The 71,161-nt window shown below is 41.8% G+C and overlaps 6 protein-coding genes and 2 long non-coding RNA genes across 12 annotated transcripts in view; 5 read left to right on the forward strand and 3 right to left on the reverse strand.

Moving 5' to 3' along the window:
* The first annotated feature begins 8,829 nt into the window (after positions 1-8,829).
* LOC133735834 (uncharacterized) lies at positions 8,830-11,402 on the forward strand. The gene is made up of 3 exons (XR_009859279.1): positions 8,830-9,068; positions 10,925-11,014; positions 11,291-11,402. It is a non-coding gene; the product is annotated as an uncharacterized LOC133735834 (long non-coding RNA).
* A 2,342-nt stretch (positions 11,403-13,744) lies between these two features.
* LOC133741311 (uncharacterized) lies at positions 13,745-15,251 on the forward strand. Its single transcript, XM_062169249.1, has 3 exons — positions 13,745-13,871; positions 14,010-14,100; positions 14,350-15,251. The coding sequence occupies exons 1-3, from the start codon at positions 13,801-13,803 to the stop codon at positions 15,139-15,141; spliced, it is 954 nt and encodes a 317-aa protein (XP_062025233.1). The 5' UTR covers positions 13,745-13,800; the 3' UTR covers positions 15,142-15,251.
* A 1,320-nt stretch (positions 15,252-16,571) lies between these two features.
* Positions 16,572-17,916, forward strand: LOC133735728 (aquaporin TIP1-2-like). Its single transcript, XM_062163160.1, has 2 exons — positions 16,572-17,032; positions 17,196-17,916. Exons 1-2 carry the CDS (start codon positions 16,886-16,888, stop codon positions 17,901-17,903), a joined length of 855 nt encoding a protein of 284 aa, XP_062019144.1. The 5' UTR covers positions 16,572-16,885; the 3' UTR covers positions 17,904-17,916.
* A 14,124-nt stretch (positions 17,917-32,040) lies between these two features.
* LOC133738336 (uncharacterized) lies at positions 32,041-35,552 on the reverse strand. The gene is made up of 5 exons (XM_062165856.1): positions 35,055-35,552; positions 33,180-33,476; positions 32,770-32,988; positions 32,549-32,677; positions 32,041-32,438 (listed from the first exon to the last, which is right to left on the reverse strand). The coding sequence occupies exons 1-5, from the start codon at positions 35,301-35,303 to the stop codon at positions 32,226-32,228; spliced, it is 1,107 nt and encodes a 368-aa protein (XP_062021840.1). The 5' UTR covers positions 35,304-35,552; the 3' UTR covers positions 32,041-32,225.
* Positions 35,553-39,134: 3,582 nt separating this feature from the next.
* On the forward strand, positions 39,135-39,749 carry LOC133736120 (agamous-like MADS-box protein AGL62). The gene has a single exon (XM_062163561.1). It carries the CDS (start codon positions 39,135-39,137, stop codon positions 39,747-39,749), a length of 615 nt encoding a protein of 204 aa, XP_062019545.1.
* A 2,931-nt stretch (positions 39,750-42,680) lies between these two features.
* LOC133736121 (agamous-like MADS-box protein AGL62) lies at positions 42,681-43,376 on the forward strand. Its single transcript, XM_062163562.1, has one exon. The coding sequence runs from the start codon at positions 42,681-42,683 to the stop codon at positions 43,374-43,376; it is 696 nt and encodes a 231-aa protein (XP_062019546.1).
* Positions 43,377-48,393: 5,017 nt separating this feature from the next.
* LOC133736122 (uncharacterized) lies at positions 48,394-50,960 on the reverse strand. The gene has a single exon (XM_062163563.1). The coding sequence runs from the start codon at positions 50,915-50,917 to the stop codon at positions 48,440-48,442; it is 2,478 nt and encodes an 825-aa protein (XP_062019547.1). The 5' UTR covers positions 50,918-50,960; the 3' UTR covers positions 48,394-48,439.
* Positions 50,961-69,742: 18,782 nt separating this feature from the next.
* The window catches only part of LOC133735253 (uncharacterized), an 8,451-nt gene continuing 7,032 nt past the window's right edge, over positions 69,743-71,161 (reverse strand). For 2 of the 5 annotated variants that reach the window (XR_009858863.1, XR_009858861.1), the window contains 3 exons: positions 71,130-71,161; positions 70,804-70,896; positions 69,743-70,277 (listed from right to left, as the gene is read on the reverse strand). The exon at positions 71,130-71,161 is cut by the window's right edge. This is a non-coding gene — a long non-coding RNA (uncharacterized LOC133735253). The remainder of the gene's footprint in view (positions 70,278-70,803; positions 70,897-71,129) is intronic. The other 3 variants (XR_009858864.1, XR_009858865.1, XR_009858860.1) reach the window with 2 other exon arrangements.

Genomic DNA, 71,161 nt, shown 5'->3' on the forward strand with positions numbered 1-71,161 from the left:
GGTCTTGGATCTTCGGGACCAAACATAGATAAGTATGGTTGGAGTCCGGCCATATATCTCCAAGTTCAAGCAAATTTTTGACTGCCAAGCAAACATCTTCACACACTACAGTCCAATATTTTTGATAGAATAAAGGAGACATACCATCAGGTCCAGGGCTTTTGGATGGGTGCATTTGGAAAAGAGCCATCTTTATCTCTTCATTAGTATATGGAGAAAGTAGTGCGTCATTCATTTGCGGTGTTACACGGCAAGGGGTTGCAGCAGTGACAAATGCAATAGCCTCCTCATCCACTTGTTCAGCTGAGAAGATATTTTGGAAATATCGCAAAAGACTTGCTTGTATTTCTTGTGGTTCAGTTTGCCATATACCATGATCATCCATCAGTCCCTTAATAAGGTTTCGACTTCTTCTGTTACTTGCTTTTCGATGAAAGAAAGCCGTGTTTCTATCACCCTCCTTCAACCACAAGGCTCTAGATCTTTGCCTCCAATATGTTTCTTGCAATGATAATAATTGACTATAACGCACATGAAGCAATCTTTGCTCCTCATACAGTTGTACAGAATGCTGTTGCCTAATGAGGTCATTGAGTTTTTCCTGAATAATTCGCATCTCCGTTTGCTGCTGACTAAAATCCAGACGATGCCAAAGCCTTAATTTGTCTCCCACTGCCTTTGTTTTGTTTTCAATTTGTTGTAGTGCATTGCCAATAGTAGGCTTGGACCATTGTTGCTTAATTATATTTAAACACTCCTCTCTGCCATACCAACATTCCTCAAAGCGAAAAGGCTTGTTAATTCGCTTTCTCACTTGACGTTCACAAAAAGCTTCAATGAGAATAGGGCAATGATCGGATTCCGATGGATTGAGAGTAAGGACACGACTGAATGGGAACCTGCTACGCCATTGCACACATTGAAAACCTCTGTCCAACCTTTCCCTGGTGTGTTTACTTAGCCAAGTGAATCTACTGCCAACAAAACCCATATCACTGAGTCCACAAGAGGTCATAGTTCTTCTAAACTGTCATTGCTGCTAGGGCTCGTGGAGGGCCTCCAGATTTATCTCTTCTTGTCATAACTTCATTAAAATCTCCAGCCATCAACCATGGCAGGAGACATATTTGAGCATCTAGAGTTTTGATCAAATCCCAAGTATGGTCTCTCCCCCTCTAGCAGCAACTCCATATATTCCTGTAAATCTCCACAGGTCCGTACCCGGTTTCCCAATTGCGGCATCAATATGATTTGGAGAGTGACTTCATACATCAACATGAGTATCCTCCGTCCAGATGATGGCTAGGCCTTGGGAGTTCTGTTCATGTGGGACACAAAAATAGTCTTTGAATCTGTACATACCTCCAACAATATAGAGTATTTGCTATCTCACCAAGCATAATTAACACCCTCTTTGGGACACCCACAAGCCATGGTGAGGCCCAACCGCTACTTGCATCTTGTAGCCCTATGTTCAAGCTACGCTACGGTATCCGGAAGTCGCAAATCCGCCGCCGGGAAGCCACCTTTCCAGCCTTGCCAAGTTGCCTCCGCAACTAGGCATTTCTATACTAGAATAGTTGTTTGCTTGTCCCACATCGAAAACCATGTAAATGAGATAGCTTCCTTCACCTATAAAAGGAATGCCTCCTCCCACTTAAACACCAATTCATTCCATTACAACCAATCCCATTACATGCTTTGTAATCCCCCTTGGGCCGCAAGGCTCAACACACTAGTGTAACATTCAAGTGGACGTAGTTTCCCGCTAAGGCGGGAGACGAACCACTATACATCTCGTGTCACTCTCTCTCTCTCTCTCTAAAGCTAACTAGCGACCCCTCGGTCACTAACGTTAACATTGGCGCCGTCTGTGGGAACCCGACACACAAAGGCTTCGTCACCTACCACGAACTTCGACCTGAAAGTGACGAGTCAACGCTCATTCAACATCAAATTAGGGCTGGTCAACGCCCGGCGGGGTTGGTCAACGCCCAGCGGAGCCGGTCAACGCCCATCAAGGCTTGATCAACTTTTGGTCAACGCTGACCAGGGCTGGTCAACGCCCAACTCAAAAAAAGTCAACGCTGGCAAACAAAAAAAAAAAAAAAATTCTGCCAATTTGCTCTGGACACCCGGAGGCATATCAGTCATCATCAGCGCCCCCGCTGAACTGTGCACCGCTAGTCTGGGCATCAGCGGAGCTCCTCGACGCAACTCTCCTTGTCTGGATCTCGCCATCACAAGTCAGGCATCGCTAAACAAAGCCCAAAACGAAGCAGCAACAGTGCCAAGTTTCTATCAGCGGTAGAAGGCAGCGTTGAGCTCCCATCGACGGCAACGCAAGGCTCCGGTCAGCCTCAGGCCAAGCTTCAGTCCACTACCCATGGCAAGCGGGTCAAGCTTCGCGCAACTCCATCAATAGCGTCCGCACCATGTCCAATCTTTCTCCTCATTGCACATCGGCGCTATCCGCCGGTTCGCATCAGCGGCATGTTTTCTCTTCCTCGATCCGCAACCACAACAACCGCCGGCAATCATCCGCTAGCATCTTCCCGCCAAAAGGCTCCGCCAAGAACCATCTTCTCCAGCGGCGATGCTAGCCCAGCGGCCATCCCCCGCCAACGAGGCTAGCGGTTATCAACCCGGCTCCGCTGAGCAACTCCTCCGGCAAAGCTTCCGCTGAGCTCCGTGTTTCCGCTGAGCGTGTCTCTGCAGAGCTCCATGTTTCCGCTGAGCGTGTCTCCGCCCAACTTCCTCCGCTAAGCCACCGCTAGCAACAAATCTCATGCTCATCCGCTGGTCGTCATCTATGCCCGCTGCAAATAATAGAACCCAGCACACCTAGATTTGCTCTGGGCACCCATACCTATTTCTGATCAACATCGAGCAAATCTGATCAGCTCTAGGCACTGAAGTATTCTCAGCCAAGCACAGCTACGTTGACCGCTAGACTCATCTTCTGTTCTTTTCCGAGCATCCAATCTGAGTTTCTATGATGGCGGTCAGAGCCACCAACACAGCTAAGTACCTCTCCTTCGTACTCTATCTGCTTATTCAACGTTATAAGAAAACCACGTGCCTAGACCTCCATCTAGCATGAAACAATTTTTTATCAATAGTCTGGAATGCTTGACACTTGGCCCCCACTTGCCACAAATATTTATGTGCTGCACATCATGATCTGATATAATGAAAAGCATAATTGTCATGCAATCCCTACACCTGTCCATATGACATATATAATTATATATGCCTAGCATCTTTGTTCTAGGAATGATAAATGCCTATGTTGTTTGTTTGTCAAAAGCATGCGCAAACTTGGTCATATATAATTATATATGCAGCGGCACTGAACCTTGGTTTATATTTGACTAAGCACTAATGATAGCAATATACATTTGCATTTGCCAAAACAATCTGGGCCATACCATGGGCACCGACAATCTAGCTACTACGCTGCACATATATATTGCTCGCCCCCTGCAAAACTTCATGTACACATTAAATCGGTGCTTAGCTCATTTCCCTCCATCATTATCAAAGTTGCCATTTACTAGCATGCCTCAATTAGTCTGATGCACAAGCAACATGACTCCCTATTCATATTGTGGTCATAGGCATGTTCAGTATAGTCAGCCATTGTCTACATGACTCGTACAAAAAGTATATTAATTTACCATTTGTATATTGCATTGCACCCATTGAATGCACTACCATTGTTCTCCGACCAATGCACTTACCAAGCATTTAATAATGTTACAAATTTATATGCTAATCATCTATCTTATGTTAAGGAGGTATAATCACCGAACACCTTTCAAGATTAGCGAAATCATCATCCTTCTACTAAGGAACTTCGCCAGAGCAATGGAGCGTCATGCTTGGACAACTCCAACATGATTTGGGTATCTACACCAATTCCTCCTCCAACTCGCTCCAAATCGGCATAAGATAAGTCATTATATCTTATCTTTTACGCTCTCGCAATTAGAGCCGCTACCATGCTCTTACTACGTTTAAAAAGCATGCCTACAACATTGCTTACATGTGGCAACACTTTCTAGACCTCACATACTAGATATGCCATGCTTCACATACCCATCTCAAACGATCTCTAGGCATGTTTACAATAATGCAAAAATGATATTAGCATCCCCATTACAAGTACATGCTATACATATATGCCATGTTTCTATTTAATTGCAACCAAATTAAATAAACATGGGACGCTCATACAAAATATTATTACTTGCTCTATGTGTTCATCATTTTTCATTCAACCGCCAAGCGGTAAGGCAACGCCTCATAATGACAATGACCGCTACGCGGCATTGCAGTCAAGTTTCTCCTCCGAGAAATAGCAAAGGGACTAGTTAACACAGCCCACGGCAGCCATTGATCCGGCAGTTAACCCCGACGCTTGGGTACCAAAGATTGGGCTCGCTACCCAACACCATCTGCTCCGCGCAGCTCCCCTCATCAAACAATTTTCCGACCATCCGGAGGTCTATAGCCAGGAGTGGGGGACTCCTCGCAGGGCCTGGCAGGGGCCCACCCGAAAGGGCAAAAGCGTTCGCTCCAACCAATTCTAGATGGACGACGCACTCGCACTAATTATGCTTGATATACGGCACAAAGCTACGCTTTGGTATCAACCCGCAAGAACACCCTCCTTGACTGGGGACTTCGGGGACTTGTACATACAGCCCAGCATAATTAGCAACGGTCACGCTCATGCCTCAGGGCATCACCTCGAGCTACCCGTTAATGCGCCGCCGAGCTTTTCGCGCTCGTGCCTCAGCGGCACTGCCTCGCTTTCACGCTCTCGCCTCAGCGGCAACCGACGAGCTTTCGCACCGCCGAGCTTTCACGCTCGTTCCTCAGCGGCACCGCCGAACTTTTCGCGCTCGTTCCTCAGCGGCACCGCCTACTTTCGCCCTCGTGCATTCCCGGCACCGCCGAGCTTCTCGCTCATGCCTTCGCGGCACCCTTGAGCCTCCGCTCATGCCTCCCCGGCAAATCACGAGCTTACCACTCATGCCTTCGCGGCACCCCGAGCTCACCGCTCACGCCTTCCCGGCACCCACGAGCCTCCGCTCACGAGCTTACCGCTCATGCCTTCTCGGCACCCTTGAGCTTCCGCTCACGAGCTTACCGCTCATGCCTTCGTGGCACCCTTGAGCCTCCGCTCATGCCTCCCCGACAACTCACGAGCTTACCGCTCATGCCTTCGCGGCACCCCGAGCTCACTGCTCACGCCTTCCGGGCACTATGAGCTTCCGCTCACGAGCTTACCGCTCATGCCTTCGCGGCACCCTTGAGCTTCTGCTCACGAGCTCACCGCTCATGCCTTCCTGGCACCCCGAGCTTCCGCTCATGCCTTCCCGGCAACCCTTGAGCTTCCCGCTCATGCCTTCCCGGCAACCCACGAGCTCCCTGCTCATGCCTTCCCGGCACCCCGAGTTTCCGCTCATGCCTTCCCGGCAACCCTTGAGGTTCCCGCTCATGCCTTCCCGGCAACCCACGAGCTTCCCGCTCATACCTTCCCGGCAACCCTTGAGCTCCCCGCTCATGCCTTCCCGGCAACCCACGAGCTTCCCGCTCATGCCTTCCCGGCACCCCGAGCTTCCACTCATGCCTTCCCGGCAACCCTTGAGCTTCCGCTCATGCCTTCCCGGCAACCCTTGAGCTTCCCGCTCATGCCTTCCCGACAACCCACTAGCTTCCCGCTCATGCCTTCCCGGCACCCCGAGCTTCCGCTCATGCCTTCCCGGCAACCCTTGAGCTTCCCGCTCATGCCTTCCCGGCAACCCACGAGCTCCCCGCTCATGCCTTCCCGGCAACCCCGAGTTTCCCGCTCACGAGCTTTCCGCTCATGCCTTCCCGGCAATCCTCGAGCTTTACGCTCACATCTACTCGACACACCACACGTTAATAGAACATTGAATTTTTCTACCATTTGTCGTTTACCGACCGCGACAAATCAAATTCTTTTCGCGTTCCATTAATACGAGCGAAAACCAAACAGACATAACCGTACGCGCGGTCATCGTTCATGAGTCACAAGCGCTTACCTTCGCACCGCTCATGCAACTTACATTTATCATATGCAATCCATACGCTCACACGACCATACGCGTTCTCGAGTTTGTACGCCATAATCGATCGTACTCGGCACCATTCGCGTATATGCATCAACATGTATCACGCACCTCATACGTTTATATATGCCAACGCATATCCATACAACTCACATTTGTTGCCCAATGCAACGAGCATTCTACGTATGCCTGTTTTTTGTCTTTGTTGTGCAGGTTAACGAGTCCCTTCTTGCTTACGGAGTTCGGGGACTTGTAGGGGCTCCGTACCGCCCGGTTGCTTATGCTTGGTGACATCATGTGTATAACTCCCCAACCAAGAAGCTCCTCTTACTTGGGGACTTCGGGGACTCGTACATACCTCCAACAATATGGAGTATTTGCTATCTCACCAAGCATAATTAACACCCTCTTTGGGACACCCACAAGCCATGGTGAGGCCCAACCGCTACTTGCATCTTGTAGCCCTATGTTCAAGCTATGCTACGGTATCCGGAAGTAACAAATCCGCCGCCGGGAAGCCACCTTTCCAGCCTTGCCAAGTTGCCTCCGCAACTAGGCATTTCTATACTAGAATAGTTGTTTGCTTGTCCCACATCGAAAACCATGTAAAGGAGATGACTTCCTTCACCTATAAAAGGAATGCCTCCTCCCACTTAAACAGTAATTCATCCCATTACAACCAATCCCATTACATGCTTTGTAATCCCCCTTGGGCCGCAAGGCTCAACACACTAGTGTAACATTCAAGTGGACGTAGTTTCCCGCTAAGGCGGGAGACGAACCACTATACATCTCGTGTCACTCTCTCTCTCTCTCTCTCTAAAGCTAACTAGCGACCCCTCGGTCACTAACGTCAACATAATCCCAATTTACGAGTGAGCGACTCTATAGTACTCTTCTGTGCTAGGGTTTCAGAGAGGAAAATTAGGGTTGGTTTCTTCGCGAGCATGATATCCACCAAGGCTCGTTGTGTTTCATTGTTTACTATTCCCCTGCAGTTCCAAAGCAGGATATTGCCTTGGAGCATATTGCAGATTGATTGCTGACAGAGACGAACAGCAGTTTGATGGCAGCACACGAAGAAGGTTACGGCGGCGCCTTAGGGTATTTTTTTTTTTTTTTTTGCTAGCTTACTTTCTTTATATGCTTTTCAAATTTTAAAGACTAGTTGTAGTATTTGAGTTGTTTATTTGATAATATATATATATATATCAAATTTTCTTCTAAAAGTTTTAATATCTCTAATTCTAAGGGGAAGCAGATTGCAACTGCTTAATTTTTTGCAGGTTGGTTAGTCTGCACTGGCAATTGATGCTTTTATGACTCTTCTTAGAAGTGCTAGCCTGCTAGGTGTCCCATAATTGCGTGCTCAGTGTGGGTGATTAGTAGAATATATTTTTCTCTTTGAAGGCGCGCAAGGCACTTATGTTTTGTAATAGGCACTGGAGCGGTTAAATGTTCTAGAATAGTCATGTACCAGTATAGGCCTATTTTTATTTATTTTGATGTATGTTCTATGCAAACCTTAATTATTTGGTTCATTAGTATAATGAAACTTTCAACCGTAAAAAAAAATATCAAATTTATTTACTAAATAATATAGGTAATGTATTTTTTAGAGTGTTTTGATCCGAGCTACATAGAAGACTTCGATATATGTTATTTCGATTCCAACAATGTAGTACTCAATCGATATTTTCAGTCTATTATATCACGAGATTAGATTACTGAATTGTGTTTACTAGCTGATGTGTGTGTATCAAAATTATACAATATATGAAAGGTGAGTTCACTGTTACTACTGTTCATCAAGGGGTGGAGAAGACGTTTTTGTCTCTGCTTTTCTATTGTATTTCAGGATTCACTGCTATCTGAGATGATGTCATCTGGGCATATGGGTCTTTTTACAGGAATTGACGCTTTTGCCCTTGCTTTTGCTATTATAATTTCAGGTTTGTACTACTGGCTGACACTGTGCTGGTTGGGCATATGCGTCTTTAGGTGTGGGAAGACGCGTCTTTTTTTACAGCTCTGCCATCAACATGCATGCTTCTGGAGGTTTCTTCTTTCTTCTACAGCCAAAGAATTCCAATTCGCTCTTGCTCTCACTCGAATCAACAAATTTCTCTCGCTCTCCTCGCACAGAAATCCATAACCAAAGAGATAGAGATACGTTTCCTGCTCAAAATCTCAAACTTGCTACCGGTCAATTTATTGTTTTGAGGTATCGTTGGTTAGTCTGGATCTTTTTTTTTTTTGAAATAGATGTTGTGCTTGATTCAGTTGAGGTAAATCCCCATCTCCTTCTTTCCAATTCTTTTTGTCCTCGATCATATTGTCATTTTTTTTTGTTGCATCATGATTATATATGCTTGGTTTCTTCAAATTTGCAATATTGGACTCCTTCTTTCCAATCATTATGTTAATCTCATAACTCGGGCTCTGATTTGTCCAAATTTGCTTTACCAAGTTATAGTAATGAAAAACAAATTTTCTTTAGCGTTTTCCTTTAGAAAAGAGACAAATCGTTGGGGTTCTGCAGAGACCAACCAAATATTCTTTAGCGTTTTCCTTTTAGTCAATATTGGACATTTTCTGGCATGTAGGTTAGTTGGTTTACAATTTCCTGGAATGCTTCAGGTTAAAAAAGACCCGCTTCAGATTGTTATTTCTGGCACTTTCTTATCTAGGAGAAGACTTTTTTGTCTGTGTCTGTTATTTATTTATTTTTTTTTTCTGAATTTCTCAGACATTAAATAGTGGCTTGCTTGATTTCTTGAATTTAGTTTGTTATTTTTGATCAGATTGGTTGGTGTTGATTGTTAATGTATCTGATATGGTTTTGTTTTGTTTTGTAAGCTTTGTCGAGATTCTGAAGGAAAGATACAGTCAAAGTTCAGTTCATTGATTTTTCAGTGAAGAAGAAAGAGGTGTAGCTTTTGGACTCTTTGCTGGAGCCTGGAGGTAAATTTCATTTAATTTGGTTAGTTTTGTTTGGTGTTTTGATTATTTTAGTTTTGTACAGATTCAAGTTTGGGAGAAGATAATAAAGTGTGTTTAGTTTTGTTTATTTTTTGTTCAGTTTAAAAATAATAGAGTGGCTTTGGGTGTTAGTATATCCAAAAAAGAACTGAGGATTTTGAATATGTTCCCTCAGAGTTTGCAACTGAACCCTGTCTTCATTTTCAGTATTGATTATCGGTACCTATTTCATACATAATTAAATACTAGTTAGTACCCTGTGGTTTAGGTCCAAAATCAATTCAGTCCCTAGACTTCTAATTTCATCAAAAACACCCTTGCACTTTCAATTTTGATCTAATAGGTCCAATTCGTTAATATTCTTTCAAATAGTTGGATTATTTGTTGAAAAACTATTTATTTTTAATAGTAGGACTCACTCCTAAATTGACAATGCAGACCACCTTGACACCACATCATAAAACATAGGCCATATATGATCCACATTAACAAGTTAAATAACTCCATTGTCGGAAAACTAACAAATTGGACTTATTAGATCAAAATTGAAAGTGCAGGGGTGTTTTTGATGAAATTAGAAGTTCAGGGACTGAATTGATTTTGGACCTAAACCACAGGGTAGTAATTTGTATTTAGCCCTAATATAATTTACATCCTGACATTGCAAGATTATAACCCTAGAAACTTAACAAAGTAAACTATATCTGTTAAGTTCGATTTTTGATAAAATTTGCATCTTTTGTTTGAGGTGAAGGACAACTATATAGCTATTAGTTTGGTTCTCAGATTATAGGTTGTGAGGGACATGATTGCAGTTTTGTGATTGGCATTTACCCTTTTGTTCTTTCTTCTTTAATCTGCTACTTACCCATCTTTCTTGCTTTTGTTAACGTTCATAACAATCATAAAGAGGCTAGCTTTGTCATTTCTATGTGACTTTGATTGTTGTTTTGTTTGGCCATCTGAGTTATTTCAGAGAACACTTCTTATGGTTTGTTTTATATATGAAAATATGTACATATATACATATACACGTGATGGGTGAAATTTCACTGTCAGGTTTTACTTTTAAACTTCTCATACGACAGTTCCTCTTTGGCATATGAGTAATATCTTTACTATTAATTGTTGAAATGAGATTAATATGAAAAGTAAAAGAAAAGGCCAAACACTGATTCGTCATGTGTTTTCTATGAATTTGTTCTGTCGAACTAAGAATGTACTTTTATGAATTAGCAAATAGTCTTTTCTATACAGATGGCTGAATTTAAAGTGAGTATTTGAATGGTATGAATTTAGTATCATGTGATTCTAGAATAAGACTTTATTAACTAAAGATATGCATTGTTGTTTGAATAGCTTTATTCAGAATCTTAGATGGCAGAATCTGCTTTTTGTGAATTTTTATTTTTATTTATTTTTTTGGTTCTTCTTCTTCTTCTTCTCCTCTCATACCATAAGTAGTTGGATATTGCTGGGGTTTCTGTTTTTTCAATCCTGTTACTGAAGAAAAGTGAGGACAATGATAATGTAACTATAATAAGTATTTGGGATGTTCATGGATAGATTGTTCAGTATTTGGGATGGTCTCATTCAATCCTTTTTTGAATCAGAGTATATGTTGAGCATCTTGGTAATTTATATCTGATGGTAAAGATTAAGAAGCAGATTCTAATTGAAAGAGAAGCCATTTAAAATTTAGTTCTTTTTAGTTGCTATTTTCCTCAATGACGTGCCTTTCCCTTTCCCTTTCTATCTATTTAATTACCAGATCAAAAATAAATTTTATATATTTACTTCACACATTGTTGCCTTATAATTTGAGTTTTGTTTTCTAGATTCTATGCAAAAAGGTGTTCGTGTGGTTCTATCGCCGCTGTTCCTTTGCACATTGTTTGGTATTATTTCAACGTTGTATACTTCTTTAGGTATGTGATTTTTATTTTCTTTTGTTGATTAATATTTGCTATTAGCATTAATACAGATTTTCTGATGTTTTTGTCTTTATTTATTTATTTGTCTATATTTATTATTATAAGTATGGAAAACTGATATAGAGTTAACTATTGATGTATACAGGAAGATGCAAAATATTGAGTTTTTACCTTCTTTTTTTTATTTATTTTTTATTTTTTATTGTTGTTGGATTTATGGGTGTTTTGGTATGAAACATATTTTTTAAGTAGTTCTCTTTTATTGTGCAGCTCTTTGGGACAGCGTGCTATCAAGCCCTTTGGCTATTTCAAATTCAGGTATCAATTTTGAGATTATTGATTACTGAATTTTTTGTGCTAAAGTTTTTGTTTTCATTCTGTAGGTGGATTTGTACTAAGTCATAATTTTGTATTTTGTTTCTCATTTCTCTTTTTTGTGCTAAACCGTATTGAATCTCTGCTTTGCATACATTCGTTAACAAACAATTGGCACTCCAGTAAACACCGGTTTGAACATGGGGTTCTACTCTCGCAACAATCTTAATGTATCCCGTGCTCGATCTGCTGCGGGAATTATTGTAGGACAACGAAAGATAAATATTGCTGCAATTAATCATATAGTGACAACAGATTGTGAGTTACTTTTACATACTGCGAGCAAATTTCAGTGATTTAATGGTTTCTTCCGTGAGTTATTTTTATATACTGTAAGCAAATATCCAGTTTTTAGGTTATCCTTTGATCCACAGATAACAGACTTTCTGCAGATGCTTTACTTTTATATACTGTGGTTTGATCTACTTTTTTGTGTCATCATTTTACATATTGTGATTTGATCCTGGGAGAAAAGAGTTTCGATGGTATCATAATAGTTTGGAGTTCTTGGCTAACCAGTAGTTTTCAATGCAGTTATGGTGCCGAAAATTCTTCAATTAGAAGGACAGTCAAACAGCTGAAATTGAAGCCAGGAACAAAAAGAGATTTCCTTATAAAGGGGATATACAGAGATGTTCACAAGTTCACACCAACCCAACAACTTCCACGCGAAATCCTCTTAGATTTGGAAAGAAGAGGAAGGAATTGTTCAAAGCAAAACCAAGCAAGAACCCGAAAAGGCAAGTTTTAAAATCCTCACGTTAAATTTCCTTTCCACTTATTTTCTGCATTTTATATCTACTATGTCGATTCAATTTAAGCATCCCTTAATTAATGACCCAATCTTTTATATATAACCTTCATGTGCTCTGTATATTTTAGTGACAACTTTGAACCATCAGATCAGACCAGCACAAATACATTGGCTCTGACACCGAATACCTTACCTAACCACTTCTGCTTTGCAATGCAACTTTTTGTTTTGTGATAAGGACCAATATCTATGGGTTTTTGTAATGCTAACTGTCCTTGACAAACAATGTCATGCTATGTACATATAAGCACTGGTTGTCAGGACCATTCTCTTTGTTTTTTTGTAATGCTAATGGTCCCTGAGAAACAATCAACCAAGATAGCAAACATTTTGTACATTATTGATCAATGTACATAAAAGCTTTTTGCTATTCTTCTTTGTTTTGTCATTTTTTTTTTTTTGCTACAATATACCAATTATTATTGCAACTAAAAGACCCGCAGCATCGCGCGGGCCTTTTTACCTAGTTTACTTAGATATGAGTCCACCTAAAACTTCACACACTTCTAAGTTCTAACCCAAGATTTTTGTCTTTTTTTTTTTTTCTCTAAATTATTGTAAACCAGAAAAATCCGTGTGAACATTGTTATTGTTCACCTTGATATTAGAAAAGGGTGTCCATCACATAATGAATATAAGTAGGGCAGCCACGAGTTGAAAGCAATGGAATTGACTTGAATAGAATGAGAGCTTCTAACAGATATTATTGTCTGCTCGATCATTCCTTTCGTGCTCACTCTCATAGGCGTAGCTATACACGGGTTCCGCTGGGTTACAGCCCACCCCAAATTTTTCAAAAACATTAATTTATAGCTTAATTTTAGTTTAAAAAATTAAATATTAAAAAGTAGCCCACCTCAAATTTCTAAAGTCAGCCCATATGTTAATTTTTTGGGTCATATCTATGTTATTTCTTTGCTTGAAGTACTTGATTGTGTTTTATTTTCTATTATGCTTTAAGAGACATATTCGCATAAAAAGCTTGCTTTGCCTTTTTTAGGTAAATTAGGTCAGAATAAGAGTTGGCTAAGAATTATGATACAAATTCAATAATTAAAATTTTTTGGTTATATTCAAGAGCACAAGATAAAATTTGAGTAGATATGTTCTTTTGTCTTAAGGCTTTTGTTATCGAATTTCTATCAAATGTTATAATGTTGTTTTTTTTGGATCAGTTAGCTATTTGATTATTTAATATGTAATTAATATATGATGTGGTTTAATTTAAGGAAAGAATAAAACATGTTACTAGTAAAACTTAGGGAAAAAAAAAAATAAAACATTAGTAAACTTTTATTAAAAAAAATTTCTAGCCCACCCTATTTTAAAATCCTAGCTCCGCCATTGATCAGCTGAGCCATCATCACTATCATTCCCCACTATATGGTCTCTAATTATGCCACAATATTGATCGCGATGCGACTGCAAACACCCACCAGTATCTTGTGTGACCACTTCGACTGGTGCATTAAATTTTCTAGCCCGTCCTATTTTAAAATCCTAGCTCCGCCATTGCTCACTCTATATATATAGCTAGCTGTAATGCTCGTTTGAAAACTCAAGCTTAATCCACTAAACCACAGAAGAGAAAATGGCTCAAATCAACAGGCCAACGATGGAGGAAGATAAAGTTCATGCTTTCTCTTCCCCCATGCCATTAATGTAAGCACCATGCACATTCTCCCTCAGCTAGCTGCTATTTTGTATTCTCTAATTCTTTGGTTTTATATATAAACTTCAATTTGATTACTAAGTAATGTTGTACTCCTCTCATGTTTTCTTCTTGAAACGATTTTGCAGGTCAGAACATTGGAAGACTGAAGAAGGGAAGAAATCCAATCCCTCCACTTTGAGTGAGGTTTTGGGCTTGCGCGAGTTATTTTCTCCACAGGTTAGTGTTGAATCACGACCAAAATAAACAATTAATTAGCATTTAGTCTCGAATTCGAGGTCCCGAGTGTGTTATAATTTTCCAACAAATTAGGATCTTGCTACGTGCCCCGACTATGCTAGAAAAGGAATAGTGACTTCAAGGATTTTTTCTTAATAAAAAATAAACCTAGCTTCTTTATATTATCAACTTTGAAATTGCTTAATTAATTGTAAAGTTGTGACAAACGTTGTGTGATTACACCATCAGGTGTGGAGAGCATCTCTAGCTGAGCTGGTTGGCACGGCAGCGCTTGTTTTTGCTATAGACGCAATTGTGATCTCCTCCATTGAGACCAATATCTCAGCACCAAACCTTGTATTGTCAATCCTGGTAGCAATCATCGCGGCGATTCTCCAAATTGCTACCAACCCGATTTCCGGAGGCCACATCAACCCCATCATCACCTTTTCTGCAGCACTGGTCGGCATCATTTCCTTCTCACGAGCTGCCGTGTACATTTTCATGCAATGCGTCGGAGGAGTTCTAGGTGCCTTGGCACTCAAGGCTGTGGTTAACAGCAGCCTTGAAGAAACATTCTCACTTGGAGGTTGCACCCTAACCGTGGTTTCTCCGGGCCCACAAGGGCCCATCACGGTCGGGATCGAGACAGGCCAGGCCCTTTGGCTGGAGATAATATGCACATTTATTTTCCTCTTTGCTTCGATATGGATGGCGTTCGACCACCGCCAAGGCCACGCCATGGGTAAGGTTATGGTCCTCTCTATCATCGGAATAGTGGTGGGCATTCTTGTGTTTATCTCGACCTCTGTAACAACAGTGAAGGGCTACGCTGGGGTTGGAATGAACCCAGCTAGATGCCTCGGCCCAGCACTTGTTCGTGGGGGCCACCTCTGGACCGGCCACTGGGTATTTTGGGTCGGGCCTACTATTTCTTGCTTCGCTTTCTACTTGTACGTCAAGCTCATTCCCCGTCAACATTTCCACGTGGAGGGCTACAAGCACGATATCTTCAACTATGTGAAGACTCTTCCCAAGTAGAATGAATTGGATAGTCATTATGACAAAGAGACATTTTTTTAATTTGGCTTATCTTATTTCGTAAATGAATGTATTAATTTTAATTTAATTTGGTTGATCTTGTTTCTTAAATGAATGTATTTATTTGCATGATTCCTAAGAATTGGCAAATTTACAATTATTAATTGATGTTGATTGATGCATATGAGCTCTATCATGAGTCGGACTCTCATTCACTCCTCAAAATTATCCTATAACACATAAGAATACTACAGCCCAGTCAAGTTTCTCTCCTTATTCATGTTATTGACATTGCCGGAGACATCAAGCCTAAACTCTGTATAAAAGTATTACAATCATCAAATAAAACATTCTGATCTCAGAGCCTTATCTAACCACATATACTCCTCATTGCAACTAAGATGTTGTAAGAGAGGAAAAATCATATATAAGAAAAGTGACAAAAAATAATATAACTTAAAATCTTACATTTGAAAAGTGATAAAAGATAATATAACTTACAAGTATATGGCTTACACTCAATTACACCAAGGCCTTTTGTGTTAAAACCCAATTCATAATGGGTGGTAAGTTGGGATAATATCAGTACATTGGTTGGTCACGGACCACGCTTCTTGCTGTTTAACATGCAGTAACAAAATGAATCTAATCGATGTGCTACATAGTTTGCTTCACGAAACACATGATGAACATTGATTCCCTCAATATTTCTCACAAGAGTCTTAATATCATCGATGATACAACGAAGCAAAGAAAGATCTTCCTCATCTCTGTGAACTGCTGCCACAGCCACTTTCAATGTCAAAGTGATGCCACCCATTCTGTTGTGCAAAGAGTAAACCAGCTCGGAGGGCCAAGAAAAAACTAGAAAAATTATGTTGGACTAATACAACAGTTATTCATCCTTCCAAAATAATAATAATAATAAAAAAAATCTATCGCCAAATTTATAGTTAGCTTGAGTACGTAATTTACTACCAAGCAGCTTGAGTACGTAATTTACAACTATCGATTGTTATAAGCTTTGGTATTACTTAGTGCTTCAAAGTTGTTTAATTAAACGCATAGGTTATACATCAATGATGATCAATAACCGTCGATATGAAGCATGAACGACTCACACTGTGTATGTGTGCCTCAATTGAGTAGTTACCATTGTTTAGCACAATTGTACGTATGCTTCATGAAATAATTATCTTTAATTCAATGATTAAGCAACCTAGCTTCTCGATCTAACTAAAAGACAATTAACATATATAAGTTAACAATTTTTGGCCTACGTACATAGTTTTAGCCCTTGTGATGAATAGGTTGTCCTCATTATACGTTCCAAATGCTAGATTGTTTTCTAGTCACTGAATCGTTTTAATTTTAGTATCAGTTCAATTGTTCATCGATCTAAACCCAGCATCTTCGTTTTTTCGGAATGAATATGCCTGCAGCTATAGAGCATAGCCTTATCTCAATCATTTTCGACTTCCACGCTCCAAGGCATCAAAGAAGATGTTGCCAAAATTAATCACTTAAATACCACAGTGCTTGGCCAGGCCTATCTTCTAGGATCGAAGGGCGGCTAAAACCAAAGCTTGTTTCGGAAATCTCTACAATATATGAAATGGCATGTATTAATTAGATATGGAGGATTAACCAATTAGCAGTCATTATAGTCTCCTCCTATGTCTTGATTCACAAAGCAGTTTATTTAAATTGAAACTTTTAATCCCTCTTCAATCAGTTTGAGGCAATGGAGTCGATAATCGTCCCCCATGAAGCTGATCATAAATTGCAGAGAGCAGTTGGCAGTGGTACGGAAAATAGATCAGTGGAAACCAATTCCTTAAGGCAAAGATTTCTTGCTTCAATTGGTGCCCATGAATACTTTTCACCAGAGGTCAGCTTAATCTAGCTACTAGTAATACAGAGATTAACTTTTCTTGTTTTTCACTGATATTGTATCCTCCATTTGATCATTTTGGGAGAATCACTTAAATGATGTATGTAGGACGATCTTATTTGATCAACAGAATTCTTAAAAGTCCCTGTTCTTGTTTCAGATGTGGAGAGCAGCTCTTACAGAGTTTGTAGCAACTGCGTGTCTAATGTTCACCTTGACGTCTTCAATCATCTCATGCTTGGATTCACATGAGGTTGATCCCAAGCTGTTAGTACCCTTTGCGGTCTTCATCATAGCCTTCCTTTTCCTCATGGTGACAGTTCCTTTATCTGGTGGTCATATGAGTCCTGTTTTCACATTCATAGCTGCCCTAAAAGGTGTCATAACTCTTGCTAGAGCTTCCATCTACATCTTGATGCAATGTGTTGGTTCAATTGTGGGATTTCTTATTATCAAGACTGTGATGGACCATAATGCATCCCAAAAGTACTCCTTAGGTGGCTGCACAACACATGGAGTAGGCACCCAAACAGCATTGATGTTAGAATTTGTTTGCACATTTGTGGTTCTCTTTGTTGGAGTCACTGTGGCATTCGACAAGAAAAGGTGCAAGGAACTTGGTTTAGCAATGGTGTGTCTCGTGGTGGCCGGGGCTATGGCACTTGCAGTTTTTGTGTCCATTACAGTCACTGGGAAGTCCGGGTATGCAGGCGTGGGGCTGAACCCGGCAAGGTGCTTAGGACCTGCATTGTTGCAAGGGGGGATATTATGGGATGGTCATTGGGTTTTCTGGGTTGGCTCCATCTTGGCCTGCAGTGTGTACTATTGTTTCTCTTTGAACTTGCCCAAGGAGGGTTTGCCATTGTAGATGGAGATTGAATATATATAGTCATCAGTTCCACCATTCTCAAGGGAGAAAGCAATGTACTATCTCAAATTTATATGTAATATAAATCGAATGCAACGTGTAATTAACATAAATCCGTAGTTTGATTTTTTAAGGTTAATAAGGTTGTCAAGCCTTAGTCATAAAATAGCATTTTAAATAATAACAAGAGCCTTCACTAAATTTATGTATTTAGACATGCACTAATTAGTAAACAATACTATACCGGCTCTATTTCCCTTAAAATAATAGTTAAGCATTTTATTGTTAATTTTTCTTTTTTAATGAAAGAGATAATCTTTATTGAAAGAATGTGTGAGGGTGATTTTTGTGTTTTGGACTTTCGGCAACAAAACCCTCTTGATTAAGCGAGACTAGGCCCAAAATCGATCAAAGGTTAGACCTGAGAACAACTTCGTTGTGACCAGCTAGATGATAACAGCAGCAATTAGAGCTTGATTTCTCAAGAATAGAACTTATAGGTGGATATGGTGTGGGAGCTAGATGCCTGGGAGTTTAGCAAAGAGAGAGAGCTCCAGCAATGGCATTATTTCTGGGTTTTGGGTTAAGATTGACTGGGGGAATTGATGGCTAGGGATTCAGAGATAAAGCTTGATTTCTTGCTTGATTTTTTGGGTCGTTGTGGTCTGCTTCCAACGGCGATGAACCCGCTTTTTATAGCGGAGATAGGCGGGGAAGATTCGTGCTAAGAATCGGGGGTTTTGAAGTGGTATTCTTAGTTTGGTGGGATAATCCTAAAGCTTTCAACTTTTATTTTCTCCATGAAACCAAAAGAGTGAAAGCTTGCTCTGGCTATGAGAGTGAAGGTTGGTGGTATAGGTATAGGACGGTGGCAATCCCAGATTATGTGCTGCTGTGATCTTTGAGGGATTCTAATCCCTTATTTTCTGCTATTGTAAATTGCAATCACAAAGTTTGAGGGCTATTGGAAATTGAAACGGGATTGCTGGGTATATGAATCAGAAAGCTTCTCCATAGATTTTGGGTTCTTGACAAAAATGGTGAAGCACTAATCCCAGCAGCAATTTTGATAGAACGACATTCTGGTTTGGGAAAGAAGATGGTTTCAACGGGCTTGGGGTAGAGACTGTTGTAATGGGCTTTCGGTAAGGAGATAATTCTAATGGGCTTTGAGTTTTGCTGGGCCTGCTTTCATCTCTCTACTAGCCTTTGTTAAGATTTTAACCCCTCAAGCATGAATTTTGGTCCCCAAGCCCAAAATTGTCGATGGGCCTTATTTTAACAACAGGCCTCACAGAATCCGTTACCTTCCACACCACACCCTTCCGTATAAGCCCCAAAACATAGCTTGGGTCTACGCGTATCGCACGGTAAATAAGCGTGTCGGCTTCTTTAAAAATGCATGTTAGTCATTTGAGTGTTTGGGCTTGTCGCATCTCTTGCTAACTAGAGGGCCTCTTTTTGACATGAAGTGGGCTTGCTTGAAGGCCTAGCTAATTAGGTCACGAGGTTGATGACTCGTCCCCTTTGCTTGTCACTCGTTAAATTTGAACTTGTGGAAATTTGGATATCAACAAAATGTAATGAGTGCAATTGGAGGAAGGGAAATTCCTAAGCATGGAAGAGCATTTCCCAACCCAAGATGCATTTAATCAAATTATAATACAGAGCTAGGCAAGCAATTGATGAGCAGCAAAATTGTGAGTGAAAGAATAACCATGCAGCTCCAAAAGTAAGAACAAAATGCCATCGTACACTACCAATAAAGAGAAGTTTGCAAAACACAGCAGATACGAATATTTGATAATATTTGATAAATCATACTCGAGAAGCACAAATCAGATTATGCGCATGCAGCAGCCATTCTGGATGTTTCCTCATCACCTTGCCAAAGCTTCCATAAGTTCCGGAGAGGTAATTGAGACACACCTCCAACCACCTCCCCCGAGGATCACGAAATAGGACCCCATGCAAACTACCAAATTATAGACTAATTTAATTTTCTAGCTACCTTGTACTTTATTTTAAAAAACAATTTAGTCACTATATATATAGTGTTAATATCATCAATAACACTCATATACTCACCAATTTGATCAAATTAGTCTACATGTTAGCCATATGTTAATTTGATCATAAAGAAAAGTTTTTTTTTTTTTTTTTTTTTTTTTTTTGTGAGACCATTGACAACAATGTTTGGAAAAAGTATCATATGAAATTCTACCATAATAACATAAATGACAACGTGATTCAAGAAGTATAGTTACTCCCAAAAAATTCTAAGAGAAAAAACCCCTCTCATCTACTACAGTCTTCAGACTAAATCAAAACTCTAACCCTAAATCCTTCTTTATTAGAGCAAGTGCAGCGGTTGCACTTTGACTGGGCAAAGGGAGGGATTTGCTGATGTGTTGACCGGGTAAGTGAATTTTTTGCTTCCACCGGTCTTGCTTTGCCTAGCCAATTGTTGGCTGTTCTTGACTGAGGCAAAAAAAAAAAGGCAACCAAATGACTAAATTCTTGAATGGGGGTGAGGGGCTGCCAGCTCGGCTGTGGGCATAACGTGGCTGACGTCATCTCCTTTCCATGAAGCATGACGCGCTGAAGTAAGGCAGTGGAGGACGAGACGCTGACGCGTGGCGCCGCAATTAGGCAGGATTTGACGCCCAGTCGCCGAGAGGATGCCGGAAAACTGGAATTCCGGCCGGGTCATGTCGCACGGCTGTGGGAGGCCTTCGATCTCCTTCTGGGCTGAGTGGTGAGGTGAGGCACCACTGTGGGGAGGACGAGCGGGCCGAGGCGAGCCCGTATGGCCCTGGTCCGCTGCCGGAGGACGCACGACGGCGCCGGAAAACTCGGGTCGGGTCGGTCGGGACCCGACGGGTCTGAGGAGACGCGGAGGAGAGAGAAGAGAGAGTTTCAGGGGTCCGCTGCCGGAGGACGCACGACGGCGCCGGAAAACTCGGGTCGGGTCGGTCGGGACCCGACGGGTCTGAGGAGACGCGGAGGAGAGAGAAGAGAGAGTTTCAGGGGTGAAAGTGAAGAAAAGAAGAAAATTCTGTTCTTATGAAAAAGGACCAGAAATTTTTGCTATTTATAGAAAATTTTCAAATTTTCAAAAATTTATAACTAATTCATACGAACTCCGATTTTTACATTCCACACATGCACGAACTCATATCGACGATCTCTATAACTTTCATGAATGAAGTTTTCCCAAATTATGTATGTGTAAAAAGTCGATTTTCGACACCCCCCTACAATTTTTTCTAACATCTCACACCCAAAAAAATTGTTTTCAATGAACAGTTAAAAAATATAATAATGAACAGTCTTGACCGGTCAAAAAAAAAACTGGTGGAAACCCATGTCCAGTGGCAGTGAATAGTAACTTGACTGGTCGAATTCTTGACTTCTCGACTTTGTCTTTTCTTGACTACGGGTGAACTTGCTCTTACGAGTTCTTTTCCATGATGACCATCGATTTCATCATCATTAGCTTCGTTGTCTCCTTGGTTCTGGCTATGGGTGGTAACACGGTAGATTTGACAAGGATTGGAGGCTGGTTCAAAAATTCTCTCAATCATATTTGTTGGGCAAGTCTTTGACTTGCAAGAAGTTTGAAGCGACTAATCATCAGTTTCACTTTCAACGAATCTGGGTGGTTAATTGACAAACCATTTCGAATTCAAAAGAACCCTGCTGGTAATCTATTTGAATCTTGGTTTTATTCTTGCAGGGGGCCTGTTTTTGTTTGGGCGTTCAAGAGGTATCTTGTCACCCTTGCTTGTTAATTACTTAGCAATTTGGCTCGGTCTGTCCCAAATTATGGTTTGAATCCTTAATTCATTGGTCCTAAGTGGTGGTCTATTTACAAATTAGTTCACAAATGCCAGCAAGCTTAGATCAACGTTTTTGTCAAAATTGATATCTTTTATGGTTCTGTCGTTTGCAAGTCTAAGTTTGATGGAATTGGTTTTATGGGCTTCTCAAGAAGTACATTTTGTTCCCTACACAATTACATGCTCAGCGGAGGCAGGTAAAAGATGATTTTACCTAGCTAGAGGGGTGAGTGCGAGGCGTTCTAATATTGAGATTAGGCTCACTTAAAGCGAGTTTCAGTATGTAGTTAATGAGCGGTGTTTGTGAGGTTTGATTGTTACTTGGCCATCAACTACATGGGTTTGAGTCTGAAAAAATGCTGACGTATATGTCATTCTGATTCTATCAATAAAAAACATATCTTTGTTTCTCAAAAAACGTAAATGACAATTGTCTAGCTAATTGATATAAACTCGGATGCTAATTAGTAGTTCAAAAATATCTGTAAAACGTTTTGCATTAAATCATCAATAAACGATTCAGAACTAGCAACATGTACATCAACCACGTACAATTTAAAATTGTATTCAACTGGTTTGGAACTCAAAAGACGAGAAGACGATGCGTACAGCCGTACAGGAGAGTAAAATGATATTTCTTTCATTTTTTAACAGAACTTTTTTCTGAGCTAGCAGAGATAAATCTCTAATAATTAAGGACATGCATCAGGGGAATACAACGATAAACATTAGGGAAAAAGTATCTTCACCCCTTCAGATTATGTAGCACAAGCTAACAGAGATAAATCTGTATTAAAGAGGAACATCAGGGGAAGACAGAAGAAAACCAAGGACAAAGGATCTTCTAGCTTCCGTTCACATTGTGTAGCAAAGATATGCTTGTGCTTTCATGGATCAAATATGCTCAATTAATATAGAAAATTAAGCCTCCAGTAGTCTAGTCCCTCCACTTACTAAGAGAAAATTATATATGGTAATTTATCAATCTTTGGTTGGCCTACATGGGTTACGCTGGGAGATGAAAATAGATTGCCCTTAAATGGGAACTCAACGACTCTTTTACAGTATGCGTGGGTGCGCCTTAAATAGAATGTCTTTTACGGCGTGCAACATGTGCAGTAAAAATGGGATTGACATTAGGGCTGTCAATGGGTCGTGTCAGGTTGGGTTCGTGTCGGGTTAAAGTATTTGTCGTGTCGCAAGATATAAACCCAGACCCAACCCATTTAATAATCGTGTCAAAAATTTAAACTCAAACCCAACCTATTTATTAAACGGGTTACCCGTTTCCAACCCGCTTAACCCATTTAATAAATAGGTCGTGTCGTGTTAGACAAAATGACACATTTAAGGGTCAACAATGCGACCCATTTAACTAAAAAATGCATAAATTGATTAAATTCACTAAAAAATCCACAATACGAAGAATATAAATAATTATATATAATTCATAAATAATTAAATTCAATAATTATAAAGCTGTTTAAGGAAATCTCTTTTCTGTGTTTGGCCCAAACTCTAGGTTACTTGACCTAGTGGTAATAAGGTTAAATTAGAAGGATTAGATTCCTATTCAATGTACGATTACTTTCCTTGTATGATTGAGATTCTATGCATTGTAATCCTCTATATAAAGAGGCCCCTATTATCAATGAGAATACACAGCAAATTCCTCTCAATTTCAGTTTCTCTAAAACACGTTATCAGCACGAAGCTCTAACCCTGAAACCCTAAATTCATAGCCTTCAAATCCCAAAAACCTCCGCCGCCCACCTTGAAGCTCTCACCTCCAGAAGCCCAGAACCGGCGGCGCTGCCCCCTGAACCGGCCGGAATCGACCTGAACCGGCCACCGGAAGTGACCAAACCGGCCTCCCAAGAAGAATACGGATATTTCCTGCCCGGTTTGCCATCTTCCCGTCCACCTTCCACTGCCATCTTTTGTCAGTAGCTGCACCTCGTCCCCAGATTTCGGGAACCGGAAAAACCATCCCCGGAACCGGCCACCAGAATAGACTGCAACCGAACCAGCAGAAAAAGAAAAAAAAAAAAAAAAAAAGGAGGCAGAAGCAGAGCCCAGCCCAGCAGATCAGCCCTAGGCTCAGAAGCCCAGAAGCAGACCTCAGGCCCACAGTCGCTGCTCTCGGCCCAAATCACATCAGCCCAGAGCCAGTCCACATCAGCAGCACCCAGTCAGCCTGCCACGTCAGCTACCGGTGCCACGTCAGCATTGCCGGTCAACCCTCCGGTCAACATTTTTCCGTCGACTTTTCCGGCAGCTTCCCGGCGACATTTTTCCGGCAAATTTTTCCAGTCAAGATTTCCGGCAATTTTTCAAGGTAAACTTTTCTAAAAGTTCCCGTTTTTGAAGTTTTATTACTTTTCTCTTCTTTTTCTCGGGGACTTGCAACCTCCCTTCTTCTCTCCCCCTTTCTTCATCATAGGGGAGACCTAATTAAGCCGAACTGTGGGGGTTCGTGCTCACTCCAAGCTTGGAGCTTGTTGAGATCTCCAAACTTAGAGTTTGTAGAGAATTTATGATCGACCACTTACATCATTGTTTCTATCTAATCCAACCCCTCTTGGAATCGAATTTCTTGGAAGCGACTAGGCTCGGAAATTCCTAATTTCTTGGAAGCGATTACGCTCAGAAATTTTATATATGTTTTCGTGGTAGCTTTTTCCGCTCTGAAACTAACCCTTTTTCTTGTTCTCTTTCAGGATGAATAACCTAAACAAATTGGACTTTGCTCCATTGGGAACAACTGGCTCTGAATATCACAGGTGGGTTCGTGATGTTCGCTAGCATCTCAAGGCCGATGGAATCCTTGATACGATTCTCGAGCCTAGCCAGGACGTGCTAACTGTTGAGCAAGCTCAAGCTTTGGAAGCAAATAGAGCAGCCTTAGAGGCAAATAAGGCGAAGGCCATCATCCTAATGACTCGTCATATGGATGATTCGCTCCAGTACGAGTGTATGAATGAAGAAGACCCCAGAAGGCTGTGGGTCTCACTCGAAGAAAGATTTGGCAACGTCCGTGACTCCCTGCTTCCTGACCTAGAAGTGAGATGGCATAGCCTCCGCTTCTGTGATTTCAAGTCAGTTCTTGACTATAACTCGGAAGCACTTCGCATTAAATCCTTAAATAGAATTATGTGGTAAAGAGATCACAGATGCGATGTTGATTGAGAAGACTCTCTCTACCTTCCCCGTCTCTACATTGATGGTTGCTAAGAACTATCGAATCGATGTTGCTGCAGGACGAATTACAAGGTTTCATGAGCTCATTGGAGCTATGAATGTCTCTGAAAAGCATGACAACATCCTTGTGAAGAACTATAATTCGAGATCAGTGGAAATAGACCATATTCCGGAATCCAATTATAGTCGCGCCCCTAAGAGAAGGCGCCAAGAGCGAAACCCTAACCTTAGGGATACTTCTGGACGTTCTGGTCCATATAATCACTCTACTTGGGAATGTAACCGCCAATATAGGCGAACACGGAACCGAATAGGTTAACGTGGAAAGAGAGAGGGAGGCAATGCCTCTGGCCATGTTGGTGGCGCCACCAACACTAAGAGCCATCTAAATGACGTTTTCAAAGCGCCTCAATCAATGGAGTTTGAGCTAAGAGATGTATGTTCTCGATGTGGAGTGTCTGATCATTGGGCACACATTTGTAGAGCTCGTGAAGAAATTGTCACCGCCTACAAAGCATATTGTGAAGTAAGAGAAGCTCACTATGTGGAACAAGAAGATCAAGAAGATGATCTAGAGTGAAGGGTGGAAGACTACAAATCTGGCTGGGATCAATAAATCGCCAATTCTGTTTAAGTCTTCATTTTTCCAAGAGATGTAATAGGCAATTGCCATATACTTTGTAGTAAATGCCATTGGTTTAGTTTTTCTTCACATAGGCTCATCCAAAATGAGTGTGATGTATAGGAAGGTTTTGAGATAAGTGGTACTTAAGCGAGCTTTGCTCCACCGACATCTCTCTACTCACCTGGTCATATTTATTTTGGAGTACGTTACCGAAAGAAGTCAAACGACTACCTTTGTTTTGCATTAGCTATCATTTGGATTAGATTCTCCTAATGGTTAAGAGACAAATGATGTATTCCGTTGGCTTATGAATAAAATTTCGAGTTCTTTTCATTATGACTCAATTTTGATTCTGAGCATATTACTTTGTGACTACGATGGCTGGGCCATCGGTATTAATTCAAGGACATGGAATAGCCCAAGTTCCACTTGCCAAATGGCACCTTGATTACTATCACAGAAACTCTCTACGCTCTTAGGGCAAATCGTACCCTATAGCCAACGGATTCCATGCGAAAACGCATGTAGAGAACGGAAATGAGTTCCTTTGCTATTAAATACCTCTAATGATTGCGAACAAAAGCGCATCTTAGAGAAGTTTATGTGTCTCTCTAGTGGACTCTATGTCACTATTCGAGCTATTAATCCAATAAAGTTATGAGAGAAGATCTCTTGGATTTAGACACATATTGGCTTTGTCACCACAGGATAGATCATCCTAGTCACGATATGATGATCCGTCTACGAAAGACTTCACATGGACATCTTTTTCTCTCGAGCGAAATGAAGCATGAATCAAAAGTTGATTCCTGGACTAAGTGTGACCGACGCTGATGCCTAGGGCACTGCCTCCGTCCACCACCATCCTAGGGCTGGCGTAGTCCCTATCCATGACGCCATGGATGGCGTCCATCATGGTGATGGCGCCCCAGGTGATGCTGCAATCACCAACTTGCTTCAAATAGCGTTTCAGACGCTCAGGCCCAACCAAAATCCTCATTAGTTGCCTCTAAAGCCTCTCGCTCGTTTTACAAAGCCCGTTCCTTAGGGAAATTAGGACTGAGACCGTCCTATGCAAAGGATATGAATATACTCATTATGTTCTTACATAGAATCCGTAGGGATTCTGTGGACTGTTTCAACCAACCTGCGGACGTTTAAATATCTCATGATGTTGGTTGACACGCAAACACACTGGTCACATGTTGTGCCATTGTCCACTTGTAATGCTACTTATGCTACACTCCTAGCAAACATCATATGACAACGGGCTCACTCCCCGGATCATCCTATTCAGTCAATTGGATTTGACATTGCTAGAAAGTTTACATTGAAGACTTTCGATGGATATTGCAATGGGACTGATGTTGGACATCATATTCCCATGTACACACCCAAATGGGCTCGCGGAAACGACTACGATGGTAGTCCGGACATTGGTAATGCGCACCAATCTCCTTATATCCATTTGGGGTGATGCAATATCGCATGCAGCTATGCTAATTCGTCTACGACCCACCGCCACTCAATGTACCTCTGCGTTACAGCTAGTGACTGGGTACAAGTATTGTACTTACGCATATTTGAGTGTGTCATTTATGTGCCAATTGCGCCGCCACAGTGCCCTATGGTGGGTCCGTACAGACGAATGGGCAACTACGTTGGATTTGAGACTCCAACAATCGTCCGGCACTTAATGCCCTTGCAAGGCGATCTCCTTACCGCTAGATTTGCGGATGTCACTTTGATGAGACAGTCTTCCCATCTTTAGGGGGAGATAAGAACACAGATGTTCAGCAGGAACGACAGGAATTGTCGTGGCCTGTCCCTACTATGTCTCATCTCGATCCCTACTAAAGTGACGAGATCACACATCTGCTGTAAATATGCCTGCAAGGAAGTACGTCCCTACAAGAGGACGTAGCGCCACCCTACACGGAGGTAGGCATGGCGCCAACGCCAAAGAGAGTGGCACTCTGGCGTTACAGGCCATGGCCCCAGCTAGGATGCGTGGGAGACCCGTGGGTTCGAAGGATACTTTGGCACATTCCAATCCTTTGATCATCGACACTCAAAATCCGTCTCATGAGTATCTTCCGGGTTATGGTTATCGTTGGGGGACGCCTCAACGTCAGAACCTATTCCTGAGAATATAGAGCTCTATGAAACTTACACTAGTGTACATGAGACGTGGGATAGAAACTCCATCATAATTGATGATGTAGTTGCGCATTTCGTTGCGCATGAGTTTGTTGAGTAAGATGATATCGAACCACGCTTCGTTGATGAATGAATGCCAACGTAGAGAGATTTGGCCTAAATAGAAAGATGCGATCCAGGTTAAGTTGGATTCTCTAACGAAGAGGAAGATTTTTGAGCCAGTGATGCCAACACCTCCTAACATAAAATCTATTGATTAATGGGTCTTCGTTAGAAAGCGTGATGAGAAAAAGAGATGGCAATCTCGCCTTATGGCGCAAGGCTTCTCACAAAACGCCCTGGAATCAACTACGATGAGACATATTCTTTCGTAATGGATGTCATTGCACTCTACTACCTTGTCAGTTTGGTAGTTTCCGAATAACTGAACATGCAGCTTACAAATGTGGTCACTACGTATCTCTATGGGGATCTAGATACGGAATATACATGAAGGTTCATGGTGAACTTCATTTACCCAAATCAAGAGGCTCTAGACCACGGAGTGCGTTTACAATAAGATTGAAACGCTCACTAAAGTGACTACTTGATTGGGAAGGGATATGCCCACGCATTTCTATAACAAGTTTCGGATTCTATCGCGGTTCATGTTGGACATGATCTTCATTGGAAGTCCTTAAAGAGTTAAGGGAAACCGCTGAACATTTGAAATCCGAGTTTGAGATGAAGGATTTTGGGAAAACACGATTATGTCTCGGTTTGGAACTTGAGCATCGTGTCGATAGATGCTTAGGCATTTTGATAAGGTCAAGCCTTCAAGCACCCCCATGATCGTCCGTAGTCTTGATCCTGAAAATGATCCTCTTCGTTGAAAAGATGATGACGAAGATGTGCTAGAGGCAGAAATGTCTTACTTAGTACAATAGGCGCATTATTGTACTTATCCCAATGCACAAGACCGGACATCTCATATTTTGTGAACTTGTTAGCTAAGGTATAGCTGTGCGCCAACGCGATGCCATTGGATTGGTGTAAAAGATATCTTTCGGACTTGAGAGGTACGATTGATATGGGCATGCTTTATCCCTACAGAGAGATGATGGATTCGGACCCATCACACACCAGGAACGCCGCCAACACTGGCCTGCGTCCCCTCTCCCCATCCCAAAACGAAGTTAGCGTTTTGGAAGGTTTTGCTGATGCTGGGTATCTCTCTGACCCACACAAAGGTCATTCCTAAACTGGTTAAGTGTTCACCATGGGTAAAGACTGCGATATCTTGGAGGTCTACAGAATAGACCATAGTCGCTATATCTTCGGACCATGCAGAGACTATTGCTCTTCACGAAGAGATTTGTGAATGTATATGGATTGGATCCATAATTACGCATGTTCGAAAAGTTGTGGTTTGAAGTCTACCACAAATGAGCCTACATAAATGAAGCAAGGCTACATCAAAAGCGACAACACCAAGGATAATCCGCAACAACAGACTCTCCTCAAGATCAAAGTGAATTAGGTTCAATCTGAGGACAGTGTGGCAGGCTTGCTCACTAAGTCATTGCCTAAATTCCACTTTCGAGAAACATATATCGTTTGCGGAAATTATCTAAACTCCCATGATCGTAGTCATCAGGGGGAGACGCAGACATCAGGGGGAGATGTCTACATGTTCATCTCGAAACGTGAAAGGTGTGTTGTGCTCTTTTTCCCCTTCGACCGAGGTTATTTTTGTCCCACTGGGTTTTTGTTACTCGGCAAGGTTTTTAACGAGGCAACGAGAGAAGCACCGCGTTTGGGCAACACAAGGGGGAGTGTTTAAGGAAATCTCTTTTCTGTGTTTGGCCCAAACTCTAGGTTACTTGACCTAGTGGTAATAGGGTTAAATTAGAAGGATCTAGATTCCTATTCAATGTACGATTACTTTCCTTGTATGATTGAGATTCTATGCATTGTAATCCTCTATATAAAGAGGCCCCTATTATCAATGAGAATACACAGCAAATTCCTCTCAATTTCAGTTTCTCTAAAACAAAAGCAAAATATTTCAAATTGTCTAATCTTATGATCAAATACTCTCAACGTCCAAAATTTCAAGAAGAAATATAACATAATCGGGTTATACGGGTTCACTTCGTGTTGATGGGTTGACCCATGACCAACCTATTTATTAAATGGGTCATGGCGGGTTGACCCACGGCCGACCCGCTTTTTAATCGTGCGGGTTCAACCCGCTTTGTTTCGTGTGGGTTTCGAATCGTGTTATCGGATCGTGTCGGAATTGACAGCCCTAATTGACATATGTAAAATTACATTGACGGCGTTCTTGAATTAAGTAAGTCTTTTAAGGCTCGAGCATCGTGTTTTTGTACGCCGTAATTATGCATTTATAGTGCACATTATGGGCTGTAAAAGACCATTTTTAGTGCAGTTTGGCCTACATGGGTTACGCCGGATCGGAAAATGAAAAGATTGCCGCCAATCTTGCTAGATTTGTCTCTAGTCACTGTTCGTATCGCTTAAATTAAATATGGTGTTCAATTGTTCATTGATCGAAGCCAAACATCTTCGTCTTTGCAGAATGACTATGCCTGTAGTAGAGATCTTAGCCTTTTTTACAATCATTTTCGACTTCCACGCTCCGACGGATCTCAAAGAGTATGTTGCCTAAATTAATCACGTAGATAAAGCAATGGAGTTCCAACGTCAAGCTGATCAGAAATTACCTAGATCCTTTGACAGTTGGGAAACAAATGAATCAATGGAAAGCAACTCCCTAGGGCAAATCCTATTACAGTTGGGAAATAAATGAATCAATGGGAGCAAAGAATTCTTGCTTCAATTGGTGCTCATGAATATTTTTTACCAGAGATCAGCTTACTTTATTATAGCACTAGTGTTTACTATTCTCATCACTTGTACTACCTGTCCTGTTGCACCAATATTATCCAAACTTAGTCATTTGTGGGCAGGCATGAGTGCAACTAAAGGGATATCCCGCTTGACGCTAGATAATTAAGTAGATACTGATATATACTCGATTTAGACTGCCACTTATCAGATGCATACTGGAAAATGGTATTTGATCCACATTATTTGTAACAGTACGTGTTCTTGTTTCAAATGTGGACTTGTGGAGAGGAGCACTTGCGGAGTTGGTGGCAACTACATGTCTAGTGTACTTACATAAGCAATTGTAAGCATAATTAGCTTATCGGGGTTCGTCCCAGTCCGCCGCCAAAAAGTCTATCACCTGAGCTCAGGCTCAGGCCAAGATCATCTTTGACGCAACGTCACTCGCCGCTCCAAGACCATCTCGCTGAGGTATCAAATGGTGTAAACTGATGCCTATTAATCCCACATCAGAAACCAAATGGAGTTCACTCTCCTCTTCACCTATAAAAGATCAATTTCTCTCTCTTCATTGATTACGTATTTATTACCCGTCTAACGAGTAGCGAAGACCGGCAACCGCGGTCTCCCTCCTGACACCCTGTGTATTTCATTTGACAGGTGATGCTAGCGCTATCTATCCTCTTCTAGTGGCCAGCGCTACCAAGGTCTGACTACCGCCAGAACTGAGCATTAACATCTAATACACCTTGACATGTTCAATCATTGCATGCCTGGAAACACGAGGTTGATCCCAAGCCACTAATCCCAGTTGCAGGCTTGATCATAGTCTTTCTGTTCCTCACGGTGACTGTTCCTTTATCTGGTGGTCATATTGACTCCTGTTATTACATTCATAGCTGCCCTCCAAGGTGTCATAACTCTTGCTAGAGCTACATCTTCATGCAATGTGTTGGATCAATTGAATGTGATGGACCATAATGCCGTCCAAGAGTACTACTTACGTGGTTGTATATATAACCAATGGTGTAGGCACCCAAACGGCATTGACATTAGAATTTGCTTTACACATTTGTATCTCTTTGTTGGGGCCACTCTGACATTTGACAATAAAAGGAGCAAAGTAACTTGGTTCGGCAATGGTGTGTCTTGTGGTGTAGTTTTTTTTTTTTTTTGACTTTATCAATGAGAATTAAAGGCTTCCTAGGCCAAAGATAAACCCCTTCGGCGCATATGAAATGCTCCAATTGTGCGTTGCAGCACAGTGTCTGACCACTTTGACAGCTTCGGAGTTCGAACCTAAGTTGGAGAACACACCCAACTAGGCAAGAACCACTAGGCCACTTGCAGTGGTTGAACCACTACCACTTTGAGAGGCTCCATTCCGTTTTCGGTGTACAAATTTTACGGATAAGGTCAAGCCTTTACAGCATAAAACATAATCAACCAAAACAAAGAAGTGAATGCATCTGATATTTGAACATTAAGAACTTCTGATTAGCATGAGTACTATATATAGTTATAACTGAGCAGCACAACAAGCTTGTGGAAGTAATCATTTCTTAATCAAAACTTTATTGTCGCTTTTATCTTTGTGCCGCTTGATATATATCCAAGTGAGCTGTGCTAGCTCTTATATAACTAGGCAGATGGCTGTACTTGCAACAGTGTCGAAGAAGCGGCAAGGGGCTCGTGCACGACTGAATTAGAATAAACAGAGATGGGACTGCCCTCCAATTGCAACATGATACTCCCCAGGATTTCAGTTAATATCTTCTTGAACTCGTCTTCTTTAAGCAGCTTTGCATCATCTGCATTCGTCAGGTTGAACACATCCAAAACAATCTTGTCCATCTGCAGATTTTTATAGCAAAAAATGATCAAGCTTCGGGACGACTGAAGGAAGCGTATCTGAATCTCAGACCAAGCATATGAAAATAGGTATATGATAATTGACAGAGTACCTGCTCAACTGCACCAAGAGGCGGAAGACCAGCTGATGGAGCCACGGCATCCAGCGCAACACGCAAATACTCCTTCGATATTTTCCCAGTGCGATCTTTTGGCAGAGTCTCAATAGCTGCATTCAATGTCTGCATTTTACAACAAATTGTAATAAGTACTTTCTCAATCTAATTGATGCAAACAAATCTACATATAGAGAAGATGTATTCATGAGATAAACCTTGTCTAATTCAAACTTGTTGGATAATAATCTCTTAATGCCACTTCCATCAAAGGTATTTTCACTGTGGGCTACAATCACATGCTGCTCCCTAAGAAGTTGAGCCACATGCTCGGCCACTTTCTTGAATTCAACTAGGAATGTTTCTTGAGAGACAGGCTTGTTCCAGTCAGGGCCAGCGCATGATTGCAGAGCAGGTTCCACAATATTGCTCACAACCTAAAGAAAAATTAACAATCAAAGAGGCAAAGACAGGAAAAGAGTAGTCAACCAGTTAGTACCAAAAGAAGTTACACTGTTAAAGGAACCAGCATGTTAGTTTGTAAACTCAGCAGCAGTCATTTTATTTCTACTGAATTCGATTATAGAACTATTGGTACTAAAAGTAAAAATTGTAAAAGATTAAGTACCCAAGGGTCCGATGAAGGGGGCATCCCTTGTTCAACTGTGAGCAGTTCAAAAGCTTTGATAATACAGTCTTGGAGGGTTCCAGCAGCTGACTCTATCAGAGAGTGTGCAGCCACCATTTCTGCTTCAAAAGTTGGTCCATTGATGTATTCTAGGAGGTCTTCTCCATCAATGCGGAGAATCACAATAGGGTCTCGCTTCAAACCAGCAGCCATGCCTAGTAGAATATCAGAAAGAACTTCTTTGAACTCGACCTTGCTCACTTTTTCTGGTTTTCCATGAGTGAATTCATTCAATACCTAAGCACATAAACACATTTTTCTCTTCATCGTGTACAATTTATGCATGTAAGAGGCAGGATTTAAACAGGTTGGCACCATACAGTTACTCTCAAATGATATCTAACTAAATGGCTTTCTTTCTTAGTGCACAATGATTCAATCTACTATGATTTGTTTCCCTCAGAGTTAAACTTCCAGTGCATCTTGATTGATCTACCCTGATCCATCAACAACAAGATCCTAATTATTATTGTAATCACAAATTTCTTCAACAAATATCATATTATCTTTGGATTACCTGTTTGAGGGGCAAGAGAATAATTCTCCTCCTGATTCCACAATCATTATGAGATTAACAGTTGACATATTGTTTAAGTAACATATACTTTTGTTAATAAAGTACAGCAGCATTAGGTAAGGTTGGTACTTTGCTCAAAAGCAAGACACTGAAAGAAAGCTTTTTAGACCACTCCCATACTAAACCACTACCTTTGAAAAAACAGGCAGGCACTAGTCCCCTCATAGAATATTAATGGTACATTATGGCTTAAGTCACACTGAATCTACTTGCATAAAATAAAGGTTATGCAAACAAACTTTCCAGAGAGTTTGTCACCAGATTCCTCCTAGCATAAGAGGACATAAATAAAAAAGCAAAGTCTTAGCCCAAGTGGGATTAGAAGAATCAAAGTCTGATAATATAAAACTCCGACAAAGTTTGATCATAGGTTGGGTGCTTCTCGAGCTAGCTAGAAATAGAAATTCTGGATAGAACAAAGAAAGCAAGCATTGCTATCTCCGTCTTTAAACATTAAGAACATGTTAGGACTGAGGACCCTAAAATAATATGAGGCATCATAACAAAAGAATGACAACATATGTGATTATATCTATTCATACGAAGATAATGGTCAGTAGAGTTTCGGGTGACACCGACAACACGTATGTAAAAGCTCCAAAGTCAAAAAACAGACGTGGCATTTTTATCTTATGCATCTGTTGCAAGTTTGCAAGCTTAATTTGAGGGATTTGTCTCAATTACTACTGCTTCTAATAGTCCTAGCCAGTTAGAGAACAGGAATTTAAGACAATCCCAGTTCTCCTGCCATGAATTATATCATTTGCTTGATTAAGCACTGTTGGCACAACCAAAATAAGACAACTCTTTCATAACTATAGACAATCCATATAAAGAATTTCACATCTTAATTGAATCATGGAAATTATGAACCTTTCAACAGTTATGGAGTTGCTTAACCTCTTCATTTTCACAAGAGGAAAAAATTCAAGCATTGTACCCAACAATCCCACAAAAAATGCAAGAAAATTATAAAAACAACCAATAATACAAACAGTCCTGTATAAATCTCTCACACTAGCAATAATTCAGAATGTAATGTGTAATCCAACTTTACTTACCCACAATACTCATAGTTTGGCAAGTTGATAACAGAACCTTATAGCCATGTAAAGTTGTAATATTTAAAAAAAAAGAAAAAGAAATGAACTTTCTACACAGAAATGACAGAAGAAACAAACCCAGATGTTAAAATAAAATAAAAAATTGGAGAATGATTGAATGAAGAAGAAATGAACCTCAGAGTAGATGTGGTCAGAGTCAGGGGAAGAGCCCCGAACAGGTAAGCCAAGAGCAGCACCAATATCAGCAACAGCAGGCTGAAGCTCGTTCACAGAAAGCTGACCGTCTCTGTCTCTATCCAGCTCCTCAAACTTATGGTCCACGAAGTGGCTGAACACCTCTTTGTTCTCAACCAACTCCATTATATCCGAACCGTCTAGAACCTCTCCCCCACTAGTGCCAGTCTTCTTTGGATTCGTCTCCATTCGCTGTTTCCTCTTCTCTAGCTAGCTTTCTTGTGAGCCTTTGTGTCAGCTTTGCTTGTGAGTCTCGTGAGTCGGTACACGAGCTAAAGGTGCAAGAGGGTTCTCTGCTTTTTAAGCCTTGTTCTGCTTCTGCTGCTTCTTCTTCTTCTTCTTCTTCTGGGTCACTCTAGTTTGGTCTGGTGGCTCCTGAGGCTTAAATAGGAGAGAGGTTGTGCGTTTGTACTTATGGGGGTGTTTTGTGGAACTGTGCACAACGAATGGTAAACCACTACCTTGGCTATTATTGCGAAGCCTATTAGGCATGTTTGCTTTTACGAAGTTTTCGAAACGCAATTCTTTTGGAACTTTCTGGGGAGATGAAAGAGAGGGATAAGAAAAAGAAAATGAAAATGAACTTGCTAAGCTCTTCTTGCGTTTTAGGCTTCGAGCAAAGTCAAAACACATGATGCAAGGGATTATGTCTTTCAGAGAGGTATATTGATGCAATGGTTCAAATGGTAAGGAATCGAGAATTGAGTCACGACTCAGTTAGATTAGGAATTTTATTTCTCTTCAATGTAACGATAAAGAAAAATATATTGCAATCTTTGTATGATCTTCTACTTGGAACAAAGTAGATAAACTATCAATTGAGAATAGGGAACAAAGTTATAACTTAATCTATAAAAAGTTAAAAACATTTGTATTTAACTATTTATACATATCGAAGAAGAAATGTCAAACTTTATTTCAAATGCAACAATGTTATTTAAAAACAGCACGTTAAATGGTGCTTTTTCTGTCGATTCCCTAAAGATAATATAACACTAAGTACAATAGTATCATTATGTACACAACCAAACTTAAAATATAATACAAGAAATAAGTCTTAAAACGATAATATGTCCTAAGTTTTAACTGTGTGACATATTTCTCCTTTAACCAAGTGTGTTACTTCCGAACCACTGCAAGTGGCCAATGATTCTTGCCTAGTTGGGTGTGCTCCCCAACCTAGGTTCGAACTTAGTAGTATTGATTCCTCATTCCATTATTCGATTGAAGAAAATTAATACCCGTAAGCTATTTTCATTCCCTTGTACATCTTATGAACAAGATCAATTTTATTCCTAACACGTCAAGAAAAGGACCAAGATTACAACCTCACAACCCCTGTCGGCATAAAAATACTATTATTGGGTGTAGTTGTTGTACAATCTCTCTAGGACCATTTTGACATTTTCCATTCTTGACTTTCACAAAATGTGAAAATGAAAACTGAACCAAACACGGCCTAGTAGAAAAGAAAAGATAGATAGGGTAGGGCGGTAGGCTTTTGGGCTGTGGTCACAAACATTAGACTGTGCGGATGTGCCACGTGGGGCGGTCCAATTACGTGGGTCGGGGCCTACCAGACTTAGATTTTCGCTTTTTCTATTGTCGGCCGCTGTCTGTACGACACGTGGTCATGCCAGCGCATACTTTGGAGTACGTGTCTTGCAGGACTCTCCAACACGTGTCGATCAAACGCTGGGCTGCTGAGTACCCGATGACTTCACATTTTCTCTTTCTTTTTTTCTCGGTCAATGGGATTCATTTTTCATTGGGGCCCAACAGAGAGTGGCTGGCCCAAAAGTATCCAATCCTCGAGTCCAGTCCACAACTTAGATGCGTATTAGCCCAAAGTTTATTTCTGCTTTTTAATATCGTGATTGCTTTTAATATTTCCACTAAAAGAATTTCCCTTCATGTGCATACATCAAATTAACAATTTTGTCTAGCATTATTGGATCGAAAAACAAAAAAAGTTTGTTTAGCATGAGTGAGATATGAGTATAACGGATTGAGTAAACACTCATATATGATTGAGTAATGACAGTAACGTACAATACTAACGGATATATCTAACTCATACCAATACAAAAGTTGAAATAAGATAAAAATGTCACATTAAAAAAAATATGGATTACAGAAACATGGATCTAACTCAACACCGCGACTCAAAACAGCCAAACCACGTGTAGAAGCTCTTTCCCAATACTTTGACCATAAAAACATACTGAGAATAAATTGAATAGACCTTAGGAATTTCACTTTAAAAATGGCACAATAATAGTATCAAGACCCACAAACTCTAACTCAAAAGAGTAAGGACATTTATCTAGCCAGAAACTAACTAAGAAAACAAAGAACAATAAAACAATTAAAGCAGATGCAGCAAACAACTATTCTCCACATCAAAGATTCTGACCCCTGCCACCCGAGAACCACAGCAGTGAAGTTGGAGACCCTTATTCCCTTAATCACCAATCCAATTCATCCATGCTGAGTTGAGTCCAAGGACTATGGGATGAAATCAGCTGTCCCCATTATTTTATCCCAATTCTGTCCCCTCAACATGATTGGTCCACAGAGATTAAAAAAATATTTTCTTAATATTTTGTTCCATTTTTTAATCTCTGTGGACCAATCATGTTGAGGTGACAGAATTGGGACACAGAAATCTGGGACAGCTAATTTCATCCCCAAGGACTATACCGCCATTGCTATCCTTGAGTGAATCCCATTGGCCCAACCCCTCCACTGGCAAACAAGCTTTTAGAACCAATAGGCACCAAAACCAATTCACCCAATTACAGGCCCCGACGCCACCTCAAACCGGCTAGCCATACTTGGAATTTTGAAAGACATAACCTAAAAACTTTCTATAAACGTATAAAATTTGCATATTTAGTAAACCAATAATGATCTATGTATGTAATCATCAACTTAAATTTATGAGCCGTAAACTAGTAAAGTATTACTAAATAGTTAGATATGGTACCGATACACATACAATTTAGAAACTTCGAGAAATTACTTCTTATGCATCAAGTCCATACTTCGAGAAATTACTTCTTTTAAAGGACCTATAAAATTTCTATAAATGCATAAAATTTACATATTTAGTAAACTAATAATGATCTATGTATAATAATTGTATATAATCGTCAGTTTGAATTTATGAGCCGTAAACTAGTAAAGTATTACTAAATAGTTAGATAATGTACCGATACATTTAGAAACTTCGAGAAATTACTTCTTATCAAGTCCATACTCCATTAAGTCATGCTTGTACAACCAAGTGAGAGCATATATAACCGAGAGATTATTTCATATGGTTGACACATAAAGTAACTCGATCACTCGTTAAGTGCATGTTAATTATCTTCAAATGAATAAAGATTTTTCTGTACGCGGTTAAATTAAGTTTAACTATCTTTTACTGTAGATAATTTAGTTTGCTCAAGAGATTAGCAGTATATAGGATGGGAGACATGGGAGCCAAGGACCCCAACTGGAATAATTAATTTGTTGTGAAAATAATTAATTACATTCTATTATATGGTAAACTAGTTAATTATGTGTCCACCTATAATATTTATTCAAGTATCCAGGTTTCTCTTTGTTGTAACAATCATTGAATAAATCCGCTTGTTTCGGAAACACATGCATGTGGTCAAGAATAGGTATATTGCTTTTTCCTGGAATTTCCATTCTACAGTTTTGAATAAGAAATGAAGGTAATTTCTTAATTACGATTATTAATTTTCCTAAACTAGTATATGAGCGTAATTAAACCAAAATTATTCTCACAGCAATGCAATAGTTTTATCCGTGAGCACCCCCTACGCTGCACGTTCATACCATCTATACATGCAAAGTATGTAGCATAAATAGCACCCTATCCCAAACAATTCGCCACACCATTTTTTCTCAAGGCCGTAGGGCTTGGAACCTAGTGTTGCCTTTAGTTAACAACTTTTCTCCCTTTCAGTCATGCCAAGGATCAGTAGGGGTCGGCGAAAGATAGCCATGAGAAAGATAGAGAATGAAACCAATCTTCAGGTGACATTCTCTAAACGCCGCACTGGTCTGTTCAAAAAGGCCAGCGAGCTGTGCACCCTTAGTGGTGCAGAGATGGCCATTGTAGTTTTCTCGCCGGGCAAAAAACCATACTCTTTCGGCCACCCGAATGTAGAATCTATCATTGAGCGTTATCTGTCAGGGTCTCATCAGCCGCTCAACAACTCGAGCACAGCCCAAGCTGCCCGACTCATTGAAGAAGCTAATCGCAACGCGACGCTGAGTCGTCTCAATGAAGAGTTAACTTTGCTTAATGAAATGCGCGACGAGGAGCTGAGGAAGGGCGAGGAGCTGCTGCTGAGGGAGAGGGCTGGCCAACATTTGCATTGGCGAGAAAAGCCAAAGGAGGAGTTGGATACGCAACAACTGATGTGGCTGAAGATGGAGATGCAGGAGCTGCATCGCCGGGTAGCTCAGGAGACTCAGTTCAGGCAGCAGTTAGCTCTATTTGATACCACCGGTAACTTGATGAATGAGCAGCACTTCACAAACCCTATGGCGCCATTTTTTGCAGGGATTCCTTCAACTTCAAGCCAAGGCGCGATGAATAACGATGCTAATTAGTTTCGATGAAAAGGTCGCTATAGCCTCTGGGTCAGCAACAGAGTCTATCCTATCTAGTTTGCCGTTTTATGTTTCGTCTTGTGTTAGTTTGTTGTTCTCTCTTTTAATGTTTGTTTATGGGTATGAAACACAGTCATATCAAGTGTTTCAGGTCTATGTTGTCTTGTGTTGGTTTGTTTTGGTGTCTTTGTTTTATGTGTTATGTTACAGACATGGTTCATTGTAACCTTTCTTTTATAAGAAAAGGGAATGTATCAATGAAAGTTCATGCTTATCTTTACTTTAATATCTCAATTCAAGTTTCTCCTATTCCATTGACTACCATATTTTCTCAGTAAGAAGAATAGAATGATTAATTCACTCACCATAACTTAGAAGTAAGCTTGAGTATCAGAAATGAAATTAAAACAAGATCGACAAGAGCTTCTAGCTATTGAGGGATATGATAACAAGTACTTAAAAACAGTCCCAGTGGAATTGATGTTTTGATATACTATTTTATGTTTATATTTATTTTATTCTTTTTAGAAGAAATGATATATATAAACTTATTTTACTCAAAGCTTTAGTTACAATCAATCACATTTTCTACAAACACATATGAACATAGGCAAATTTTCTAGCTGATGTAGTGGCTACTTTTGGACATACCAAGACAATTTCCAGTTGGAACTATTCTTCCCCTTTTGGCTTCAATTTTTACCATGATCATGTACGTTTTGGTTATGGTCGAGGAGGCTATTCAATCATAGCCTTTGTATTTTTCTTTTACCATCGGGAAAAAAAACTTTAGTATCTAAAGATAAAGCCTCCTCCAGGAAAGATAGAGGGGTAGGAAAGGAAGCTAATGCCCAACGAGCTAGACGGTGTGCAGCTTCATTGCTCTTCCTATACTTCATTACTCTCCCTATAAAGGGTGGCGAAAAGTAGACCCTTGCAGCTCATTGAATAGTAAGGAAATGTCTTCGTAAACTAGCGGAAGATTTATGAAAGAAACAGAAGGGTCTGAAATGGCTTGAACCAACACAAGTAAACTAGCACATGCAAGAACGTAAAATATTATGGCAGTCCTTCCGAATGCACAGTTTAATCTTACCGACCAGGAATCTTATTTAGGCTTCCAAACTGCAGACAAAACATCCGACGAGGAGAGGGAACAATTAGAGAGTATAAAAGAAATTTGAGACGAATAGCGTCATTTTCATACAAGCAAGCAAAACCCTACGTACTACGAGATTACGAAAATATGTCATACTTGCATGCATGGTTCACTTTTTTCCTAATCACTTGCTTCGATCAATTTGTTGTTCGATGCAAATCGACAAAGGAAATTCTATAAACAGAGAATATTTCTATCGTTGAATTGAAAGTTTTCATAAAGTGTTACTAAATACGTATAAACACAATCCACCTGGTATGGTTGAAAACTTGGGAAATTAATTACGTAGTAGGTTCCGTCTACATGTGGGCTTGAGGTGATATTTACCTCTCTGTACTCCCCATTTTTGTGGCTTTTTTTATTTATTTGTCAATCACACGGTGTCCTCAAAGGCTTCCTAGGTCCAGAGACTAATCCGTGCTCGGGGGATCTTGTCAGAACGCTTCCTCCCCCTGGCAACCAAGAATATATTGAGATTTAACTTCAATAAGCGTTGGCGGGATTCGAACCCGGGTGTGGGGGTTCCACACCTGGAGGCTCTGACCAACTCGACCACCTGTGGTGGTTCCCCATTTTTGTGGCTACACTCTCCCCACCCTAAAGTAATTAATTAGTTTTAGTTGACAGAAAAGTCAATTTAGTACGGCTGCGATTATAAGATAAGCTAGCTTATGCTGTGATATGATAATAAGTGACCGTCAAGTAAAGCAACTAAGTGATTGGTAAACTAAATTTTTAAAAGTGTTTATAGTACTAAAAACAATATCAAAGTGTTTAGTGTTGAAACTAAAAGTGCTATAGTAAGAAATAAGAAACTTCAATAAGTTGCCGGTGAGTTGTGACATGTTGGTAAGTTATATATATATCTAACATTGTAAAGGTCATAGGTTCGAATCTCACTGACACATGTAAGGACTTAAAATAAAATAAAATAAAATAAAACAGTCGTTTTAATTAGTTTTACCAAACACATTACTGTCTATTTTCTTAAATGTAAGCTATTTATAAGTTTTCCCGAACGCAGCCAAATTTTACTCACTCACAATCCAAGTCAAGTATGTATCATTTTTCAAGCTTTTTACTATTACAATAAGGTTAAAACGGAGGTTTGAGATACCTAGGGAGGGAAAGAGGTAAATCATTAGGGTGAGAATAAATAAAGTGGTTAGGATAATTTTCATGCAATTAAATGATTTACTAAATTATAACTTACTGCAAATAAATTGGTCTAGCTAGTAAGCCCAAGTTGTATTCATAGTTGAAATTCAATTAGATTATTTTTAGACAAGTATTATTATGGTTATTGTTGTCCTTTGCACAAGTGATTTTAATTTTAAATATCCAAACTTATGTTTGTTGTCAGAGTTAATATTGAATCCCGCTTCATTTGGAAGCATAGTCATTACCTGTCAAGAATAATATGAGCAAATTAGGATGTATACAAATTACAACTTCCTGGAAATTTCTCTCATTCATGTATCAGAAATAGAAATGCATAAATAACCAAGGTAACCGGTTTGGAATGAAACTGTCTTATTAAATTCTATATGCCATGTATTATTATTGCTTAATTTTCTTATTAAATTCTATATGCCATGTATTATAATTGCTTAATTTTCCTAAAATAATATATGAATTAAAAAAATAGAAACTTATTCATATAGATATCCATGAACACCATACAATATAAATATCTCCCTAGTCCAAACAGACATCACACCACAAACAAAACGTTTGTTACAAACTTTTTATTAGTTCCTTTAGTTGTTGCAATGGCCGGTAGGGTCAATAGAGGTCGCCAGAAAATTAAAATGAAGAAAATAGAAAGCGAGAGTAATTGCCAGGTTACTTTCTCTAAGAGAAAGTCTTGCATTTTCAAAAAGTCGAGTGAGCTAAGCACGCTCACAGGTGCAGAGATCGCCATAATCATAAGTTCTCCCGGAAATAAGACATTCTCATTCGGGCACCCTTCTGTGCAGGCCATCGTTGACCGCTATCTGTCTCCGGCCCCTGAACCCCCAGCTAGCACAGACATCACTGAGAAGTTCTTGGAAAATTTTCGCATCATGAAATTGAACAGTCTCAACGCGGAGTGCACTGCCTTAAATGAGGAGCTGTTGAACTGTAGACAGCAGGGAGAGGTGCTTAAAAGGATTGCGAGGGCTGGCCAGGCTGACGAGTGGTATGGGAGGTCCTTAGCCAGCATGGACGAGGAACAACGAGACTCATTTAAGAAAGACTTGATTAAGCTACATGGTATTGTGGCTCAACGGTCTAAAGAATGGCATCAAAGGCAAATTGAGCTGATGCAACAGCACGCTGCAATGGGGGCTGCTGGGGGATTTAGGGATTTTATGTCACCGAGTGTCGCCCCTATTAGGTCTTTTCATGAGGGGAGTTCATCGAGCCAGGGCGCGATGCATCCCGATGCTGCTTCATCTTCCTCCTCTTTCTGGCAGGCAATTTGATCATAATCTTGGACATGGACGATTCTTTTAAGGATACCAGCCAATTGATTTACCTTTGTTATTTCATGCTTTATGTTTATGTTATTATTTGATGTACTTTCTTTCCTAGCGGGCAATTTGATAATGATCTTGGACATGGACGATGTTTTAAGAATACCAATTAATTTTCCCCTTTGTTATTTCATGCTTTAAGTTTATGTTTTTATTTGCTATGTTTTCTTTGCTTTGGTTGATGATGGGGTATGTCAATCCCCAAATCTATATATGTTAATATTATGTTTCGTGTTTGTTTTTGTTATAATTCATTTGTACCCTCTTTTGTTTTGAGGAACAAGGATTTCAATGGAATGTTAAGTTGTGTGGACATTGTTAAATTTTCTTCTACTCAGATGTCTCAATTGTATGCTTAATTGTAGATTGATGCACGATATGAGTGAATGAAGGTTGTAGATTGCTATAACGAAAATTTTGTTTTTCCTACCTCAAATTGTAAACATCAGCAGCCAAGAGAACCAAGCAAAGTTAATCAAAGCTTAAACACAAACACCTAGCTTGTACCTCTAGCAATCCAAGTCCCCTAATTGACTTTCATGATATCATACTTCAATTTATTGAGAAATAGCTTAAACAGGATATGACTTGTCTAAGAAAGAGGAGATTGAAACTTACAGAAGTCAAGCTTTGTGTAGATAGCGAAATTCTAAGATTATTGGGCAGTGGAATTCAGGGGCATCTCTTGAAAGTTATTGCATGCAGATTTTACCGGCCTTTTGGGTAAGTGAATGAAGGTCAATATATCGGGAACAAGGCATAAGAGAAAAGAGAAGAGGAAGGAGGAGGACGAGAATGACATGTATGATTGGGAGATGAGTATACAAAAGATAAATTGATGGATAGAGGAGATTAATCAACATATCCCATTATACAAAACGGGCAACTCACACAGATTTATTTCACACAGATTTTCAACACCCACGAATATCTGTATGAAAAACAATTTCATACTGTTAACCGTGTGAACTAAGTAGAATTCGGCCCACATAAGTTTGTGCATTACTAATAACAACAAAAATCCGTGTGAAACAACAGTTCACACAGATTTCAGTGTCAATGCTAAGATTCTTTCTCACCTATTCACACAGATGTCTGTGTGTAAACCAATTCACACGGATTTTTAGTGTGATAAAATATTTTATTATTTAGAAATCATTTTTTTATTATACGTATTATATAACGACGGTCTTCTGTAGCTAATACATTTTGATACAGATTTTTGTGTGAAATCAACATTGCACATATATAGGTGTACAGTGAACATACAGACATCTGTGTGCGAAGATAATTTGCATACTGAAATATGTGTAAAAATTCAATCGACAATTGATATGATAGTATTAGTTTACCGAAATAAATATACACGGACATCAGTAAGAGTTACAAATTCCGTATGAATGATTTCAGTAGATATACTGTAAAACGTATGAATTGAAAACTGAGATATAGAAATCTGTCTGAGATGAGTATATGCATACGGAATTGCGTATAAACAGTCGAATGACAATTAACGTACATGACAATATTTATTTACCGAGTTAATTATACACGGACATCTATTACGAAGGCTTTTTTTCACAAAGACATTTGTGTCTAAATGAAATACATATTGAAATCTGTGTGAAATTTTGAATGACAATTTTTTTTTTTGAGAAATAGATAATTGCATTACTTATCCATGGCCAGAAGGCACGTACATCATATATTGTCTCATACCAACAGCATTCGAATGGCACAAGCCGCCAAACATATGACAGGTGACCCTCATTGTAAACAGATGCGCACACTTATTAAAGTGCCTAGCTAAATGCTCAAAACCCAAACTATCCAAGTTCTTGCTATAGCAACCCTACTCGCCTAGAGACCTCAATTGGTGTACGACTAGAGAAGCTAACTTACATAGCACCAGACTCTAAAACAAATGCTAGGCAACTAGATAAAGATACTAGAATAGGCAAAAGCCCCTAGGTCCACTAGAAAAAGCGAGACAAGAAAAGAAGGTCCAGCCCACATGACCACATGACTTAGCCCAAGGACAAAGCCCAAAACACCCAACCCATCCACCATGATCAGCCCAGAATCCTGACGACGAGCTAAGCACCAGCACCACGAGCCAAACCGCCGTCGAAACCGCTCCCGATATCCACCGAAGTCACCGTCTCCGTAGCACACAGGAAGACCGCTCGACCAGCACACCTCGACCCAGCCGAACCAGACGCATCCCGTCGCCATAACCAGTCCACACAGCCATCCCCTGCAGTTGAGCCTATCCTCATCCAAATCAAGATCACACCAGGTTGCAACCCTCAAGCTTCCTGCCATCGCCAAAAGCTTCAGATCCCCTCACCAGCCCGGTAATCAAATCGAAACGATCTGATCACCAATCCGGATTCAGGGCTCGATCAGTCCTCCAGAGACATTCTAGAAGAAAAAACTAATCCCGTCCGACCACACAGCACATACCTGCAAGCTAGAGGCTCGCCCGGCATGGCGGCGCAGTCGGACGAGCTAACAAGGCTGAGTGAAGAAGAGGGTAGCTTGCGGAGGCGCACTAGAGTTTGCGGCTAGGGTTTGTTAAGACTCATGCAAGGAAAATAACTACAAATTTTGAATGACAATTGATATCACCGAGCCTGTATTTAGACAAACACCGATCCGTGTGCTTTGTTAATTTAGGGCATAGAAAATTGTGCTGCCACTTGCTTTGGGGTAATAAAGAGATGACTAAAACCCATTATCACATGAGAGGTCGCCTGCTTTTGGTGAAGGTGAAGATAGTCGGAGAGAGGAAAAATATAAGAGAGATAGATCTGAAATGGGGTTCTCTTTTTATTCTCACACCCTCGGCTTCAACATCAAGACTTCACTTTTTGGCTTTCTTACTCGAGGCAAAACTACTTTGATTCACAGGTGAAGTTTACCCAATTTAATTCTTTTTCTTTTCAATGTGTTTGTAAAAATTTTCAATTTTTGTTAGCATGATGGGGTTTATTTTCCCCTTCTTCATTTTGACCTGGGGCGTTGTTCATGTTTCATGTTGCTGGTCTGAGAGTTGGCTTCTTCTATTTAGTTTGATTGACTATATGGTTTACTTTCGTTAGTGTTGATATTGGTGGGTACACAATGAACTTCTTAATTGTTTCTTCATTTTGTTTGTCTAAAAATCCATGGGTTGAAAGAAAAGAAAATTTCCCTGGATCTGTTCAAGCTTAATATTTCTGATTCAAATATTGTCACTGAAAAAAAGAAAAAAAAAAAAAAAAAAAAAAGAAGTTTGTAAGGCTGAGGGTGTTCATCACTTTTGTCTCTCTGTAGTCCCGGTTTGCTAATCAATAATCATATATATGTATATATTATGTAGAGGTGTATATAATGATGGTCTCTCTTCTCTCCTTCACAGGTATGCAACATGATGAAAAGAGAAAGAACATCGCTTCAGTACAATTAGTAGAATATGAAGAGGGTCTGAAGAAAAATTTCGAGACTTTCCAGTTCCATAGCATTTGTGGGGTAGTTGTTGGGATAGACAAAAGATTCAGATGGACAAAAAAAATCAGATTGCTGATGTAATTTTATTTGTTAATTCATTTGCTGATGTAACGGCCAGTTCGTCGGTGAAGGTAACGATCAATTATGCAAAAGTTTTTAACTTTTTATATATTGGTTGAATGAAAGCTTTGGTATATGGGTTAATTAATCTATCTTCAAATTTTTCAAGGCTTTTGACTTCTTTTCAATTGCAATTGAACAATGAGGGAATTGATTACAGAAACTGCTCTTCTTTACATATTAAAATAGCTCTCCTAGTTTTTTTTTCTGGGAGAGTGTTGCGTTAGTTGTAGCTATTTGGCGATCTTTTCTGTGAAGTAAATTAGGAATTTTTGGCTCTTGCCATAGTTGAGTGAATTGAAATGAAAGAAATCTCAGTGAAAGCTGCCCCTTTTATTGAAGAGTCACAGACAAATTCTGGGTTGTTTTCTCTCATTAATTTCAAAAATAAAAACATGAGTGATTTACTGCACCGATGTGGTTAGAGTTGAGAGTAGAGACTGTTCACTAATGAGCAGCACATAAGGTGGTCATTTCTTGTCTAGTGCATGGTATTGCACGGAGTACCTCTTTCTTTTATTCAATGGATGTCTTTCTGACACATAAAATAGCATCTGTTTGCTGAAATTTACAGTGAATGCTTGGCAATTAAATGCAGATAAATTCAATGTAGGATACATTATCATGTACACTTGTCTTCAATTCAATGTTTGCACTGATGGCATGCAAGAAAGGTAGCTTGGCAAACTCGGGGTTTAATAATTTCCTCTGAGTTGCGATGAACCACCTCTCGTTACTTGCCTGATTCAATAGAGATTGCACTGATAGTTTTACTTCAATTGCAAGGTCTTGCATTCCCAATTCAACAAGTTTGGTCATAATCATAATGCAAATAGCTGTTAGTATTGCAAATATAAACAATGATGTGCCTATTTTTTTTAGGTGATATGTCTGCACATTGTGAAAATCATGACGGGAATGACTTTAAAATGCAGTCAATGCACCTATTGCAGCCTATGATCAGTTTGTTCTGCTTCCAACTGAGGGAATGCGACAGAGTGGTTCATGTGTTAGCTAGATTCATAGTGAAGGAATGTATTGATATATTTTGTATTGAAATTGGGCCGGAATGGCTTATGAGATTGATAAATATCGGTGCTAATATTTGTAAGTTTGTAACCCTTCCAATGATTAATGAATGGTTACCTTTTTGTTCATGTAGTAGATTTTAATAGAACGATAGCTGTTTTTTAACCACAAGAAAGTTGCTAAATTTTCTTTTCACAAATGTCTAGGCATATGATTAAATTGCTAGTCATGGCCAGCAGTGGCGTAGCCAGAAATCTTAGTTAGGAGGGTCAGAAATTAAATAATAATATTAAACAAACATAAACTTCATCAAATAATATAAAATTATAAATCATTATAATACTTAAAAATATTAAGTCTCTCTAAAACAATTACAATTGTCCACGACGATTGCTCATATTTTGAAATCTTTTCATGATGGTTTCATTATCAATACCATCAAATATTTCTTTCTCGATATATGTAATCATGCTGCTATTCATCCACATGTCTCCCATTCGGTTTCGCAAATCACTTTTTATGATCTTCATGGCAGAAAATGCTCTTTCTACAGTGGCAGTTGCAACTGGAAGAATTAGCGTCAATGTTATGAGCAAGTAAACTAATGGATAAACCTTGTCCTTCTGTGTCTCAACCATTTTTTCTCCAAGGTCACTAATTCCTTTCAATTGTGTAAACACACTACTGCTTCGCATATCAGATATATAAGTGTCCAATTCATCTTCAAGAGCCAAGAGAGATACTGCAGAAAAATCTTTAGGATAAAACTGAGCAAGCCGAATCAATTTTTCTTTGCTAAAAGCTGAGAATGAATTAGATGGATTAAGACATGCCATACAGAGAAGTAGCTCGGTAGTAGTCTCTGTAAAATGATCATTTAGCTCTTGAAGTTGCATATCTATGACTGCACAAAATAATTCAACTCGATACCTATGCAGATTAGTGACCTTTGGAGCTCTACGCCGTGATTTTCCTGGAATAAAAGGAACATCATCCATGTTAGGAACATCAATCTCCTGTTTTTCACAAAATGAAACAACTTGACTAAGAAGAGAATCCCATCCATTGTCTCTCATATTTTGCAATTGCTCCTTACACACTTTAACTAAGTTCATTGCATTCACAATATCTTGGTCTCTTCTTTGCAATGCCTGTGATAATTGATTTGTAGTCCCCAACAAAACCTTCATCAAATGCAGACTAAATACAAAGTCGAATGATTCCAATGAGTCTAATAATCTGCTTGCATCTTGTTTCTGATCTGTAGATGATCCATCCTCTTTTATTTCTTCAAGCAATTCAACTAAAGATGGAAATAAGTTGATGATACTAATCAAAGTACCATAATGTGAGCTCCATCTTGTATCACCAGCTCGCTTTAGGGTGGTTTCCTGATTCAAGCCCCTCCCACTTAAAATAGAACCAATATTAAGTTCTTCGATAATCTTGGCGACTTGTTTCTCTCGAAGAGAATCACGACGTTTACATGAGCTTCCAGCAACATTCACCAGATTACTAACAAACATGAAGAGATTAGAGATTAAGATATGATTTTTTGCTACAGCCACAATAGCCAGCTGAAGCTGGTGAGCAAAGCAATGAACATAAAAAGCTGATCCATTCTCCTTTAAAATAAGTGCTTTTAGACCATTGAATTCTCCTCTCATATTACTAGCTCCATCATAACCTTGACCACGGAGGCTAGATATGCTTAATCCATTCTCTGAAAAGAATTGATCAATGGCTGCCTTCAGTGATGCAGAAGTAGTATCAGTGACATGTTTAACACCGACAAAACGCTCAATTACTTGTCCTTTGCTCACATATCGCAATACAATTGCCATTTGCTCTTTTCCTGATACATCACGAGACTCGTCAACAAGAATAGAGAATAATGCGTCACCAATGTCACTAATTATGACATTGAGAGTTTCAGTTGCAGCAGCCTTGACAATATCATGTTGAATATCAGGTGATGTTAATTGATGATTTCTTGGAGCATTTTTCAAGACAACCTTTTTTATATCATCAACTTTATCAGAATGCCACTTCAAAAGCTCTCTAAAATTTCCTTGGTTATTTGAATAATCAGATTCATCATGACCACGAAATGGCAATCCTTGTCGTAGTAGAAAACGAGCACAATCAACTGATGCATTCAAACGAGTGCGATAGTTAATCCGATCTTGTTGTGTTTGGTTCACCAAAACTGTATCAACATGCTGTCTTTGATTTAATAAAACTTCACACATTCTTCTAGCATTGTTGTGAGCGCTATTGATCCCTCCAACATGATCTTTAAGCTTGTCTTTTTTCTTCCAATTATTAAACCCCGTACCAACAAATACATCACCACCTGCTTGGTCTCCAATATTTGGTTTAAAAAGATAACAATGCAAACAATATGCAGCATCATTTTCTATACTATACTCCAACCAACTAGGATGATCCTTAAACCAATTGACGTTAAACCTTCGCTTAACACCACTAAATTCTGTTTGAGGAAAATTATAGTTTTTTGGTTGACAAGGACCTTGCAGTAAATAATGTCTTCGCACTCGATCTCGAACATTAGGATGGTACTCTAAAATCGGAGTTCGAAGTCCAGGATCTCCAGGAAGATCTTCTATATTAATCTCATTGACAGAATATTTTGAAGTACCAATATCTTCAGATGCATTATTTGTCCGATGGAATTGAGGGGGTGCCAACTGATTTGTCAAGTTCAATTCTTCAGAATGATGTTCTGAAGTACCATCATTGGATGTGTTTCTTATTTGAGGAGCTTCAGGTGGTGTCAACTGTTCGGTTGCTTTTCTCTTATGATACCTCTCTAAAAAGGCTTTCATATTCCAAATTTTCAATTATGGAGACTTCGCTTGCCGTTCGTAGGGAGAAAATTGAGGGAGATGATTATGAAAGGAAACAACTTGAGAGCATGACCACGAGACAAAAAAAAAAACTATACAAGGCCAAATATATATAGACATATGTTGGAGAAAACAATAATTGAATAGGAAAATATATTAAAATATATGTAGAACGTGGGAGATAGAATTCTGTCCAAATTGGGACAGTAATGGGAGAAACCAATCAAGAAGGGATTAGGAATTTAGAAAGATGTATTAAAAAATAGGAGAACGTGGGTGACTAGGAGTAGGAGAACTGTGTCCAAGGTTTTTTCGGTAAGGAAACTGTGTCCAAGTTGATGTAATATTTGGATTTGGCTGCCGTGCAGATCTGCATGCTATGCAGATTGCTTAGCCACCATTCATTGCCCTCTACTTCACATCCTGCGGTTGAAAATGATTCCCATCCTTCACTTCTCAAGCACGTGCTAGTCCACTTTGTCTCTCTTCACAGATCTGCATAGCAGAATTTTCCATAATATTTAAACAAACTTTTTTTTTCCTTGTCAGAAGGGTCAATCAATTGATTAAAATATGATATATATATGTATATGTGATAATGATCAACCAATCATGTCTTAGTTTGGAAAATTGAGAAGGGTCAATTGACCCTTCTGGCCCTACTGTAGCTACGCCCCTGATGGCCAGCATGTTTTTGCAGCAAAAATGCTAAGATAATGTTGCTCTGATATTAGATTGTGCTTCTCTACATTCAGCTACCAAAAAGCAGTCGACTGTCCCATATTGAGGCCTATTGACATTGGCTTCTATTCTTCTTGTAGAAGTCAGAGAGGATAAAGCAAGTTTCAAGCATCAATTGATTCCTGCATAATATGAATTGACATCAGTAGCCATCTTCTCTGCCTCTGACCCGTTTTTTACTGCAAATAAACCATAAAGGAAGAAAAAATGGAAGAAAATGCACCTAAATGCAGCTATCACTTAAAGCAAGCAAAGAAATAATTCCAAATAGAGCAACTTCTGGCTGCACAAATGAACACACAGATACACAAAGATAGCTTCCAATCAACAAAAAGGATTGAGAGTTGTGTGTTTTTCGTCCTTGAAACCTGGTATTTATACCTTAGGGTTTCGACTGTTCCTTGCCACAGAAGGATTATTGATTGAAGTTTCCTATTCAATCTCCGCTACTTGATTCCAATAAGGGCTCGTTTTCCTTTTGGATCTCGGAATGGGTGAAGCTGTAACCCAAACCCAAGTAGGCTTATTTTTGGGCCGCAGGTATCGGCCCGCTATGCTAAATCCCCAAAAGGGATCTTGCCAAAAATACTTTTGGGCTCAAACATTGCCCCCCAGGCCCCGAAATCAGGCCCGCGAAAATGTACCTGATTGAAGGGGACTTAAACGACACGCCTAATGATCGAAACGAGACTATTAATGAAGGTCGCGTCCATTCGCTTTGCAAAACGTCTTTTCGTCGTATCGTTTCCCTCACAAAATCTCTTATTTAAACCCGCAGCCACTTCAGACCTGTCACATCAGAAACTCTTCCAGTCTCCTAAACCCAGAAACCTTCTTGTTCCATACATCTCCTCACAGAAACCCAGAAATGGCTCCGCCCAAGAAAATGATCATCGATCAGGAGGAGGAAATCAACGAGAAAGCCGCCCACACTTGGGGAACCAGCATCGGTGCCCGCTGTCGCATCCATACCAACGTTCAGAGACCTCTGCTTCTCAGACTCCCAAACCACCATGCCAGACTGGGTCCTGCGCCGCGAGACTCCATCCCAGACGACGCTCTTGCCCTCTATGGTCTGCCCATCCGACAACCCATTCCGGTCCTCAGAAGAACGCCTGGAGATTTCACTAGCTGGGGCGCGCATCCGCACAGAGCCAAAATAGGGCACTGGCCACCACCATCAACGCGGCGGAGCTCTCTTGGTATCGCGAAGCGCAAGCGCGAGATCTGGCTCGCTGGGACGCGGCAGGTATTACTCACACCATCGATCTTTGTTTTCGCCTCCCGAGCGGCGGTAATCTCTCACCGCTGGCCGCCTTTCTTTGTTTCTGGAACACCACCACCAACACTTTTGATTTTCGATTCGGCCTAATGAGCATCACTTTGCTAGACATCCTCACCATCATTGGATTACCCATCGACGGTGAGCCCTACGTGCATGGCCAATTTGACTCTGTCACCTTCACTTCCACCATGGCCCAAACCGGTCGCGGCTCCTATAGCGGTTTCTATCCACGGTGGTTGTCCCATTATCGCAGAGAGCACAATGCGACAGGAGGAATTGCTTTCCTGGAGTACTGGCTCTGCAAATTCATCTTCTGCACCTCCGCTAACAAGCCCACTGGTCCTTGGGCTCTCCTCGCCACGGCCGCCGCGTAGGGCTCGGACAACCGGTGTTGGGCGCTCTCTACCGCACTCTATACCAGGCCACCATGCATCCTTTCGAGACTAGCATCTCAGGCCCCTTTTGGATCCTTAACTTCTGGATTCATATTTATTTTCCATTTTTCCGCCGCGACGACATTCCGCCGCTACCACCGGCTGACGCCCTTCTTGGTCAATGGGTCTGCCGCGAGGCAAGGTACACATCCCCACCCTACTCCGAGTGTTTCACTTATTTGTACCTCCTGCACAAAATGCCCTACTTCGACTTGGTGCTCAATAGGAGATTCCCACCCTTGCTAGAGCATGGGTTTCTTCCTGGGGATCCCAACTATAGTGATCGCGCGCGCTTGGCCTTTCGCCACGCGATCTCCTGCTCCGACATCAGGCTCGCCGCTGATGAACTCAATTACGAGCTTTATGCCCCCAATCACTTCGCTCGCCAACTCGGGCTGATCCAGTTAGTGCCCTTCCCTTTCTATGATGCTTGGAATTACAACACTTCCTGGCGCAGAATCGGTCCCCCAACTGGGCCTCCGCCAGCCCAAAGCATGCTCGCGCTGGTCGATCTTCCTAACTAGGCCGATGAAATTGCTCCTGTCGATGGGATCGCCGAGGAATATGAGCAATGGTGGTCAGAAGTTTCTGTTAACTGCTGGAGGCAAAGGGATGACGAGCTCTTCGCAACCATCTTCCAAGATTTGAGATATCCCTACGATGCTGACACCGAATTGCTCGCTCGCTTCCCTGAAGATGAAGCACGTTCTCTGCTACCTGAGCCGGCTCCGCGACCCGCGCGAGCCCCGCGTTCTGCTCAAGCCGGCATTATTATCCGCGAGCCTTCTCAAGAGGTGATTCTCTTTGTAATGTTCTTCATTCTTTCCTTCCGCTTTTACTTTCACTCCCCCTAACTTAAACTCTATTGCAGCGGAGAAGTGTACCGACCTCCGGAACCAATACTTCACCGGCCACTGGTCAGGCCGCGAAACAAAAAGCTATAGCGACAGAGCCTGAGGTTGAAGATTCTTCTTCTGATGATGATGACCCACAAACGGTAAGAAGCTCCTCCTAGAATCTAAGGTCTCGACATTTTCTTTCAAAGTCTATTTGACTCCTTCTATCTTACCAGATTGCTGCCGCTTTGGCTCGAAAGCGCAGTCGCGCTGATCCTCGGACTGATTCGTGGGTAGAAGATGAACCACTCGCTGATCGACTGGTAATACACACTTAACGCGAGAAACCTTAGTTTTACCCTTATGTTTGAACCCATAACACCCCTCTTTTTTGCAGGTTCATCGCAGGTCCACAAGACAAGTTGGGGAAGGATCGTCTGCTGCTGGTGAGGGAGCAACTTCTCCGCAAACCCACGTGCCGCCTGATTCAACCAATACTCCTCCACCTCCAATCAATACCGCGAGTGATTCGCAGCTGGCCCTGGTGCCAGTACAGATTCTAGATGATAGCTCACCTGAGGCTAAGGAAAGAGCGCCACCACCAGATACATCTCGCTAGCAGCCAACTGCAACCCTCATCCTGGAACAAGTGGCACCTGATTTGGCCAACCCTCTCGAGATTGCCTAAGAACAAGTGGCAACAGACACTCCCCGCAAGTCACCTGCTGAAGAGGTACCTTTCCTTATAACCATTTCTACTCTGACCCCTGTCTTAATCTTTTTGACTCTATAACGCCTCTTTCCAGGGTCAAAACGTCTCTCCCAATGAGGAAGTAGCTGTCGCTGCCGAGGAGGAGATAGCTGTCGAGAACCCTGCTGAACCGGATGGCGAAAACATGGCTGATCAGGAACCTGCCCCCCATGTCCCCCAAGTGCTTGAAGCAGGGGAAGAAGTGAACCCTGAACCAGTGCCGGAGGCAGCCCCTGTCACAGAGCCTCTTGAGGCTCCTGTTGCAGTTGCTCCAAATCCACCACCTGCGCCTCCTTCTAGACTAGAGAGGCTGGCCCGCGTGCTCGAAGTGACTCCACCTGGAGTTGTAGATGACGCCAGAGAGGGCCTTCGCCGTCTCCTGGGTCCTGACATTCTGACACCTGGTGCACCTATAAGAGCTTTAGAGTACCTGAGGGTGCTCCTCCGCGAGCGTGCTATCACTGAAGCCCAGTTCATTGATATTGATCAGCTGCTGCAGGATCTCCCGCAGTGGCTCAATGAAAAGGCGGCCGCGACGGCGCAGGCTAGGCAGGCCCAAGCACACTATCAGGCCCTCGTCCAACAGATGGACTCCTCGCGCGATTTCTTGGGTGAACGGGCCATCCTTATCAGAGACTTGAGGCTCGCGCAGAATCACCTTTGGTCCCAGATTCAAGATCTTCAGGCCCAACTAGCTGCTGTAACTGCCAGGCTTGCCCATGAGGAACCTCAGCTAGAGCAACCTTTAGCCGCTTCCGAGACCCTGTCTCAGAACCTGGACCAGGCTCGCGCGACAGTCCAACAAGCAGAACGAGGCGCTGTTGATGCCAGCTTTCGTCTGGACGAGCATTTCCTCCTCCTAACCTATGCGGGCCGAGGTCTTTAGGCCTCTTATGTTAGGCCCATTATTTTGTATGAACAATATTAATATTAATATTATTATCTACTTATTATTTAGCCCACTTTGCTGGCCCAAATTTTCTCCTTTATTCTCATAGGCAACAAAGTATTCAATTTTGCCTTAACTGCACATTAAAATCGTTTGACAAAGATAATCTCGAAATGGAGCGGTTACCTCCTTGAAGACTGCTCTGTTTCCCACGCGTCTTCAAACTCTTTCATTTCCGAGATCATAGCATTCAATTTTCATTGATGGCGTTGAATCTACTCCAACTGTCCATCAAAGGGCTGAGGCCACCGAGTCTGGCCCTATAAATATCTGTACTTGGTGGAAGTGAGAATACACGCAAACTATGGCTTACCCAGAAATAACCTTGCAAGCCCTACTTCTCTTCCTTTCATTTCTGAGATCCTCTCCTCACAACCTCGTTTTTAGCCTCTAGATCTTAGGCTTTATGGCTTAATCTCAATTCCTGGGTAGGCCTTATGGCCTAATCTCAGGTCTAGCCGTGTGTCTTTGGCCTCAGAAAGTCTGGATGAGATTCACTGGTTTCAGTTAGGCTGAAGAACACGCGGCGCTCCTAACGCGGGATACCACATCCTGGGGAGTCCTTCTCCTCAGGTTTCCTTGTGTGAGGCCACCCAAGGCCCTACGCTCTTCTTCGGCGCCCTCCTTCAGGGATCTAGCGGACAGACTTCTGTTTTTCCCCTTGAGGGAGTTGAAGCAACTGGGTTGCGGCCTTATCTGATGACCACCTCCATCCCAGAGGATAACCAACTGGAAGGGTTGCGATGGATTATTTCCTTCCCTCTCCTTGCAGTACAAATGATAGCAGCTGCAGCCCAGGTTTGAGAAGGGTGAAGAGAGGAAGAGTAAGAGAGTTCGTCTCGCTGACCCCCTCCGCAGACAGAAAACTCAGAAATTCAGAAGATCTGAAATCCTTATGATTTTCAGCCACTTTTTGGCTTTGTAATCTGCAAATGTAATTTTAGCGAATGTACTTGTATTGCTTTTGGCCGCAAAGCCACTTTATGAATATGGCCTCTGGTATAAGCCCTGTTACATACTTTTACATACTTTTAACACTTATTGTCAAAAGAAAAAACTTGTAATTGAAGAGTTGAAAAATTACAATGATTACCGGAAACAAAAAGAACATATAAGGCCGCGAATACTAGCCTAAATGCATAGAGTGTTGCCCCCCTAGTCTTACTAGGTGAAGCGAATACATGAAAATGGGGCCACTGGGTAGGCCTAAATGGAAGGAAGGATGCGAACATAGTAAGACTATGTTTGCCCCCCTGTCCCAGAAACAGACAGATCTGGTGGATCTTCAAATTCCCACACACTGGGGTAATATTTCTTCAAGAACCTGCCGTTGATTGGATTGCGGTGGAGTTCGCCGTCCAAATCCTTAAGGTGAAAAGCTCCCCGTTCTAAAATTCTGTGAATCACAAAGGGTCCTTCCCAGCGCGGAGTCCACTTACCTCGGCCAGTCAATTTCTCGCCAAACGGCAAGACCGCCTTCCAAACAAGTTCACCTTCTTTGTAACTGCGGCCGCGCGTCCTCTTATCATAGGCTCGAGCTATGCTCTGCTTTTCCATCACTAAGCTGTCCAAAGCCTCTAAGCGCTTCTCGCTAAGGTCTTCATGCTCCTGCCACATAGCCTGGACATAGTCTTCACCAATCAGGTGATGTTGATCCTGGACGCGTAGGGATTGAACATTGATTTCCAACGGTAGAACTGCATCATGGCCAAACATCAGAGCATAGGGCGTAGTGGCAGTAGGATTCCTCTTGGAAGTGCGATAGGCCCATAATGTCTCATACAATGTTTCGTGCAACTGGCGAGGGTTCTCAAAAAGCATCTTCTTCAATAGAGTAATGATAATCTTGTTACTAGCCTCCGCTTGACCGTTGGATTGAGCGTAATAGGGGGTGCTATGAATAAACTGGATGCCCAAGTCATTGACGAGCTTCTCTACATCACCACCCATGAATGCTGCCCCCCTGTCCGACACCAACACTTCTGGGATACCAAACCTGCATATAATATTTTGAAAGATGAATTGGCGAATGGTGGCACCGGAGGCCTCCTTTAAAGGCTCCGCTTCTACCCACTTAGTGAAGAAGTCAGTAGCGACAATGATGAACTTGTGCTGGAGTGAAGAATGAGGGTGAATCATTCCAATCAAGTCCAACGCCCAGCCTCGCGCAGGCCAAGGTTTGATAATAGGCTGCATGGGAATATTGGGAATGTGCTGGACCGGTCCATGCGCCTGGCAATCTTGACATCCTTTCGCGAATGCGATACAGTCTTTCAAAATGCTGGGCAAATAATACCCATGTCTCCTGATGAGCCAGCGCATCTTTGGACCCGCTTGATGGGCTCCACACATGCCTGCATGTGCCTCGCGCATTAACCGTTTTGCGTCGCGACCATAGACACACCTGAAGTCTATGCCATCTTCACCACGTCGACGCAGCTCGTCGCCTCTAAGGAAGTAATTTAGCGCAAGGAAACGAATCTTCCTGTCTGCAGTGGGGTCTGGCTGCTTGAGGTGAGCGATCAAAGGGATACGCTAGTCCACGTCAATAGGATCTAAAACCGCTACTGTTGGTTCCTCTGGCGAGTCAGGTCGCGCAAGCCATGAAGGCAACGTGCGACGCTCAACTTTCAGAATTCGCTCGCGAACTCCATATTTCAGGGTAATGCCTGTAGCCAGCTGAGCGAGTTCATTGGCAGCAAAGTTGCGCTCGCGAGGGAATATGTTCTTAGTCCACGTCATCAAATTGGACCAACAGCTCCAGAGCGCGCTTCAAATATGGGGCGAGCAAGTAGCTTACGCATCTGAACTTCTCGCGAAGCTGATTGATCACGAGCAAAGAGTCGCCGCGTATCTGGATGTCTCTGACTCCTAGTTCCAACAACACTTCTAGGCCAATGATGAGGGCCTCATATTCTGCCTGGTTATTAGTGCACCAGAACTCCAACTGGAAAGAATAGGAGAAACGATCGCCTGCTGGGTTTTCCAATACGACCCCTGCCCCCGCCAGTGTATTTGTTCGTGAACCGTCAAAATATAACACCTAGGGTTGAAGTGAAACTGTGGCGTGATACAGCGCGACGTACTCTGGTAAGCATGCCAAATCCGGGCGATCTAAAGTTTCAGCGGCGACCTCTAAGTCTCTGACCGTGGGGACATCTAGCATAGGGTGATGTGCCGGAAAGTCAGCAATAGCTTGCCCTTTTACTGCTTTTTGTGGAACATACTGCAGCGCGAATTCTGACTGGGCGAGCACCCACTTGCCAATACGACCTCTCAAGATAGGTCGCGATAGCATGTACTTGACTAGATCGGTTTGAGCAATGATACAAGTAGTAAAGGACAACATGTAATGTCGCAACTTACATGCCGAGAAGTATAATGTAAGACACAGCTTTTCCATTGGAGTGTACCTTGTCTCGCAATCTGTGAGTGTCCTACTGAGGTAAAAGATGGCATGTTCTACGCCCTCCTCATCATCCTGAGCGAGGAGGCTGCCAATGGAAGCTTCAGCTGCTGAGATATACAATTTTAACTGAAATCCAGCTCTGGGAGGAACAAGCAGTGGCGGGCTTGCTAGATAGGCCTTGATCTTGTCGAAAGCCTCTTGATGCTTAGGTTCCCACACAAACTCGTTCTGTCCCTGCAACTTCAGGAGTGGGGAAAAAGGCTGGATTTTTCCTGCAGAGTTAGAGATGAATCGTCGCAAAAAGTTGATCTTACCCAATAGTCGCTGTAATTCTTTCTTTGTTCGCGGGGGAGATGCGTTGATGAACGCGTTTACCTTATCCTCAGGCACCTCAATGCCCCTTTGATGGACAATGAATCCCAGAAAGTCACCTCCCTGAACTCCGAAAACGCACTTGGCGGGGTTCATCTTGAGCTTGTGTAGTCGCATGCGCTCGAAAACCTTTCTGAGATCCGCGATGTGGTCCCCTCGCTTCTTAGACTTCACGACTACTTCATCAATGTAAACCTCTAAAATCTTCCCAAGTATATCGTGGAAGATCAGGTTCATGGCACGTTGGTAGGTCGCGCCGGCATTCTTCTGTCCAAACGGCATGACCACATATTCAAAAACACCCGCGAACCCCTGGCAGCGGAATGCGGTCTTGTGTCTGTCTTCCTCCGCGACCGGAATCTGGTGATACCCTGTAGTTCCGTCCATGAAGGACAACAATTCGTGTCTTGCTACTGCGTCCACCAACATATCCGCGACCGGCATGGGGTAAACGTCCTTAGGTATTGCCAAATTAAGGTCTCTGTAGTCCATGCAGACCCTCATCTTGCCATTCTTCTTGCGAACAGGCACTATATTGGATAACCACTGATTATACTTGGCCACCCTGATAATGCCTGACTTATGCATTTTTTCAACTTCCTCTTTGACCAGAACTTGGGTCTCAAAGTTCATTCTTAGCGGCTCCTGCTTCACATGCCTCTTATCAGACAACGTTGGTAGCTGGTGGCATACCAAGTCTGGTGATAGGCCTGGCATGTCTTCATATTTTTCCGCGAAGCAGTCCTTGAATTCTAGCAATAAGTCAATGAGCCTCTGTCTCTCGCTAGGCTCTAAATAAGTGCTGATAGCCACTTCCATGGGCTCATCTGTTGTTCTAAGATTGACCTTCTCAGTTGGGTCCCTGACCTTTGGAGGTGTGTCACCCAATGCCGCTGGCACAAGCTGAATCTCTTCTGCTTCCTCCTCTTGGTCAGAGAACTCCTCGTTGACAATTTCTAAGGTCGCGACTCGATCATAGGCCTCTTTTTCCACCAGATACGAGGATAGTCTCTCGTACAGCGAGTGGAAGGCCTCTATCCCTTCCTTTGGAAGCTCGTGATCCATTAAATATTCAGAGTGTTGGGCACAGCGTGGCCAGGCCTTTCCAGGTCTTCCTTCGCGAGCGTGAGCCCCCACTGTGCCAATTCAGAGGCCGTCACCCCTGTGGGGCAGCCCATATTATCGATGCCACTGACCTGCAAGGGAGTGATTGGCTCCAAGTAGTACCTGGCATCTACGTAATTCGCGAAAACAGGGAAAGGGCGAGGATCAGCCTTAATCACCTCAGCCTTGTCAGTTACTCTGTTCCACATAATCAGTTCCTGGTGGAGAGTTGACGGAACGCAGTAGCTCCGGTGAATCCAGTCTCGGCCTAGAATGGCGTTATAGGCTGCGTAGCAATCTGTCACAAAGAAGGCATAAACCCCCTCTGCGGGACCGACCTTGGTACGCAGGAACAGTAAGCCTAATGTCTTTGTTACAGTCCCCGCGAAGTTCTTCAGCGTGAGGGACGTAGACTGGATTTTCTCTTTCTTGATTCCGAGCAGCTGCATGGTTCTTGTTGTAATTGACCGCGGCTCCAGTGTCAACCATGATTTTGCTAACCTTGGTGTCGTCAATCTCTACTGTGATATATAAAGGTTGCATGTGCTGGACCATAGCAGGTGTTGGCCGTGTAAAGCTCATGAAGAAGCCCTTCTATTAGCGTCCTCAGTCTCAAGGAACATTGCTTCCTCTACAGGTGTTGTTGCCGCTGAGGTAATCTGCAGAGGCTGTTCGCTATCTCCCTCAGCTTCTACATATTCTTGCGCGGCAACTGGCAGTGCATACTTCGCGGGAAGCACGTAGACCATGTTGCATGAAGTGTCAACCACCTCTGTTTCCTCCATGTCATCTTCAAGGTTGAGCTTGGGCTCGTCGACTGGGATTTTGGTGTTGAATTGCTTAGCCAACTGGGCTACCAATGACTCTTCTGCAAGGCCCTTTACCTCGCACTGCTTGTGTTCCTGCATCGCGACAACCTGCTTTGGTGAGTCCATCCTTTGTTCCCCTGCTGGGTTCTCCTTTGGGGGCGCGACCACGAGGCTTTGCACTTTCTTTGGTTTCCACTGCAAGGTTCTTGAGGTGTCATCCTTGCCCCCCAGTCTCTCAAAAACTGAGGACTTGGCTTCAGGTTCCTCGCAAAACAACCTTCGCTTAACATGTGGCCGCCTAGTGGGCGAGCTTTCCTTCCTAGCTGGAGGAGGTGTCTTTTCTTTCGTGATCCTGCAGAAAACACTGGGCTTAGAGGCCCCTGACTTCGAGTGTGCTTGCTTTTGAAAACTGCGGGGAGCCACCAATGGCTTAGCGGCTAGCGCCTCCATCTCCTTCTGATATTGTTCAGGAGATTTGACCAGTTGCGAAGGCTTGATCAGGCCTTGATCCAGAGCCTCTAATGTTAGCTTGGCCTCTCCGAACCTGCGCTGCAGCTTCCTTTTCTTGGAAGGGCTGATTTCTACCGCCTTCCCCTTCTCCCTGGTATACTACTTGCCCTCCTTGATGAAGGATGTAGAAGAAGGTGGAATGTATGGCTTGGTCAAGATATCTTTGTGCTCGTTCTTAGCCTTCCCATCTTGTTTTTGTTCCGCCGCGGTCGCTTTCAGCTTCTTGAACAAGTTGGAGTCCCTCGGGGATGGCGGTGACTCCATCTTGTCTCTTGCTCTGGGGCTAGAAGGTTGATAATTTCGCGATGGCGAAGCCCACTTGATTGGCGGGAGAGAGCCAAAATGAAACGTCTGCTCGACTTCTTCATGTGACACTTGGATGCCACATTCCTCTTTGCATCGCGAGCAAAGGACCACTGGTGAGGCTTCGCCGGCAAGTCTTGCCTTCTTCTTTTCTGGGACCTCGTCCTTGCCTTCTTCTCCTCCCCTGGTAGTCAAGTCTAGGGTTGGCTTCCTCTGATTCTTTTTGGTCCAATTCACATCGACCATATTGACCCCGGTGTCAGAAAAAGGGTTCAGGTCTACTAGCGCTGCTGCGGTCGCCGGAGCTTCCACCTGCAAACTACCATTATTAAGCCATACCTGAATCTGGTCCTTCAGCTTTACACAGTCAGCTGTATTATGATTCCACAGATTGTGGAATTTGCAATACTTTTTACCTTTCAGCTGATCTGGTCGAGGGAAGGGTCCAAAATCTGTCTTCACCATCTTCGCGGCGATCATCTCATCTAAAATCTCATGTGCCTTATTGGCATCATATGTATACGTCTCGAACTTAGGTTTGGTGAAGGCTACAGACTTGAGTTTGACAGGCTCCTTAGCTATTTTCAATTGCTTGAGGGCTGCATTTAACCTTCCTGTCAGCTCAAATGCGGAGACATCATTCTCCTCGTCATCATCTTCCTCCTGGAAAACTTCTTCACCTTGATAATAGGGATCATAGGTGGCCGGTTGATAGCTCAGGGCGGCCATTGTTCGGTGTTTTCCAGGTACGTAAGTACCTTTGGACTCATTCTTTCTCGCATAAGTTTCTCTGAGGAGATGCTCAAAGCTACCGACCTCTGTGATAAGCTCTCCCATTGATTGAATCATGCTGCCATGTTGCTTCTTTCGCTGGAGCGGCTCCAAGCCCTTGATCGCCAACTTAACCAATTCTTTCTCAGGCAAGATCATACTCAGTTTGGCCTTCTGAATCTGGAATCGTTGAAGATAAGCAACAGCAGACTCGGTGGGCTGTTGGGCCATCTGAGTGAGAGAAGCCAAATCAACTTCTGGCTCGATAGCCCCGAAAGTCTCTCGGAAGAGATTTTCCATTGCTGGCCAATCCGCCACTAACCCTGGCCGAAGCTTAGAAAACCATCTAAAAGCTGCTCCAAACAGAGAAGTGCCAAAGATCCTGCATTTGAGGATGTCATCATTCTGATACTGGCAGCATTGCACCCTAAACCTGGCTAGATGGGTTGCCGCATTCTCAGTATCCTCCCCTGAAAAAGTAGAAAATATGATATTTTTGTAGCCTCGAGGGAAAGGTCCCTCATAAACTCCATCTAGGTGGGCCCTAGGGTTAGCCAACCTGATCATCTCCTCAACCTCTTCGCGTCTCACATAATCTGGACCAGGAGGAGGAGGTGTCGCCACAGTCTGGCGAGTGGTTTGCAAAGGTATGGCTTGGCTAGCGGCCGCTGTTCCTTCCCCAAAGAGAATTGTCTGGGGAATAGTAGACTGTTGAAGGGTCATAGCTGGCGCAGCCACATCCTTTACCAGAGCCGTTATCTTGATCGGATTGTCAGCCTGGTCAATGCCATAGTAATTCCCTAGGAGCTCTTCATAGATATTCTCTGCTCCATCACTATCATATTGAGTAAACCCAGCAGGAGTGCCTTCACCAATTTTCAAAGTCTTATCCTGTTGCGGCGGAGCCGGTGGAGTGGCCTTGTTACCACCAATTACCAGGGCTCTTTCCTTACTCTTAGCTGACGCGGCAGTAGCCGTTGCAGAAGGTGTAGCCGTGCTACTGCTAGCCTTCTCCTGAGCGTTCGGTGGTATATATTTTCCAGAACCTGAGGGTTGGCCAAGCGAACCAAGGATGGCATTGGGATCTCCTAAAGCCTTATTCAAAACTTCTTTAGCCTGGTTCAACTCAGCTCTCTACATGGCGACCTCGGTCGAAAGGTTGGAACCCTGGCCTCTTTGCGCATAGCCGCAATGCCGGCCGCAGTCTCCTTGCTTTGGGTGTTAACATTGTTAACAGCACTAAAAAGTTTCTCATATCGTGCAAGACTTTTATCAGCAATCTTGTTGGCTTCCTGGGCATTCAGTTCTATTCGCTGTTCCATTTGCTGCTCGAAGTCGCGAAGACGCTGTTCCGTCCTCGCGATCGAAGCGGCCAACTGCTTCCGATACTTGTTACTATCAATCGTAAGGAGGCAGAGTTGTTCATCAACACTAGCACCTTCTGGGATGATGAGGTCTTCAAACTCGTCAGCTGCGGTTGTTTCCCAGACCGTAGTGGCTACGGTAGTCGCGGGAGCCTCGACTGCCTCAACAGTAGCAGCATTCTGGCCCTCAGTAGCGGACAGCTGATTTTCTCCTTGCTCAGTTGACATGTCGGATGATCGCGGGTTGAGTGAGAACCTTTGAGTCACCTGTTCGTCTGAAAGACCACGACAGTCTGCACGGGAGTGCGGCCTATAACTGGAGGTCTTGTGGTTTGGGCAGTTAGCGTAAACCTTTTGGTAAGGGTTTGCGCTCGACTTCCCAATAGTTGCGATCACGAAGAAACGCTATGCAGGTCCCACTGGGCGTGCCAAAATGTTTGGCTCCAAAACCAGTCTAGGTGCAAACTATCTCTTTTGAGTGCGCGAGCGTGCCAGCACCGTGGGGTGCAGTCGTAGAGGAATCCCTTGACCTGACTTCTTGATCAAACGCTGTGGACAAGGAGAACACCAACCTCGTCACCAGGTTCTTTTCTATGCCTTCCGGAAAAGGACTTCTTGCCTTACGGATAAGGGCTTTGGTTGTGATCTCTTCGCGTCACCGAATCGATACTCAACGTTGTAGGTTGAGCAGAGCAATCACCGGGAAGTTTGGAGAAAGCACGGGTTTGCTAAAGCGTATCTTTAGCTTCGCTGGGTTGCGAGGGCGTTACCCTTGCTTCGCTGGTTTGCGACTAGGTTGCAGGTAGGTTTGCTCCGGATAGGCTTTGATAATCTGTTTGATTGATTGAAGAGTTGTCTTTTTTCTGTCCTTGAAACCTGGTATTTATACCTAGGGTTTCGACTGTTCCTTGCCATAGAAGGATTATTGATTGAAGTTTCCTATTCAATCTCCGCTACTTGATTCCAATAAGGGCTCATTTTCCTTTTGGATAGAAGGATTATTGATTGAAGTTTCCTATTCAATCTCCGCTACTTGATTCCAATAAGGGCTCGTTTTCCTTTTGTATCTCGGAATGGGTGAAGCTGTAACCCAAACCCAAGTAGGCTTATTTTTGGGCCACAGGTATCGGCCCGCTATGCTAAATCCCCTAAAGGGATCTTACCAAAAATACTTTTAATTTGGGCTCAAACAGAAACTGTAGAGACAAACTTCCTCATAGCCGCAGGTATCGGCCCGCTATGCTAAATCCCCTAAAGGGATCTTACCAAAAATACTTTTAATTTGGGCTCAAACAGAAACTGTAGAGACAAACTTCCTCATAGTCAACATAGCACTAGTATGTAGCTGAAGTTCTCTCCTACAAACAATGTTATTCACAGCAAAGATAAGAATGCCTGAACTTTCAATTGCAAGTATAGAGCTCAACTCTAAAAGAATAATAATATCAAAGCTCCTCCCACAACAATCCAGCATCAATCAGCTATCGTAGCGGATCTAAACCCATTCAACTAAACTTTTTCCAAACCCGATATCGAAGCCCGGAGAATCGTCCCCAAGATCGCGTTCCTGACCTTCTTCCACTCTCTTGGAATCAAGCATTCCGTTCCAGAATCCTCACAAATCCTCGAAATCCTCGAAATCCACCAAACCCCATGACTCCTTCACCTACTCCAGAATCCTCAAGCGCTCTTGGTGCACGATCTCACCGCTTGGCCACTTGACATCGAGGACCGCTTGGCCGTCAGAGTATGAGTAGGGCCAGACGGTGGTGCCGACATCGAGGGAGCCGTTGTCTTGTTGGAAGGAGAGGATGGAGTCGCGGACCGGGAGCTCTATTACTGGCTAGTCTGTGAACTTCATACTTTGCCGCCAATCAGGGCCGTCCCAATCGTAGAAGAGCGCGGAGGTGCACTGGTAGCAAAGTCGAGGAAGGCATAGATTAAAATTTCATGGGAAAATTTATCATCTAAAATGTTTTACCGATTGATTCATTATTTTTTTTCCTTCACAGTCAAATTTGACTGTTAAAAAAAGTAAGCTTTAATCAATGGCTTATATGACTTCATTATGAGCCCACATATTGGACGGATCAGATTGGGCCACGTGTCTCTGAAATTGTATGTATACTTCCACTGCCGTGTATGGAAGAATTTTCATAGAATTATAGAAGGTATAGTTCAAGGATTGCTTTATATCCACAAGTACTCAAGATTAAAAATCATTCACAGGGATCTAAAAGCAAGTAATATTCTATTGGATGGAACAATGAACCCTAAGATTTCTGACTTTGGAATGGCAAAGATTTTTGACATAAATCAAACTGAAGCAAATACTAACAAGGTTGTCTGGACCTAGTAAGTGTTTCCAGCAAATGATTTCATTCATGTATTGTATTACAATCACTACTATTGCTAATATTCATTGTTGTTTGTGCAGCGGCTACATATCACCTGAGTATGCACGCTATGGTCATTTATCTGAGAAATCAGATGTCTTCAGTTTTGGAGTTTTGTTGTTGGAGATTGTAAGTGGAAAGAAGAATGCTAGTTTCTATCGTTTTGAACGTTCACTAACTCTCGCTGGATGGGTAGGTAAAAAGCCTTGCAAATATGCAAGGTACTAGAAGGTTTAAAATTTCAAATATATTGGTACATTTAGGCAAGAATGGTTATGATCGTGTCTATATTTTTTCTTAGGCATAGGACCTATGGAAATAAGGAAGGGGAATAGAGGTGATTGATGCATCAATAAGGGAAACATTACAGGCTCATGAGGCTTTAAGGTGTATTAATGTAGAACTTTTGGGCGTTCAAGAATCTGCAGCTGATCGACCTGCAATGGCGTCAATAATTCACATGTTGTAGGGAAATGAAGCTACATCTCTTCCACCTACCAAAGAACCTGCTTTTTCAACAGAGACGAATTTTAGTGCTATTGGTTCTTCTTCTCAAACATCTACCAATTATTCAAATAATGCACTCACGATTAGTTTGCCAGAAGCTCGATAAACGCTTCAACAATGTTTCCTTTCTTCGACACATTCAAAGTTAAAGGTATAGCAATCTGTTTTTGTTATATAGTTCCTTAACAAATTTTTTGATTTGATTCTCCTAGTTTGAGGTGTGAGTTTATGGACCTTATATTCTTGTATTTTCTTATATTTGAGAAGAGATAAGGCATTGAACTTGTAACCTCATCTGAAACAAGTAAAATGTGCCCTATTGGTAATTTGGGATAATTAACACCGTAGAGGAGGTCACAACTTCGAATTTCACTAGCATCATGGGATTGGTGGGATGAGATAACTAAAACTAGCATGCAAACACATGCTCTACATCTATAAGAAAATTTCTCAGACAAAAACAATTAATAAAACAAGGTTTGGAAAACACAAGTTTAGTTTCGTTGCTTGCCCGGCGACGCCCCCACATTGACGGTGGCCTTTGGCCTCGTTGACTTGCGGAGGGTGCGGCCAAACAAGCGTGGTTGGACGGTGGTCAGCGATGGGGGCTGCGGTAGTAAACACTATTTTCATCTTATGACGGCGACGATAGTGGCTTCATGGTCCACGTTTTGGTGGTCAGACGCAAGTGAGGAGCTGGGTGGTTAGTTTGGGTTGTAGCGATAGGGTCTAATAACATGGAAGTCTGGTTTGCGGAGGGTTGCTGTGCAGTGGTTGGGGAAGTGAGGTATGGTTTGTTCGACTAATGTGTGTTTGACACAAAAACCAGTTGGCTTGCAAACTGTCTCTTTTGCTGCTGTGATTGCGCGGGCGTGCCAGCACCGTGGGGTGCAGTCGTCGGGGATCCCTTGACCTGACTTCTTGAATCAAGCGCTGTGGACGAGGAGAGCACCAATCTCGTCACAAGGCTCTTTTCTATGCCTTCCGGAAAAGGACTTCTTGCCTTACTGGTAAGGGCTTTGGTTGTGATCTCTTCGCGTCACCGAATCGATACTCAACGTTGTAGGCTGAGCAGAGCAATCACTGGGAAGTTTGGAGAAAGCACGGGGTTTGCTAAAGCGTGACTTTAGCTTCGCTGGGTTGCGAGGGCGTTACCCTTGCTTCGCTGGTAGTATCTGTGGCAATAGCACAAGCAGTCAGCTCTTGGAGAGACTAGGACTGGAAGTACGGTCGCCGGGTTTCAACTAGGTTGAAGGTTTGCTCCGGGGAGGCTTGATAATCTGTGCGATTAGTTGATTGAGAGAGTTGTCCTTGATACGTCCTTGAAACTTGGTATTTATACCTAGGGTTTCGACTGTTCCTTGCCATAGAAGGATTATTGATTGAAGTTTCCTATACAATCTCCGCTACTTGACTCCAATAAGGGCTCGTTTTCCTTATGGATTTTGGAATGGATGAAGCTGTAACCCAAACCCAAGTAGGCTTATTTTTGGGCCGCATGTATCGGCCCGCTATGCTAAATCCACTAAAGGATCTTGCCAAAATTACTTTTGGGCTCAAACAATGTGCACGGTCAAAACGGGTTTGGTTGGATTGGGGTTGGCTTCAGTCGACAGGTCACTAGAATCTGGGTTGATTTTGGATGAGGACATCAAGTTTGGAAGGGATTGGTAAAGTGGCTGGTGAGTATATGGTTTTAGGATCGACCTTTGGGTGATCTGGATTTGATTGATGTTCGGTGGGTATGAGCATCTGATTCTGGAGGCTTGATTGATTTCAAGATCTTTCCCCGGGGTTGGTGGTGGAGGTTTGGTCTTTGGCTAAGGTGTATGGTTATTAGAGTCGAGCTTATCAGAGCTGTGCACCCTGACTATACTGTGGCTGAATATGAGTTGTTGGAGTTGGCATTGTGGATACGGAAAGATGATGGCTGCAGTCCATTTTTTCGTTTTATTAGGTTTTTATTTTCTGGTTTTTGATTAGGTTTAATAAGTCATTCCTTAATTGAGCGAGGGTTTAGTTGTCTTGACTTCATGGTGGTGTCATTGTCAGGGTGTTATCTCCAAGGACTAATTGTTTCAATTTTGATGTTTTCTTGTTGTCAATCTAATGGGGAGATGCCTCTACAGGTATACTGGTGGTTTTGGTATATGGTGTTGGAATGAGTTAGTTTCCTCTTGAGGTTGGCTATAAGGATGTATTGGGACTCCTGGAATATACTAGAAATCGTGCCCGCACTTTATCGCGGGTTTTGGAGCTAACACAACGTTATTTAAGGGCTAAATTTAATAGCATAAAAACTATATGACATGATCATTATATTAGCAAAAGATTTAAGTCTGTTTTACAACAAAAGATGAAGTAGATCAAGTCCCTCCTTCAGCTTCCCTCCTTTCCAAATATCTCTTCAGCTTGACCTGAATGGAAAACAAACATTGCATAATTAGGTAATAACACAAAAAATGAAAATACAAAACTAAAAAGAAACCATGTACTAAAATTTGACTGTTGATTGTGGTAAACCTCAGGAATTATGGGAGAATCTAATACAGTGCTAAGACATAATCACTTTTCAACAATCAGTTTGTTCATGACTGAAATTCATGTTGTATAGGATGGTTGTTTCTTTCCTGTCGGGATTCCCCTAGCTCATTATTGCACTTTCCTTTGATTCTAGCTCAAAAACAATACAAAGAAGTTTGAGAAATCGAGAGTTAAATTTGCAGAAACATTTAAGATGATTGTCATTGTACCACCTGGAAATTCTTCCTGATTGTGAATGTTTATACCACCAGTACCTGTCAATGAAGAAATAGTGTGTGAATCAAATTAGAAAGTAAATGCAGAATATGATGAGCGACGACTGATACCTAAGTTGCCTCTCTCTTCTATGATCTAATTACCATCTAAACTGAAATATCTCTATAAAAGACCCTCGCGGTAATACAATGTTGATGAAAGCAACTCACCCATTTGCAATAGAGTGGTGCAAAATGGCTTTTGAAACAATGGGGCGGTGTTAAAAACTGAGCCTTTTTTGAAAACAGAAAGCATAGGGAGTAAAAAAATTGCCCAGAAGCTATAGAGAGAGAGAGAGCTGCTGTGTGAACCAAATGGTACAAAGAAGCAGTTTGCCAAACTACCCATGATCAATCAAATGCAAAAACTTTGAGAACTCGGATACCAAACAATCAAACATAATGACTCAAATGAACAAAAATCATCAACCAAAGTGATTCAAATACCTAACAAACTTCTCACCAAAAAAAAAAAATAAACTCTAACAAAAGAAGAACAAAACCCAGATAACAAAAGCTCTCAAACCTTGGGATTAAATTTCTCCTCTTGTCCTTTCTTTTCCAGAACCACGGGAAAAACCCAATCTCTTTATCTCACGATCGTGGCTGAGTTGATAGTCTGCAAATTGAATTAAAAAGTATTAATTAAATGAACAATTCATACAAAAATCTTTCTGTTATAGTTCATATAGAATGCTTCCTTTTTAAAAGAAAGAAAGTAAAAATGCTGATACACAACCAATTCACTAACTGGAGCTGTTCTATTTGAAGTCTGACGCTAGAGCCCAATCACAACAAACACAATTTTCAGCTAATCAATTTAACAAAAATAAATACAATCAAATACCACACCTATTCTATTTGTTTTCAACCCAATATTCTCG

Source organism: Rosa rugosa, chromosome 3 (assembly GCF_958449725.1).
Source record: "Rosa rugosa chromosome 3, drRosRugo1.1, whole genome shotgun sequence".
Lineage (NCBI taxonomy): Eukaryota > Viridiplantae > Streptophyta > Magnoliopsida > Rosales > Rosaceae > Rosa > Rosa rugosa.

Coding starts and splice junctions, on each gene's coding strand:
- LOC133736122 (XM_062163563.1), bottom strand. CDS start 50,917: ATGAAAGCCTTTTTAGAGAGGTATCATAAGAGAAAAGCAACCGAACAG.
- LOC133736121 (XM_062163562.1), top strand. CDS start 42,681: ATGGCCGGTAGGGTCAATAGAGGTCGCCAGAAAATTAAAATGAAGAAA.
- LOC133738336 (XM_062165856.1), bottom strand. CDS start 35,303: ATGGAGACGAATCCAAAGAAGACTGGCACTAGTGGGGGAGAGGTTCTA. Junction 33,477..35,054: donor CTGACCACATCTACTCTGAG/GTTCATTTCTTC, acceptor TTATGTGCTTAG/GTATTGAATGAATTCACTCA. Junction 32,989..33,179: donor CCCCTTCATCGGACCCTTGG/GTACTTAATCTT, acceptor ATTTTTCTTTAG/GTTGTGAGCAATATTGTGGA.
- LOC133741311 (XM_062169249.1), top strand. CDS start 13,801: ATGGCTCAAATCAACAGGCCAACGATGGAGGAAGATAAAGTTCATGCT. Junction 13,872..14,009: donor TCTTCCCCCATGCCATTAAT/GTAAGCACCATG, acceptor ACGATTTTGCAG/GTCAGAACATTGGAAGACTG. Junction 14,101..14,349: donor GCGAGTTATTTTCTCCACAG/GTTAGTGTTGAA, acceptor TTACACCATCAG/GTGTGGAGAGCATCTCTAGC.
- LOC133736120 (XM_062163561.1), top strand. CDS start 39,135: ATGAGAAAGATAGAGAATGAAACCAATCTTCAGGTGACATTCTCTAAA.
- LOC133735728 (XM_062163160.1), top strand. CDS start 16,886: ATGGAGTCGATAATCGTCCCCCATGAAGCTGATCATAAATTGCAGAGA. Junction 17,033..17,195: donor ATGAATACTTTTCACCAGAG/GTCAGCTTAATC, acceptor TTCTTGTTTCAG/ATGTGGAGAGCAGCTCTTAC.